This window comes from Lygodium microphyllum, chromosome 28, assembly GCF_053477565.2.
Source record: "Lygodium microphyllum isolate KBCC chromosome 28, Lygodium_microphyllum_v1.1.10, whole genome shotgun sequence".
NCBI classification, from domain to species: Eukaryota; Viridiplantae; Streptophyta; class Polypodiopsida; order Schizaeales; family Lygodiaceae; genus Lygodium; species Lygodium microphyllum.
This window is the reverse complement of record NC_141162.1, coordinates 103580077-103652165: the sequence shown is the minus strand read 5'-3', so window position 1 is coordinate 103652165 and position 72089 is coordinate 103580077. Positions and strand designations below refer to the sequence as shown.

The 72089-nt window shown below is 41.8% G+C and overlaps 1 protein-coding gene across 2 annotated transcripts; it reads left to right on the top strand.

Annotated features, from left to right (window-relative positions):
- Positions 1 to 25924: 25924 nt before the first annotated feature.
- Positions 25925 to 59654, top strand: LOC148011825 (uncharacterized). Of its 2 annotated transcripts, XR_015689356.1 has the most exons (7): positions 25925 to 26298; positions 50939 to 51131; positions 51274 to 51360; positions 56442 to 56744; positions 57080 to 57263; positions 57411 to 58744; positions 58870 to 59653. XR_015689356.1 is itself a non-coding variant. In XM_087670604.1 (6 exons), the coding sequence occupies exons 1-6, from the start codon at positions 26213 to 26215 to the stop codon at positions 58676 to 58678; spliced, it is 2121 nt and encodes a 706-aa protein (XP_087526730.1). In that variant the 5' UTR covers positions 25925 to 26212; the 3' UTR covers positions 58679 to 59654. The 2 variants fall into 2 exon arrangements, 1 of the variants encoding a protein (XP_087526730.1); XM_087670604.1 differs by having other exon boundaries at positions 57411 to 59654.
- The last annotated feature ends 12435 nt before the right edge of the window (positions 59655 to 72089 follow it).

Sequence of the window (72089 nt, the reverse complement as noted above, 5' to 3'; positions counted from 1 at the left end):
TGAATTTCATAGCTTTGACCCGACTTTAGGGAATAAATGAATCTATTGGTCCTTATGTCTAGGTTATAGCCCCTAATGAGAGCCACACATATCATGAAATGGATGTGAGTTCCTATGGCCCTGATATAGTTGACTAACCCACAATTGGCTATAGGTTCCCAAGTAGTTTGGTATCTGCCTTCTGAGCTTTCAAGGTTGGATTTGAGATCACAAAGAACCCACACCCCACATGCTTACTTCCATATTAATCTCTTTCCTTTCCTGCATAGTGAACACTCGTTTATCTTCATTCAAGGGGTCTTTGATCAATACTAGGAGTGATGTGGGCATCAATGGAGGGGGTGATTGAGCTGCCATTAATAAATTAACAACAAGGACTACCCGTTTGAACTATCTAGCAAGAAGGATTAAAGTTAGTTCACTTACATTCTCATTACCTATGTACCCAATTACCACAAAAAACTGACTTCACGTATGGAGGAGTTGGAGGGTTTTGAAGATTTGGAGGGTGCCCAATATTTTTGAGCATTCCTCCCCCTATAGAAAAGAAGTCAAGCTTTTGAGCTTGGGATACTCAATTAGATTAGTATACGATTTTTATAATTTTGGTTAGGGTAAGGATGAGTGTTTTATTGATATTTACAAACAAGGGTTGGTTATTTATGTAAAATGATTGTTTTGGGGACCCACTAGTTATAAAATTTAGGATTGTACTTGAGCTTGGTGAGAGTGTCCAGGTTCTAAGAATGAGCCATGAATATGCATAAGCAAGAGGCAATATCAAAGAGCTATGAGAGGTTGTTCAAGTGATTGGTGATATGTAGATCCTCTTCAATCAATATTTTATCCAAGAGCCAGTGATGAAGAAACTCTTTAGGTGCATCAAGTCTACATGACTCAATAATGGATCTAGAGAAGTACTCTCACAGTATGTGCAATCACATTTCAACAAACTGACTGCACAATATTGTTTGCCAAGGTCAAGAGGGGGCTACATGTAGTAGCCATGTCATATTATAATTTGTACCAGCTCCTTGCCAAGTAGCTTGAGGATGTACATTTCTCCTTGAGTGTCTCTTTGGCCTTTAAGTTTAGAAGTGAACATACACATGGGAAGAATTCCGCACTTCTACAATTGCTTCTCACAAAGTTGACAACTGCTTTTAGACAAGAATGCTTTTTGGATACAAATGCTCTTGCTCTTCCCAAGTGGGGTGCCATTAGGAGGCAAGCATGATTGTGTTGTCTCATCATTTAAACCTAAATCGATCATTGCAAGTACTTCTATAAACGTATCAAAGGTGGGGTCCAACTATTAGAAGCATTTGGTTGGGGAATGTTTAGTTTATTGGGCAATCTCCTTCACCATTTTGTAAATTGAGTGATAGTGTCAAAATTTTTTTAACTTGGCCGATGGTAGTGGCCTATGATCACTAATCTTGAATGGAGACACATTAAGCTTTTCCTCAACAGACAGACTAGCTGCAACACTTGAGATTCATTGTGGTTGGTTTCCTAATGCTTTGGGAAAGTGGATCTGATTATGATAAGAGAAGTGTTTGGTAGTGATGTTTGGCCTTCTAGGCTTCTAGATTTCATCACGGTAGACACCCCACGAGGAACATAAGGTTTTGTAGTAGGGTGATTTGGTTTGTAAATCATCATAGGACTAGAGTTCATGTTAGGGGTAACTATTGTGGAGGCCTTGTGTAATGATTGGTTGGATTTTTTTTGTGGGTTTGGTGGTAGGGTCTGTTTTACTCGGTCTTCTTATTATTTTCTTGTAGAGAGGGTAGCATCATATGAATCTTCTAATGTTGTGGTACCCATTTTTTAGTGCTTATGCTAGTCTTTGTACGAGGGGGCAAGAACTCTTGGCTATGCAATTGCAAGGGTTGGGGGTGCTTAAGGAGTCAACGATGTCAAGAAACCTTGATAGTACCCTTGTGTGCATAATATGGCCTTGGATACTCATCTAGGTGTGTTGTATGCAACGTCTATTGAGTGTGTTTATGCTTTCAAGCTTTGTAGTGAAAATATGTGTTGGTCCTAATAGACCTTGGTCCCCATTGAAACTAGGTCTTTGGCATCAACTACAATTGAAGAGGTGGGCTATATTTGTTGTAAGTGCTTGATTCTGAGCTTGGGTGGTTAAGAGTTTATTTAGGAGAGAAGTTTTGGATGTTTTGACTAATTGTGGGGTTGGTAGAATGGGGGTAGTACTTGGATGTGCCATATAGTCAAATATTTTGGATTGAAGGCTAATATGACTTGCCCATCAATGAATTGCAAATGAATGCACTTGCCAATATAATTGACATACCAGTCCATGAAACATTTGAATGGGTCTCCCAATACTATTTCCTTTCTAACCCCTTCTTAGTTTAGTAAAACATAGAAGCAGATCAGAATGCTTTCAATCTCTATTATCAGCATTAGCCTTTGCATTTTCCTAGCACAAAACTCCATAGGGGTTCAACTTAGCATTAATTGGTTGTAGCTACAATTGACCCAGATCTCACCAATAACATTAGGGATTTATTTCTCCATTTTCTCATACCAAGTTTGTTTGGCTACCGTGATTGATTGACAAGAATGTCAAATTTCTTCATGGGTGCCTTGTGTAAATAATACCCTAGAAGTTAGTATCGTTTAATGTGGCTATCCTTAAAGTGTCCAATACTTTACTCTTCCAAGGTCTCTAACTCTACATTCCTTGTCTTGTTGATTACATGGATGCTATAGGATTTGAGGGCTTGAAATTTAAGCTTCTAGTTATGGCCTTTTATTGAGTACATAAGAACTAGATCAGCTTTTTTGAAGGGTTTGTTTAACGTTGTCAAACCATGCCTCTCGTCATGCCTTTTCACTAAAAATAAGTAGGGCACAAGTTGTTAGAAGTCGAGTTCTTATGAGGTGTTCAAGTTTTGAATGGCAATTAACCCAAGCCTTAGTGCCTTCTTTGTATTCTTGCACTGCAATAAAGAGACTAGGAATGAGGAACTTGACTAGCGTTATCATGTTGGTTCCATAAGCCAACTTAAAGGGGGCTTGCCACGTGGCCTATCTTGTAAATTGTTCAATAAGCCCATAGTGTTGCCATGAGCTGATGATCCCAATCTAATCTTAAGATTGAGACAATTTTGGTTAAGACACTAACAAGTACCTTATTGATTGGTAGACTCTACTTGACTATTTGCTTAATAGTAGTAAGGGCTAGACTTTTGATGCAAAACTAGGAATGTGGATAAGGGGCATTCAATGACTTCATTCAAAAAATGGGTTCCTTGGTCACACTGACTATTTCAATGGGGTAGCCAAATCATGAGATGACTTACTGTCATAAGAATTTTGCCATGGTGTGGGTATCATTCTTGCAAGAGTGGCCCTACTCTCTACCCACTTAGTCATGTAATGGATGGAGACAATAATATAGTGACCTTGTAGAATAGTGGGAAGCAAGGCTAATGGGACCCATGAAGTCTATATGCCACTTCTCGAAGGGTTGTTGGTATTATGAGGGAGAGTTTCATATTGTCTTTTTGAATCAATAGTTCAGTTTGTTGGCACTCCTCACAATGTTTGATGAAACAATCTACGTCCTTGAACAGGGTTGGCCACTACAACTAGGAGTGTAAAACCTTCCTGGCTATGGCATTTGCATCAAAATCACTACTTGCAATCCATTCATATTTTCTTGTAGCACATTCTCAATTTTATGCTTAGACACACATCTACGAAAAAGAAGACCACCTGGCCCTATAGATGATACACCTTCTTAATTGGTTGTTCTAGTAGTCCAATTTTTAGAATGTGAACAATATCATATGCTCAATGGGGTGTGAGGTCTTCCTTGAATAGTTGGGCCTCTTATTATATCTGAATAAACGAGCATTGAGGAGATTATGTAGGGTTGGGTCTTATCAATAGATGGGTGAGCTTCACCTTTTTAATTGGTTGTTCTACTAGTCCATTTTTTTAGATTGTGAACAATATCATATAGTTAATGGGTGCGAGGTCTTCCTTGAATAGTTGGGCCTCTTGTTATATTTTGAATAAATGAGTATTGAGGAGATTATCATCAACCCCAATCACTTTCTCTCCATTGGTGATGCGAGACATGTAACTGACAATGAAATGTCACTTTTCTTTGCACATGACCATACAAAAGTCAAATTGAGCAAGAGTAGAAGCCATCGAGTGATGTTGCCTATAGCACATTTATTTACCAAATATAAAAGTGCTTGACGGTCTACAAAAAAGGTGAATGGTGTGACAAACAAGTAGTGGTGAAACTTCTTAACAATGTAACCATTGATAATCCTTCCCTTTTTGTCATCAAATGATTCATTTCCACATCAATGAGTTGTGTATTGGCAAAATTCATATGAAAGTCCCTCATCAGGTTGGCATAGCATAGCTCCAATTGTTATTTTTGAAGCTCCACTATGCACATGAAATGTTATTAGCCAATCCAAGGATCATAAGACCGTGGTGATTAGCCTTCTTAAGTGCTTCATATGAAGCTTTGTAGTCCATTTCTAGATTATCAACATCTTATAAAGCCATCTTGCTATCATGGCATAGCTAAGCAAAAAGTATTGCTAATATCCAATATGTCCCAAGAAGCACTAAATGCCTTTTTGGTTGCTGGGTGGCAAGAGATCCATTATCACCTCCATCTTTGCAATGTCAATCACATAATGCCATTTTTAGATACTACATGGCCCAATATGATGCCATGCTTAAGCCAAAATTTGCATTTCAATGGGGTCAAGGAAAGTTGATACTGTTGACACCTTTCAAAGAACAAAGAAGCTTCTCAAGGTGCTTTTTCCCAATTTAATTGGACACAAAGGTCATCCATGAACACCTCAAGTCATTGTCTCAACATATCCTTTAAGATGGTGAACATGAGACATTTGAAAGCAACTCGTGCATTTGTCACACTAAAAGGCATGACAATGTAGGTGACCAATCCCCTCACATTAGTGGTGAATGTGGTCTTCTACCTATCATTTGAGTGAACTTGCACCTAATTGTAACTAGAAAACCCATTCAAGAAGTTGTAAGCTTCCTTGCTTTGCCACTCATTTGATCACATGATTAGTGTACAATAATGGATAATGATCTTGTTGTAGTGTTGGGCTTCTTGTAGTTATTGCATGATTGTATCTTTTCATTTTTCTTAAGTACCACAATGATAGGTGTTACCGAGTCCACATGCTCAATCTCACAAATGAATCATGCTTTCTGTAGCTCTTTTAGCTCTTCATGGATGTGATGCACATTGTGAAGATTCATGGGGTAGGGTCATTATTTCACTAGCAAGGCATTAAATTTAAGTGGTATTGTATGTGTTAGCACTTGAGGTGGTATGCCCTTGAAAAGTGAGTAGTTCCAAGCAAACATATCATGTTATTCCTTTAATAAATCAATGAGATGCTTTTCGTCTTTAACATTGAGATCCTTGATGATGTACACTAGTTCTAGAGATTCACCTGGCCATGAAAGATTTACCTCATTCACCTTCATTGAGCCTTCAATAGGTTCATTTGACTACCCCTCTCTCTTACTACCAAGTAGGGCAATGATTTGATCTCATTTCTTGTATTTTGTCAATCGATTCGGGAGATCTTGTGTTTTTTTCCAACCTCTTGGTTTCATATTCATTGCCTAGTGATATTCTTTGGGGTGCTTTTGCCTAAGACGGATTGAGAGTTTTGTTTTAGCTTTGTGAGTAGTGGAATTTTGAGGTTAGAATCATCACTCCCATCCATCTCAGGCATGGAGCACAACTTGGTTCACTATGCTTACTCGAGCTCCTATACTAATAATGTTGCATCTAATGTTGGGATGATGTATTGATGCTTGTGTCAAGATTATGGGAGAGAAGGAAGGAGTCTCACTTGAAGCTTTTTTGCTTGCACAATGGGGGAATACACACAAGGGTGGAGGCTGGAAACAGTTTTCCTCTTCTTAGTTGTGTAAGCCAAAAGAACTCTAGTACAAAGAAATAGAAGAACCTTATATATAGGTCTCAAACCAAACTCAACTAACTAAGGTGGCATACTAATTGAGCCACGAACTAGAGTAGATAAGGATAGCTATCATGTAGCTATTATTCATGGGCGGTGTACCAATCGTGTCTGCAACTGACAAGTCGGTGACATAAATACACAACGGTCACCCTAGCGTATCACAAGTGGAGCTCGATATCTCAACACTCCCCCTCGAGCTCAATCCCAATTCCTGCACACCAAGCAGGTCTCTGAACTTGCGCAGCTTCTCTGCGCCCAATGCCTTCGTGAATATGTCAGCTACCTTATCCTCTGTGCTGACATAAACTAGATCAATAAGACCTAGTAAAACCCTCTCTCGCACATAGTGATAATGCACCTCAATGTGCTTTGTTCTAGCATGATAGACTGGGTTATTTGCCAAGTGTATACTACTCATGTTGTCACAATAAATGACAACTGGCCCATTTGTAGACTGATGCATATCATAAAGTAGCTTATGCAACCAAGCTACCTCACATGCAGCCATTGCTGCACCCCTGTACTCAGCCTCTGTGCTCGACAAGGCAACTGTAGGCTGTTTCTTGCTGCTCCAAGTGACTGCAGCACTCCCAAAAGAGAACACAATATCCACTGGTAGATCGTCTATCAGAAATACTACCAGCCCAATCAGCATTAGTGTAACCATGCAACTGTATCTGAACCCCAGTCTCATAAAATAGTCCATATTGCAATGTGGACTTCACATACCTGAGTATGCGTCTAGCCGCATCCAAATGTGGTTTCCTTGGAGCCTGCATAAATTGACTTACCAATCCAACAGCATAGCTCAAATCTGGCCTGGTAATAGTCATATAAATCAAACTTCCTACTATGTGTCTGTACATAGTAGGGTCTTCTAGAAGCTCACTTGCATCTGTGCTCAGCTTCACATTCTGCTCCAAAGGAACTGAAATAGGCTTACAGCCTGTCATCCCATATTTGGACAGCATGTCCAATCCATACTGCCTCTGCAAGAGCTGTATCCCACTTGGTGATCTAATCACCTCAATGCCCAAGAAATAACGCAGCTCTCCCAAATCCTTCATCTCAAACTTCTGCTTCAATAGCATTTTCACATGAAGGATATCTTCATCACTGTCACCTGTCATAATCAAATCATCAACATAAATAACAAGTAGCATAATACCTTTCTCTGTTTTTCTCAAATAAAGTGAGAAATCTGCCTTGGAAATCTGAAAGCCAATAGTGACAAGATACTGTCCTACCTTGTTAGACCATGCTCTAGGTGCTTGCTTCAAGCCATACAAGGCTTTCTTCAACCTGCAAAAAAACTCAGGATGAACAGCATGCACATAACCTGGTGGCTGCTCCATATAGACCTCTTCTTGCAAATCACCATGCAAGAAGGCATTCTTTACATCCATCTGATGTAAACACCATCCCTTTGATGCAGCCATAGCAATGACTGCTCTTACGGTTGCCATCCTTGCAACCGGACTGAATGTTTCTTCAAAGTCAATGCCATATGTTTGTGCATACCCCTTGACTACTAATCTTGCCTTGTATCTGTTCACAGACTTATAAACCCACTTACAGCCAATTGCATTTTTACCTTTAGGCAAAGGTACCAATTCCCATGTAGCATTTGCTTCCAAGGCATCCATTTCTTCATCCATGGCTTTCTCCCATTTTTCTTTTTCCATGGCTTGCTCAAAAGAAGTGGGTTCTGGTTCCTGTATCACTTTGACCATATATGCATAGTGAATGGCTGTAAATCCATCATATTTCAGCCTATCCACAGGATACCTAGCTCTCGTAGACCTGCGCAAAGTAGGTTCACTCCCAGGTGCTCTCAAAACATCCCTGGTCTTTCTTACTCCAGGTGTAACAATAGAAGGAATACCCAACGCATCATCAATGCTCTGTTCTGAGCCACTGGATTCACCATCCACATAAGAGTGACCTGCATTCACATCAAACATGGGCTGATCAACCTTCTCTTTTTCTTTTCGTGATACCTGCATACCACTATCTACATTACTTTGAGAAGATTCTCCTGATCTCAATCTGCCTGTCCATGGTGAAGAATGTGAACCACTGTTAGAGGATGCTCCAGGTCCACTAATATTTTGTGACTGCTGCTGTGAATTCTGTGCAGCATTACCATTTTGTGCATCTACATCATCAATCACATTTACTGGTTTATACCAGTTACTCATCTCATAAAAAACAACATCTCTGCTCACTGTAAACTTATGAGTAGAAGGGTTATAGCATCTATACCCTTTTTGCTGCAGAGAGTAACCAATAAAGATGCACTTCTCAGCTTTTGGATCCAACTTGGATCTCAACTCATCTGGCACATGTACATAGGCAATGCAACAAAAAATTTTCAAATGAGAAATATTTGATTTTCTACCAATATACCTCTCCTCTGGAGTCATTCCATGTATTGCTGCAGTGGGAGTCCTGTTCATTATGTAGACTGCTGTAGCAACTGCTTCAGCCCAATAAAAATCTGGCAAGTCTTTTTCATTGAGCATGGCACGAGATACCTCTCCAATATGCCTGTTTTTCCTTTCTGCAATTCCATTTTGTTGTGGGGTATGACTGCATGAATATTGCTCCTTTATGCCATGCTCCTGCAGGAACCTTGCAAACTCATTTGAGAGGTACTCTCCCCCTCCATCTGACCTTAGGCATTTTATTTGTAGGCCTGTTTCTTTTTCAACCATAGCTTTAAGGGTTTTAAAATGCCCAAAACTTTCACTTTTCTTTTTCATAAAATACACCCAAACTTTTCTGCTATAGTCATCAATAAAAGTGACAAAATAATGACAGCCTCCAAGAGATGCAGCTTTAGTAGTCCACACATCAGAGTGGATTAATTCCAATGGCTTCTCACTCTCTTGAACATGTCTAGGAAATGGTTTCCTTGCCTGTTTTCCAAACTGACAGGCTTCACATACCTTATGCATTTCTACAACCTTGAATTTAGGCAAACCTGCAACAATATTTTGGGCTTGCATTGATTTAAGTCGTTGTACATAAACATGACCAATGTGTTTATGCCAGATATCAATATCTGCAACTACACCGGTCCCATGTGCAAACATTGCTGCACTCAATTCAAACATGTTTGCATCCAATGTAAACATTCTGCCCTTCTTCTTTCCTTTTGCTATCAAGCGACCTTTATTTTTCATATCCTCAACAAAGCAACCACGAGGATTAAATGTGACCTGCAAGCCCTGCTCAACCATTTGACCAACAGAAACCATATTCTTGGTGATATTCGGGACATGAAATACATCGGACATGTATTTCTTTTTCCCATCCTGCATAGACAAATGAATTTTTCCAATCTGCACAATAGGATGTGCAGTATCATCACCAGTCTCCACAAATCCTGGTTTTTCCATTTTTCTTGCATCCTCCATCCATTCTGCATGACCTGTCATGTGGTTTGATGCACCTGAGTCAACATACCATACATCATTGCTTTCTTCTACACTTGTCACAGAATTGTTCATGTGCTGCACCATAAACAAATGCTCATTTCTGTCATCACCCTGTCTACTAGAAGATGCATAATTCCCTTATTGCAGTTTTCCATTCATCATGTCATTCTGCTTTTTATGGCAGTCTTTAGCCATATGACCCATTTTACCACAGTAGTAGCATTCAACATTACTGTTTGCATTTTGGCCTCTTTGTCATCTACCACGACCTCTTTGGCTCCCCCTTCCTCTAGAGTTACCACGTCCTCCTCCACAGGACTGGTTTTCTTGAGTTTGCTGCATATTCTGATTTCTGCCCCACGGCCTCCAAATCGGCCTCCTCTACCTCTGCCTCTACCTCTTTCAGCATTTGAGTAGAAGACAGCTTCTTTTGAAGTTCCTCCTGAAGAAGATGCACCACCATTTCTCTGTTCCTCAGAAATTAGAAGAGCAATCAACTCCTCAAAATCAGGAAATCTTTCACGAACTGAAATGGATGTCCGAAACTGTGCATAATCCTTTCCTAGACCATTCAAGGTCACAGAAACTAAATCATCATCTTCCACTGGCGACCCAATGGAAGCAAGTGCATCTGTAATCTTCTTCACCTTCATGTGGTAGTCATTGATGCTCATACTTTCTCTTTGCACATTATGCAACTCTTGCTTGAGCTGCATTTTCCTGGCTTGCGTATTTGTGCTATACATTTTTGACAAAGTGTCCCATGCCTCCTTTGGCGTACTTGCATCCTGAATATGCACAATCATAGAGTCCGAAATGCTGATAGACAGCCAGTACATACCTTTCTTGGCTCTCTCATGCCATGCTTTAAATGCCTGCATTTGCTGTTGATTGGGAACATCAGGAAGAACTGGTTCTTCTTCATTTCCTGCAACAAATTCCCAATATCCTTTTCCCATAAGGAAATTCGTCATTCTAAACTTCCATGCTTGGAAGTTGTTCTTGTCAAGCTTTTCAGTGACAATCTGTGAAAGAGAATCAGATGCCATTACAGAACACTGCAAAAAATTCTGTCACTGCAAAAAACACAGCTTTACCCTCACAAGGGAAAATCTGCAAAACTGGCGAAAGTGGTATTTGACCACACAGTCACTTCCTAGTGACTATTTTGCATCAACAGGCAACAGGGATGATTCTGTAACTCCTTATGTCTCTGCGCACAAGCGTACGATGCAATTTCTACAGTAACTTTTCACCGACCTGTAGAACAGTGGCTGCACAGCATAAAACTGGGCCTTTTCCTGAGTGCATGCAGAAAACTTCCGCCTCCAAAACAGGCCCCGAAATGGCCTCAAATCAAAAAAACAAGGTCGCCAAGGGCTAAAGCCTATATCCCGCAACATATACTGCCCTCTTGCTTCACCGCGAAGGGCGTCTCAACTTGAGACAATGCACTCTTGCAATTTCCGGCTGTGCTACCTGCAGAGATCTGCTCCCAAAACAGAAATGAAAGCAACACTACTCCTCTTACCAGAACATTGCGAGCTTGGCTTGCTTCCTTGAGCTCCTTACCACGCACAAGGCTCTGATACCATGTCAAGATTATGGGAGAGAAGGAAGGAGTCTCACTTGAAGCTTTCTTGCTTGCACAATGGGGGAATACACACAAGGGTGGAGGCTGAAAACAGTTTTCCTCTTCTTAGTTGTGTAAGCCAAAAGAACTCTAGTACAAAAAAATAGAAGAACCCTATATATGGGTCTCAAACCAAACTCAACTAACTAAGGTGGCATACTAACTGAGCCACGAACTAGAGTAGATAAGGATAGCTATCATGTAGCTATTATTCATGGGCGGTGTACCAATCGCGTCTGCAACTGACAAGTCGGTGACATAAATACACAACGGTCACCCTGTCGTATCACGAGTGGAGCTCGATATCTCAATAGCTCGGGGATGCTCTATAGATTGATTAGAGCTCATTTTGCTTGGCCATTAGATCTTTGCTATGGTAAGTAGTAGACATTAACCATATGCTTTGAAAGTTAGTGCAATATATGCTTATATGCCATCTGGTAATGCTCTTTGATCATATTTTCTTTGCAATTACTAATCGATGTGGGCAAATTTTATTTAGTTTTTTTGGTTATCCAATACTTCCACTTGTCAGACAAGTTGTCAGTTAACGATACATGCTGAGCTTCACTGTTCGTGAGAGCATTGAGTTGGTTGCAACTTGGTAGATCTCTTTGTTGCTTGGAGATCTCTTATGCATAGTTAGCTTATGTACTTTGTTAGCCCTTGGTTTAAGATGCATCTATGTATCTAGCACTTCTTCGGTTCTTTGATAGTATTTGGTACTTGGAGTTGTATGCTCTTTATTGGTCATTTACTAATTGCATTGTAAGCCTAGTTGTTATCTTAACTTTCTTGGTAGTGGGAGCATTTTCCTTTGAACATTTTCCTATAATTCTCATTTATTGTAGTTTTACGGATAGCATTATTGTACTTCACCTTTGAGCTATTTTATTGAGGGTAGACACTTGTTTCGGGTACTTTCCTGCTTCTATTTTGTGGATAGTAGTACATTGCTTTGTACTCCTCCTGTTTCATATAGTTTTGGGGCTGAAATTATAGTAGCCCACACTCTCTTTATTTTGTATTCATTATGATGCAAGTGCTTCTAGTGATACTGCTATCTTTAACATCGACAAGTTGGATAGCAACAAATTTAACTACTAGAAGACACATATTTGGCAAGTTTTGGTCCAAAAGAAGTAGGTTAAGCCATTAAAATGCAAAGGCATAAAGTTAAAAGACCTTGAAAATGATACTTGGGAGGAACTTGATGAGCTATGTAAGTCCACGTTTATTTTGTTTTTGTCTTAATATCATTGAGACTACTTGTAGTCCATGGCACCTATGGGAAAATATATATTATCTTTATGATAAGTAGAGCCCAGCTTCACAATTGTACTAGCTCAAGAAGCTTTTGGAACTATGTGTAAAGGAAGGAACTTCTATGTCTACTCATTTGAATGAGTTCCGTCTATTTGTAGTAGCTAACTTACATCGCTAAAAATTGTATTTGGTGATAATGTTTAGTCTGTATTCTTGCTTGTTACTCTCCCCAAGTTATGAGACACATTTTGCACTGCCATAAGCACTAATGATGCTAAGGGTGGCTTGACATGCTCAGATATAGAGGGAGCTTTACTCACTGAAGAGGTTAATAGGAAGAATGCTGATGCATCCCATGCCTCTCATGCTCTCATTGTTTAAGGTAGGAATGATGCTAGAGGTAGTAAGACCATTGTGGTAGATCCACAGTAGAATAGGTCTAGGTCTAGATCTCATGGGTAGGCTTGTAGTAAATCTTGTGGTCCTAGGTCTTCACTTACATGTCATTATTTTGGGTAACAAGGTCACATATGGCCGCATTGCCATAAGACGTGCCAAGGTAGGCATGATAAAGGCAAAGGAAAAATGTGAGATAACACATTGGAGTATAGTTCAGATGACTACATATTGGTTGCTTCTTCACTTACTGCCACACAGCTGATTGATGGTTAATCATCATTCTGTCAATGTTGGTTACTTGATTTGAGGGCTTCCTTTCATGTGATGACCTTGCTCTTGATTGTTGTTGGTTCTACATTTGCCATTCCATTTCAAGTTCCGTTCAATTGGGGGATGATCATGTGTGTGATATTATTGGCATCGGTGATGTTCGCTTATAGTTTCCTACAAGTACTTGTTTTGTTTTGAATGATGTATGCCATGTATTGGCTTTGATGAAAATCCTTATTTATGATGGACAATTAAATGATCCTCATTATCATGTCTCTTTTGGTGATTCTTCTTGGGAGATTATTCGTGGCAACCTCATTTTTGCTAGAGGTGCCAAAGTTAATAGTCTTTATCCATTGCTTGTTTTTGGATCTATGGATCATCTATTGGACATCATTGATCTTTCTCGTGTATCTTTGTGGCATCATTACCTTGGACACATGTCAAAGGAATGAAATTTTTGACACATTTATAGTATCTCTTGTCCATCTACTATTCTTGTTTTGATCTTGTGATCATTGCTTAGATGGTAGGTAGACTCGTAATGCTCATAAAAAATCTAGCTCTACATGCATGAGTGAGCTATTGGCTCTTGTTCATTCTAATGTTTGTGGTCCCATGCTTTGTGAGTCTTTGGATGGCGCTAAGTATTTTGTTACATTCAATTCCCTGTGAGTCTTTGGATGGTGCTAAGTATTTTGATAAATTTTTGCATAAAGTCTAGGCCTATTCCATCAAGCAGAATCAAGATGTTTTAGATACATTTCAACGGTTACTTGCTTTGGTTGAGAACCAATCTAGGCATAGGCATCTAAGTTCAGATAATGGGGGTGAGTATGTATCCCATGATTTTGAGTAGTCCTGTGATGATCGCAGCATCAAGCATCAATTGGGCATGAGCATGAGCATCTAAGATCAAATAATGGGGGCAAGTATGTATCCCATGCTTTTGAGCAATTTTGTGATGATCGTAGCATTAAGCATTACTTGACCACTCCTTATACCCCACCCTAGAATGGTGTTTCCAAGCACATAAATAGAGCCATTCACAAGAGGGTCTATATGCTTAGTCATGTAGGCTTAGCCCATACGTTTTGGACTAAGATAGTTGCTACTATAGTTCATTTGATTAACACATCCCCATGCACTACTCTTAGTGATAGAGTTACAAAATAGGTATGGTCTTGTAAACCTCCTTCATATGCACACATGACAATATTTTAATATGAGAAATTCTACCATATTCCCAAAGACAAGTCCAAGAAGTTGTATCCAATGTTTATCAAATGCATCTTTCTTGGATATGGTGATGCATGTGAGATAACTTATTGCCTTTGGGATCTGCTAGCTAGGAAAGTCATATGCAGCCATGATGTTGTGTTCCATGAGGATAAGATGCAATAAGAAACATGAGTAGGTGATTGAGGTGTGCAAGGTGATCTTTTAGGATGAAACTTCTATCATTGTAGAACTGGCCCATGTTAGACATTTTGCAATTATTATTAATGCTCCAATGGTCCAGGATCTGCCCATTGTGCATGATCGTATTAATGTTGGATAAAGAGGACATTATGTACATGCTCTATAGCCAATTTTGTGACACTCTATTAGAGCCTCACATCCTCTTGATCATTGTGAGCCCTCTATGCATTATGTCATGGTGAACTTTACTGAGCCTCTTACTTTTGAGGAGGCTAGACGTAGAGGTGATGGTTGTTCTTGGGAGAGGGATACATAGTTTGAGTTTGACTCACTATAGAAAAACAATATGTGGGATTTGGTTTCTCTATCTAGTGGAAAACATGCATTGCCATACGAGTGGATGTATATGCCAAATAGCACCCCTCATCACCTTAAGCCAACATACATGGCTCATTTGGTTGCAAAAGATTGCCATACAAGTGGATGTATAAGCCAAATAGCACCCCTCATTGCCTTGAGCCAACATACATGGCTCATTTGGTTGCAAAAGATTGCCATACAAGTGGATGTATAAGCCAAATAGCACCCCTCATCACCTTAAGCCAACATACATGGCTCATTTGGTTGCAAAAGATTTCAAACAGGAAAAGGGAGTTGAGGTCGATGAGATATTCTTTCCCATGGTAAAAAAGACTATCCTTTGCTTGGTTTTGACCTTGGTTGCATAATTAGATTTGGACTTGTATTAGATGGAAATTAAGATGACTTTTCTACAAGGGAACCTAATCTTGAGGACATTTATATGTAGCGGCCTAAGGGCTTTGTGGAAAAGGGTAGAAAACACCTAGTGTGTAAGTAGGAAGAGTCTTTATGGACTTAAGTAAGAACCTAGGGAATTGTATCGTAAGTTTGATACCTTTATGCATTCAAAATATTATTCCCACAATGCTATGAATCCATGTCTTTATATGAAGAACCCTCATGATAGTAGCCTTATTATTTTGGCACTCCATGTTAATGATATGCTGATTGTTGGGAGTGCTCATGAGGAATTGGATGCTTTAAATACCTAGCTGAAGAGGAGCTTTGAGATGAAGGATATGGGGCATGCTTCTCATATACTTGGTATGCATATTATGTGCAATGGCTCTAAGGGACTCCTCTACTTATCATAGGAGTATATTCATTGAATACTTGAGCGGTTCCATATGAGTGGTAAACCCATCAGCACCCCTTTACCTTCTCATGTGAAGGTTATTAGAAAAATTGTTCCCAATTAAATGATGAGAAGGTCAAGACGGCCAAAATTTTATATGCATCCACAGTGGTGGGCAACTTGATGTACGTTATGATCACCACTAGACATGATATAGCATTTGTAGTGGGAGTTGTGGCTTGTTACACTGTGACACCTAGCCGATGATATTGGGATGATGTGAAGGGTATCATGAGAGCAATGTAGACTTGTGTCTTTGATATGGTAGTGAGGTTATTGGAGTCATGGGTTATACCGACTTTGAATTATGCAAGACATACAAATAGTAGGAAGTCCACCTCTGGTTATGTCTTTAACATTATTGGAGGTATTGTTTCTTGGATGTTTAGGGTGTAGAAATACATTGCCTTGTCTACCACCAAGGCTAAGCATATTGTAGCCACCGAGGCTTGTAAGGAGGCCCTATGGTTAGATCATTTGGTTGCAAACCTTGATATTATTTCCATGACTCTTACCTTGCATTTAGATTCTATAAGTTCCATTTGGTTAGCATGCAATTCGGTCTTTCATGCGAATATCAAGCGTATTGAGGTGATTATTGCTTCACCAAAGAGGCGAGTAAGAACAAGCATATAGAGCTTGTTAAGATCTTTATAAATGAGAACCTACTAATTTGCTCACTAAAAGTTTCCTAATGGAACATTATGCATTCCTTACAAAGTTGTGGGTGTAGGATGATATGATGTCTTTCCTCATCTAGTTGTACTCGTATATCAATATTGTAGTTTCCTCCTCACTCTAGACACAATTGCCTTTAAGTGGGAGGTTTTTGGGGTTGAAGGCTGCTTGTAGGTTAGCTGCCTTGTACTCAGTGCCCACACACATATGCACTACATGTGGCAACCACCTATCACTGTCATCTTTATTCCTTATTCCTTAATATGCTAGAATAATAAAGGGAAGACATGTCACATATTCCAAAATGGTAATCAAATCCCACTATGCCCCTCAGAGCATTAACTCTACCCCTTTGCAAAATAAACCCTAAAACTCTAATTCCCTTATCTCCAAAATGCTCTCCTCCTTTCCAAGAACCTTAAGGAAAGGGAAACAAAGGTCCCTCTCCTCTCCACAAAAATACTAACCCTCCCAAACCTTACTCAAATGTTTGGCTCTCCCTTTATCTCTCATATATTTGGCTTTGCTAAAAAAACCTAATACTTCTAATGCCTAAGATCTTATCCAATGCCCATGAAGAACTTGGGGCAGCATAAAATATGGTAATCAAAACCCATTATGTCTCTTGAAACCCTAAGCCTTAATGCTACTCGGCATGCAAAATCCTAGATCAACCTATCCCCAAAACAAACCCTCAAACTCTAATTCCTCCTTAAAAGGCTCATGTCCCTTCCAAAAGCCTTGGTGGGAGATATAGAAAGCACCTACTTCCTCCTTGAAAGTTTCTAGACACTCCCCCCAAATATATACTCTCTGTGTGTGTGTACACACACACACACACACACACACACACACACACACACACACACACACACACACACACACACACACACACACACACACACACACACACACACACACACACACACACACACACACACACACACACACACACACACACACACACACACACACACACACACACACACACACACACACACACACAAAGGTTCACTCTCTTTGTTGCCACAAGCTCTCTCTCTCTCTGTCTGTGTGTGTCTCTCTCTACCCAATATGTTGATGAGGTGATGTGACATTGTTGAAAAAACTGAGTCTGATCGTTACAGATCATTGGCAATTGTGCAAGGACCCTGAACAATATCATGAGGATTTTGTTTTATGGATCGAGTAGAGAGCCTTGGCATATACTGAGTATCTCGTGTACTATTATGTTAAATGTTATTTGTGTCAGCATCGACATCTTGTCAATGTTGATTGTGTCTATTTCTTTTATTACAATGATTTGCTCATTTGTCTCTTGCAATGATACATGATATTGTTGTGAATGCACCAATATCTTAATTTGGTAGTGGATTGTGGTGGAGAGGTGGGATAGTCTAGTTGCAGATGCTTCTGTGCTTGTTGTTAGCAGGACACTTTTTTTCCTGGCAATGAGATTGTAACCATAGTGGCATATGAGGAAGCTTTTCCCACTCCCTATTGTGTCACTAATAATGTGTAGGTTGGATGTTACATTGATGAGTTGGTTGTAGACCATTTGCTATTCTATTCTCCTAGGTATTGTTCTAAACTCTTTTGTTGGTTGCAACATCTTGGTTTGTGTTGATGCAACACTGTTCCGATGCTTAATTGATGCTAGAGCTAATGTGAAGATTATTAGGTTGTCTTTGATGAATGAGATTTTCTGGATGATCTTGTGGGTCTAGTTTGATGCGAGTAAATTCCTTTGTGTGTACTGGATGATGTACATTTTGAGGTCCTCCTCATTCATGAGACGAGATCACGAAGTTGGCACTCCACATAGTATGGTTGTGTTGTATTTTCATTGCTTATCAACTCATTCTCAGACTTGAATGTTACTCACTACAATAATGTATTGGAAAAAAAACCTTTAGTTTGGTGGCACAAATGAAAATCAATGAATTGTATTAGTCTTTTCTGACATTGGATGATGCTTCCATAAGCATTGCATAGAGTGGTTTTGAGATTAGAAGTAGATGTATGTTTGGTGATGATGTAGTTTTTGTGGTACTTGTAGAATGTCAAGTTGTCTAACCATGATGGTTGGTTGCAATATAGGTTGACGAGGTGCATGATAATATTCCTTGTCCTTGTGAGCTTTTGTTGTTGTATGCTAATAGGGGAGGTATCTATGTATTCAATAGCCTAGCAAGTACTGCTCATACTATTCGTAATCAACATAGCTTGTTTTAGTCGGTATAAGATTAGGATATAAGGCTTGTGCAAGGTATAGATAGAGAATAGCCTTGATATGCGCATCTTGATATATTCACTAAGAATCATATGCACCATGTCCAAGTGGAAAGAGGAGTAGGAATAATGTATTCTCCAAGGTGATATTTGGGCAGGATGAGCTTGTTGCAACTAAGCTATTTGTTTTGAACATTTTTGTTCTTTGTAGAAGCTGGGTATTGTCCGAAAGGATGATGTATGCAAACTCATGTTGATCGGTCCTTTCAAATGGTTGTTCGCTACAACATATAGGCCCCATACTAATGTTCAAAGCAACAGAATGATTCATCCAAAAAATTATCCTTGTCGTCATTGAAAACATCAGTATATGCATCTTTACAAATCTATCGCTAGTTGCATCACAAATAGTGATGGTTTGCAATGCAAATAGCGATGATTGAGTACAATATCAAATATAATATTTCATAGAACTACATGGACTCACATAGGGGGGAGAAACCAAAATAGAGAAATGTATCCATAAATATCGCAAAATACAAGTCCATACAAAGGATGAGAAATGTTTCTAAAGAAAGCTATGCAAAAAGACTCAGCATGAAGCATACAACCAAAAAAGGAAGGGATGGGTGCTATACCTCCTCATTGTTCCCTACGCAACAAATCATTGAGAACGGACTCTACAATATGAACAACCAAAAATTAATCTAGAGTACATAATGGATCACAAAAACATGAAAGAGGCATGGCTTATCGGACCATCGCATACATATGATTTTTCGATGATTGCAGTGAGATTGTGTCTCTTTGCATATTGAGTTTCTAATCCCGTGGGATTACATTTTGTGGTCATGTGTGTTGCAAGAGAGACAAATTAGCATAATTAGACTGTCATTCCCAAGATGGTGCACGACTCCTACCTCCAACCATGCCCTCATTGTCTCTCCTATTGCTACTGCCATCATCTTGGAGAGTTAGTAACCCCCTCTACTATCACGTAGTTCTTGCTTCTCTCTAGTATATTTTTTCAATGATCTAGAATGTTGTACTTAAATACTTGTTGGCACAACTCTCTCATGCATGTAAGCATCCTTCTCCCCTCATCATTCACGAGTTAGATAGTGATTTTCTCATCCACTAAGTACCATTACCTTGGTGGGGTGCATCTAAGGTGCACCCTCTCCCACTTGTGACTATGATTTTGGGCATAACCAAGAGACCCATGTATGTGTGGTGTACCTAAGGGATGGCATCTCTTGAAGTAGCACCCATAGGAGTGCCACTCGTGGATGGCTGAGCAAAACCTAGCATCAGGGGAGTGGATGTGCCTATAGGTGTAGCAAATCATGAAAGTGATAAGTGTCCACTCGATTGATAGGATGGGGATACTGTATCAATATCTCTGTAGGACATAGCTAAGTCATCCTCTCTAGAACTGACACGGGAGTGAGGAGTAGTAACCAGCCGTGCAACATTTGTATCTTTGTAGCACCCTTAGAACCACCCCTAGACCGAGGAGAAGAGGAAGTTTGTAGCTCCCTGAGGTATCCACCACAACCACCATCTCAACTAGTCAAGTGCGAGATGTCCATGAACCTCCCTTCCCAGTTTGCTTAGAGTATCGACTCCGTCTACTAGATATCGACATGTCAGAGTGTGCTGAGGTAAAACTCACAAAAATCTCACATGTCCTTGAAATGCGCCATCTGATCTGGAGACGTATGCATGAAGATCTCCTACATTCCCCCATCTATGTACTATTAGCTCATCTTGCTCTTTAGATTGTCTATAGTGACCCGCATAACCTAAAAACAATGTTAACACAATCAATATAATGGTGAAAGTGAAGTACAATAACATATATCTGTAAAGAAGTATGTAAGATAAAAAACATATCGTAAAGTACCAATATAAGCAAATAGTAAATAAATTTGACAACACACGGATGAAAATACAACTGCTCCATGACAAGCTCTTGGCATGGCTTTGGAAGGTCTATGCATAAGTCCCCACAAAAAGAAGAGTCGACTTCACTCTCAAAGAATTCTTGTACTCTTGTCTCTTCCCCTAGATTGCCTATGCTTGTCTCCTCCACATGCTACAAGCCCTCCTCATTCTCTATCCCTTGCAAGAGTGACTCCTCTACTTGCATACTCTCCATGTTCATGCTAGGGACATTGCTTTACCACAAAAGGAAAAAAAAAAGTAGTTGTGACTTTTTGGTGTTGTGGTGAAGTTTTTAAAAAAGGCCATGCACCTACTCATAGTGACCGAGTAAGATAAACATGTTGCATAAATCGTTCAATCTTTTCTTGCAATCTACCTCCAAAATCCGGACGGCCCTCATCAAACGATTGCCCCTACTCCTTCCAACACCACTTTAAACCACTGTACATAGAATATGATCATGGAGAAGCTACGATAACCTACTAAAATAATACTTTGAAGTTTGCCAAAATACTCCATCTCATCCACTATAACGTTTGGATCTGTGGCCCACCGTCAACTCTCTTGCTCAAACTTTGCCACCCATAACACCACAATTTCTCATGGAGCACAAATTGTTAATGTGCTTAACTCAAAAATGTCACCTGCGTGACCATGTTGTAATGTAGACTTTATACTATACATTGAAATGCCTAGATTGCTAGATATAACAACAAAGAAAGCACACATTTACCTTTAGATTGAATCCCTTTGAGAACTCCCACTCCTCCTTAGAGACTTCCTCCCCTTGGCGTAAAGTTGTTGTCAAGGCATCATGCAACCACCTTCATAGGCATGATGTGGCAACTCCTCCATGCCCTTAGGATATCAACCACACCATTGACATGTACTACACCAAAATTCTAATGGTAATATGTGACATTCTAGTAGCTTGAAAAAACCCAACACCTTGAAGAAATAAAAAATGTTTCTTGTTTATGGAGCAAAAACAAAAGAAGATAGTATATAACTGAACAACTTGGTCACACTTGCATCTCTCAATTCATACTTTGCTTGTATACTGATGAGCGCAACGAGCGTCTTTAAGTGAGATACTTGGCACCTATCATATAATGGTATGGACGTCTCCTCTCTCAATGGATCAAATGACTCGATATCCATGGGTAGTAATGCATTGATCATGACCTCCATCTTAGGCTCCAAGATTTGAGGAAGGTTAAGAAGGTCCCCAATATCTTTTATTGTCAAGGGTGCACTAGACAAAGTGCCCTCCGGTAGGTTTGTCGGCTCAGGTACTCCTTCCATTGTATGTCCACGAACTCTTCTACTCTCTCTTTTTTTAAACTTCTCTCTCCTTCTCCCTCCCTCCCTCTTTATTTCTCTCTCTCTCTCTCTCTCTCTCTCTCTCTATTTCTCTCTTTTCCTCTCCTTCTTTATTTCTCCATTTCTCCCTCTCTCTCTCTCTCTCTCTCTCTCTCTCTCTCTCTCCTTTTATCTCCTTTCACTCTCCCCTCCTCTCTTTATTTTTCTCTCCCCTCATACACACACACACACACAGAAAGAGAGAAGACAAGAGAAGAGAAAGAGAGAGAGATAGAGGAGATAATGCACTTATCTCACAGCTCGAAGAAAAATCCCTTTGCACTTTCCTCCTCCATTTTCTTCTTTGCAGCTTCCCTCCTCTTTCCCACCCATCTCCTTCTTCATGGATGGTGGTGGTAGCAGCGGTGGCCTCACACACACACGCACGCACGCACGCACGCACGCGCGCGCACACACACACACACACACTCCCTTGCTTTGAGCTTTTCCTCTCTCTTTCACTCTCTCGCTCTCTCTATCTTTACAAGATCCATGTAAAATGCCGCTCTCAGATTTTGGAGCCTTTTTTTCTCAATATGTTGTAGCTATTGGCATCGCAATATGCATGGTAGAGTGTCACTATATGCATCGCAAAGCGTCAGTATATAGGTATATAGCAATGCAAATAGTATAGTGACACATTTAGCAACATTGCTAAATCTCATCGAAAACTAACTATGCTTCCATTTTCTTGTAGTGGTTGTTGGCTAGGCTCAACTATGTTATCGAGCAAAGTATAACTTGCTTTATTTTCTGTTTCTTACATTGAATCAAACTAGGACTTTTCACGGTGGAGTTCTAAGATCCTTTCAATTGATTGCTTACTAAAGGATGCAAATACTATCTTTGGATGTGAATATTCTGCTATTGTGATGTATTTTAGGATAATTAGATTATGCATCATATTAAACACGAACGCATTAGCCAAAGTAGATGTTGTCAAGTCAAGTTTGGTGGATGGATGAGCAAGCAATGCATTGTTCCAAGAAACCAAAGGATTGTCAAGAATTGGTTGTCTATTCAATGTTCCATTTGTGATTGTTGCTGTCGTTTTGGAGGCTAAGATGGAGAAGTTATAGTTGTAACAATTCATCATGGAGAATTCTTTTTGTATAGCCTAGCAATACAGCTATTACATGCTTGTTTCAGCCTCTATTTACATGACATGGTGCACATCTTGTAATGATGATATCAACCATGTGTTGTTAGGATGTGAGAATGAGGATAGTGCTTAGCAAAGCTATCAAAACTTGCATTTGTTTTGTATATCTACTCCTTGTTTGTGAGGCAGTAGTTTGATGATGCATCATGACTACCCCACAAGTTGAAGTGCACTAGTGATGCTTGCACATTTTGTTGCCCAATATATTTGAAATTTGTGTATATTAGACCAACTTGTAGTATATGGTTTTAGTGATGCTTTTTTAGAAGCCATAGTTTTCCCTTTTCTAGAAGACCTTAATGAGGTTCTACATTTTGGCATCTATGTATGGAGTCCATTATTATTGTGGATCCTATTAGCATAAAAATGTATATTTATCCATTAGAATAGTATACTTCCATGATTGAATGTATTCTTATAGTTAATCCATATACTTGAAAATACAAGAAAATATGCTCAACTATGTCTAAGCAAAATGAAACATGATCTCTTTTAAATGATGCATTACATGAATAATACTTACGAGTTTTTTGAGTTAATTTGATTTGGTTAGAAGCTTGTCATATAGCTTAGCACATTTTGTTAATGAAGAGCACCTTGCAAAAATAAAAATGGAAAACCAAATATTTGTTTGATCAAAGTTTGAGATGTACCTTTTGTTTAGGACTGAACTTATAACTTTGTACAAGCAAACTAGTAAGAAAAAAGCACACATAATAAACATGTTATACAAGCAACATGCCAAAGAGCTTGCATAGGTGTACAACTTGGATATTGTCTAATTATGGATACTATGGTAGCTAACTTTGGGGATATATTCTTTTTAGATGGCCTAGGTGGATCTAGAAATAATTTTCTTTGTAAGTATTTGCTTGCTTAGTAGTAACGTAATCATCCTATGACAAGGCTACATCATCAACTTGCAGTGCTGCCTTACATCTACTAGATGATCATATTGATCACTCAAGGTTTATAATCCCATCACAAGTAGATAGTTGATTAACATGTAATGCTCTTGTTTGGATTGACTGTGCCCAGTTGTTAGGACAACCAAGCCTTATTTTACAAGATGAGGTTAGATTAGCAAGGAATAGTAGGTTGCTTTAGTATTGTTGCTTTGCTATATTTTTCAATATTGTTGCTTTGGTGTATCCTTTGCATTGGAGTATGTTACATGGTTAGATTTGGGTTAAAATACACATACATATAATAGTAAACATACGTGCACACATATATTTACAATAAGAGTCAATAGCTGAGCACATGTGATGGACGATTGATCATCAAAGAGTGGAGGCCAACATGAGCAAGGTAGCAATCAAAGCTCGCAATGCCATGGAAGCTCACATTACACCAACATGGGTTTATGCATGTGCATGTGTACATGCACACTCTCTCTACATAAGCTATGGAGGGTCGGGAGATGGAAGTTGCAAGGAAGGAGCATGGAAGGTGCAAATGGAAGGTAGGATGGATGAGAGAGAGAGAGAGAGAGAGAGAGAGAGAGAGAGAGAGAGAGAGAGAGAGAGAGAGAGAGAGAGAGAGAGAGAGAGAGAGAGAGAGAGAGAGAGAGAGAGAGAGAGAGAGAGAGATGTGCACGGCAAAGAAGTGAGGCAAGCAACTTCACTTCTATCACAATGCTGCTTCATGGAGCAACCTACTCCTCATTGCATGCTACACACAATGCTAGTATAATATTCATGTAGCTTTGCAGACTACAAATTCATAAAGTAATATTTTTTCCCCATTTTATTCTCCAAGCAATCTAATTTGACAATTGCTTGTTTGATAGCAATACCATTTATAACGAAAAAGTATTGACATCACAACAATTCGTACATCAAGTAAGTATTGTAACTTGCAACATACGATACTGCATTATTGATAAGTGTCCATAGCCATTTACATTGCATGAAACCATTGATTTTCTATTTAGAGATTAAGGATTACAACTAGTTTGACAACATTGTAACCAAATCTAACTCGTTTGTAATCATTCATGGATGTGAAATATGTCTATGTATGGAAAACATATTACTGCTTTCTCATAATGTGACATTGATAGTATTTTATCATCAATCTTGTTACCCTCATAAGAAAAGTGCCAAGAAGAGGCTATAATCATGTAAGGCAAGTTAGGGCCGGGTTGCACCCAACATCTATAGGGGGAGGGGGGTTGAGATATACTTGTAGGAGCCTAGTTGTAGTTAGAGCTTGTGCGATTAGTGGCTCTATACAACATTTTCATTACCCTCCCTCGCATTTTGGAAAAGGGGAGCTTTAGCACTATGTTAGTAGTGCTCAAATTGTAGCTCTATTGCTTTTCTTGAAAAGACTATAGGCCATTAAAGAATGCTGAGCTAGCAACATTTATGTTGCAGTAGGATTGATGGAAAGTTCTTCACGATTTTGCTCTTACCCAAACTTGGTATGACCACAAGGCTATGAAACCTTTTTTGTTTTCCATATGGAGTTGTTCTTGTGAGAGTTTTCCTATGAGAACAATTTTTAGGAAGGAAAAAGGTTTCTCAACAGAAAAGCAGGCAAGATGGGGGATCTAATAAAAAAATTAAAATAGACTCTAGTCAAAAGTGCAAATCCTATTTTTAGGCATGTTGAGGACGGGTCCACTTGTCCCACTCCATTTTAGGAAATGGTTTTTGGGAGATACACCCACCCCTTGGTGTTCCTTAAAAAACCAATGTTTTTTGAGAAATTTCGAAACCTCCCATGTGGCTAGAGGGGTTTCCGGTTTTCTCAAAAAACCTTAAGAAAACCCCCTCCCAAAACCCCTACGAGAACAACTCCCATTTTCTCCCCCCTCACCCTTGAGCAACGTGGCTTATCGAAATAATAATATTTTGCGCTTTCTAAAATGCCTATTGAGAGAGAGAGAGAGAGAGAGAGACAGAGAGGAGTTCCCACGGGAAAAACCTCTGTTGCGGCTGCCTCTGGTTGGCCCTCGAATCGATCGAAACCAGCTTTTGGTTGCCCCTCGCGAGAACAGCTCCTTGCTTCCCAACAGATTCAGCTAACACAGTCGTTAAAGAGCGATCAAGCACAATCGCGAATGCCAAATCTGACAGACGACTGTGGGTGTTCGAGCATGTTCATCGGCCGACGGGCAGCGTACGGACAGACATGAACAACCCGCAGATGTCTTCCAGCGCCGGACCAAAGAGGAAAGGCTTCATCTCAGAAGGAGATGTCGCTCTTCTTCTCCGCAGGTACTTGTGCGTCCTGCCTTTTCTGGTACAGTGCAGCCTTTATTTCCTCGCTTTGTCTTCCTTTTTATTGAATAACGTTAACATAACAGAAACCGCATTCTAATGTTGCAGCTCGATAGCTGCCATGTATGTTGAAATCTGTAGCATTTTGAGTATTATGAATGGAAGTTCATATGCGTGTTGCCTGGAGCACTGATCTTAAACAAAGTAGATCTAAATTAAGGGCACCATTAAGTGCAACATCTACGAGGCCACCTTTTGGACTCCCCTTCACCATTTCGAGTTTCTAGTGATGCCACTTGGGTTAACCAATCCCCCAGCCAGAGTAATTTTCAGCCCATTGAGTGTTATTATGTTTATAGATGACCTTTTGGTGTATAGCTTTTGGATGCCAACAAGTTCCAGAGTATCAGATAGAATTGGAGACTAGCTTTCAGTTATCAACAGGCTGTATCCGATTGGTTAGTGTGTCTTAGATGGATCCCTCACCCCACCAAAGGGAAGGCTATTTTGGAGTAGCATCTTTCTTAGTATCCATAGAGCTTGACTCTTTTTTGAGTATGATAGTGTTCCATCACATATCTGCGTAACAATATGTCTAAATGCTCAGCCCCTTTTAATATCAATTGAAACCTTGATCATGAGCTCTATCATCAAGGTAGGGGATGGCCAGAAAGTCACGGTTGTTGACTATTGCTCGTTACTCACCAAATTTGACACCATTGGACCTCCTAAAACCAATGATGAGTAGTTTATTTTATTTCTAAGCAAGCTGCCATCAAATATTTCAATCTCATGTAGTGGATAATCTCTTATCCTTGTTGTCATTTTAACAATTTGAGTGTCATCCATTGCAGCATGACACATATGCATACTCTAGCCTGTATGTTTGTGACTCCCACCGCTGCTACCTAGTAAGTGTGACTCTGGCCTAGCAATAACTTCTTGTAGCATTGGGTTATCCTCTTTGTCGAGAGATGGTGCTCTTGCAATTTGAGAAAATCAATCGATCCTTCCACTAATTCTCCATGCGGATCTTGTCCTTTGCATGTATGCAAAGTATGGATGGGGCTTAACTACCTCACCTCTACCACCTTTTCACTCCCTCTCTGGCACTAGAGAGTTGTGAGGTATAACCATATCACCAATCACTAGAAGGTACTAGAAAAGGTTGGGATGGGTGCCCTTAACGTCTCCCACCTGTTGCTGGGTATCAGGTGTCTGAGATGGGATTAACTTTGGGATCTTTGTTTGATGAGCAAGGAGTCTAGGAGGCAGTGGTGTGCTTGTGGCATGTTGCATCTCGTTGGGGGCTATTGGTGTCAATACCTCTATGGGCTGTGTCACATCTATCTGCGGCACTACTTCAATCAAGGGCACCTTTGGCTCTTGAGTAACCAGAGGAAAGGGGTGCTTGTGGTAGTTGTAGGAGGTTGAGGTAGTGTCGTGCAGTCTGGTAGTCTGAGGTCCTTGACTACTGTCTATCATCCCTTTGCGTATCTTGGCAGCATTGGCCACCCTACTCATGTCCCTATTTCTTGTTTGCATGCTCTTGCTATAACTGGCCCTATCTCCTCCTCTGTCTAGCATTACGCTATCTTTGGTGCTTTGCATCACTTCTTTGCGGTCTTGGTCTACTGCCTCCCTCATCCGTGAAGGAGGTTTGATGCTGTTGTGTCCTAGGGCATTCTATTGCAAGATGTTTGATCATTTTGTAGGGAAGCACTTGCCAGGAAAATGCTTTCAAATCGGAGGCATTGATTGATCAAGCCTCTCAGAAGAAGGGGAAGGACCAAAAGAAGAAGAAGGAGGACAACAAATCTAAGAAGGATAAAGAGAAAGAATTGACTTGCCATATTTGTGGTAAGACCTCGGCCATTGGAAGAAGGATTGTCTTGACAAGGACAAGGACACCAAGGACACGAAGGATTCTGTAGCGGTGGTTGCACCCTCATCAGCTGCTTTTCTATACTTAGCGGTCATTGAGGACTCTACACCGAAGACTTCTGATGCTGCGATGACAGCTCCCCAGGCTCGAGAGTGGATCGTGGACAGTGGTGCCTCACGACACATGACTACTTCGATAGTTGGTATTGCCCATTTGCAACCCTCGCGTGGGTAGATTCTCATAGGAGACAACTCTTCTGTATCTATTGTTGCATGGGGCGAGATGTTGCTGATTCTAGATGGACGTGGTGGTACCCACACTTTCGAGGTGTTGCATGTGCCAGGGTTAGGGTATAGAATGACATCTTTTGAGGCTTACTTTGGGACTAAGCCCGATGTCTCTTATTTCAGGATCCTATGTGCATATCCTGAAGCCACAGCGTGGCAAATTTGAGTCGGCTTCCTGACAGCAGGTGTTTGTATAGCTCTTGGTTCCAAGGTTATCGCTTGTATGATCCTGTAAAACGGGATGCCTACACGAGCCAAGATGTGCGGTTCATGGAAGTTCCGGCCACAGAGGGGGGTGAGGAGTACCCCGCACTTGGAGATCCTGGGGAGAGTTGGGCTCCCAAGACAGTTCCTTTGGAGCCAAAGCCTCTTGATGGAGATTCTTCTTTAGATTCTGAGTCTACTTTTGCCCCAACTACCCCAGTGGAGATCCCGCCGGTGGATGTACTTGAGTCTTTAGTGGATGGAGAGTGCCGAGGAGAAATCCGGCCTTCTCCGCATTGGGCCTGTGACACCCTTTGAGATTCAGGAATTGAGGGAGTCCCTGAGGAGTGGGAACTGCTGGATGGACTGTGGAGGTCACGGAGGCACTAGGCACATACTACAAAGCTTGTTTGCTCTAACTACTGTTTGATGTCCCGTGTTATGCAAGTTAGAGAGCCTACGTCAGTGAAGGAGGCTTTACAGTCTGATCAATGGCGGATGGCGATGAAAGCCGAGTTGGAGGCTATTGAGCGGAATGACACTTGGTTCCTTATGCCTCGTCCCTCTCATAGGAAGGTGATTGGTGTCAAATGGGTCTTCAAGACCAAGTACCATAGTGATGGCTCTTTGGACAAGCACAAGGCTCGCCTTGTTGCTAAAGGTTTTGCACAACGCCCAGGTGTTGACTTCCATAATACTTTTGCCCCTATAGCTCGCATGGCGAATATTCGTGCTGTTCTTGCCTTGGTTAGCCATAGGAGATGGCGTGTTTTTTAGTTAGATGTGAAGTCGACCTTCTTGAATGGTGATTTGAAGGAGGAGATCTATGTAGAGCAGCCTCCTGGATTTGGTTCTTCAGATGGGCAAGGTTTACAGGTTAAAGAAGACCTTGTATGGCCTGAAGCAGGCTCCGCATGGTTGGAAGGAGAAGATTGATTCGTTCCTCCAGGCCAAGTTGGGATATTGGCACTCTAGGGCCGATCCGTAGCTTTATGTTCATACTTCCGAGGGAGGTTGTGTGTTATTTGTTTTGTATGTTGATGACTTGATTATTGGAGGTGCTCATACCCAAATTGTCGAAGAGACAAAGGCAGCCCTACACCAAAAGTTCGAGATGACGGATTTAGGACTTCTCCATTTCTTTTTGGGCCATGAGATTTATTAGTCTCCGAGGGGGATTTTCATCTCTTAGCAAAGATGTGTATAGGAGCTTTTGGTGACTTTTGAGATGTTGGAGGATTGTCGGTCCATTTCTACTCCTATGGATCCGAATTGGAAGGCCACTTCACAGGTAGATTCTCCTTTGGCAGATGCTACTCGCTATCGTCAGCTGATTGGATCATTGATTTGGCTCCTCAACACACGGGTTGATCTATGTTTTGTTGTAGGTCTCTTGGCTGGGTTCATGAGTGCGCCTCAGCAGGTGCATTGGCAGGCTGCTCAGCGGATACTACGGTATTTGAGGGGGACCTCTGACTTAGGGATTCATTATCCAGCAAGTACAGGTGCTTTTGATCTTGTTCTTGCAGGTTGGAGTGATTCAGATTGGGTTGGCGATGTGGATCAAAGGCGGTCTACTACACATTATTGTTTTACCTTGGGTGTTGGTGCTATCTCTTGGAGTAGCAAGAAGTAGCCCATGGTAGCCCTATTTTCGATTGAGACAGAGTATCGGGCTGTGTCTTCTACCACATGTGAGACTGTGTGGCTTTGGCGGTTGTTGGAGGAGCTTGAATGCCTCTAGACTCGTCCTACTATCTTGTGGTACGACAATGAGAGTTGCATTGCCTTGGCGCACAGAATCCCGTATTTCATGCCCAGACAAAGCACATGGAGATCCAGTATCACTTCATCAGGGAGAAGCTTCTGGATGCGACTATCGATGTGGAGTACTGCAAGATGGAGGACAATCTTGCAGATTTGTTCATGAAGGCGCTTCCCCAAGCTCTTCTTCGGAGACATGCCAGATCCCTTAGTCTTATCATTTATGACCTATCCAGGATCTCAGAGGGGGTGTTAGAGATTGTCATTCCCTGGACAGCCAAGAGTGTTATAGTGTGCAGAGCAGGACAGAGCAGCAGCCATGTCAGCAGCCATGCCATCGCTGCCAGGGCAGATGCCACGTGGCAGTCTGCAGTCTGGCAGGTGCAGTCGGGCAGCTGCAGTCGAACAGTTCTGCACCTTAAATGCAGCCGACCTGGTCATTATTTGGCATTTCTTTCTGCTATTTATTACAGCCCCTCAGCACATTGTCCATTACTGGTATCTGACAGATTGCAGCCTGCTGGTGACAGAGACAGCACTCTGGCTGATGGAGATCGAGGTCCTCAAGGCGGAGACATACGCAAATATTCTCTTTGCACCTGTGTATAATTTTGCATTCTTATACAGCATTCTTCACTGCAGATTTTTTACGTTTCACTGTCTCGTTCTCTCTCTCTTTTCTCTCTTCGTTCACTCTTTGTCACGGTCTTTGGCTTCCGCATTGCTTCACTCTAACACTACCAATCTCAGAAAGGTATGATATGAAGTACTCAAGGTTGGGAAAAGGGATGGTGATGGTAGTGCCATCTCTGAGTGATGAGCACCTCCCTCATCCTTGAAGGAGGTCTTGCACTACTGTGTCCTAGGGCATTTTGTTGCAAGATGTCCAGTCATCTTGTAGGGGAAACACTCGTCAGGAAGTCGTGTATGTGACTGAACAGGTGTGAAAACCCTGTGGATGGAGTAGATCTTGATGGTCAGGGCAAGGGAATGTATGGACTCTTGTGGGCATGATGACTTGGACGTATGGGTACTTGTGTGGGCCTTTCAAGATTGCATTAGCAAAAGTCCTATCTACTTGTATGACATGTTTGAAGGCGCTACTAATCTTTGAAAGATATGGCTTGAAGTATTCATCAAGGAAGGAAAAAGCGATGGTGATGGGAATGCCATCTTTGAGCAACGAGTAGTCTTGACCCTCCATCCATCTGTCAATAAAGATAAAGAAATACCGAAAGGGGCGCTGGTTTTAGGGCTGACAGTGTGTCCAATGTCCAAGATGGATTGGTAAATGTTTGTGTTTCAACATTTAATTAATTATAGCTTTTTTGCAATTAAGTTATAATGAGGTTATTACCACTCTTCCATGGAAGAAAGGTTGGTTTCATTTATCAATGAGCCAAGGCAAAGATGAGAGAGTCGAAAAAGGCTTCTCTAGCTAGTGGATGTGAAGCAACATTGACTTGGTAGTAATAGTGGGTGCAGAAATAGAGGTAGAGGGAGGCTTGGATGTAACTCCTTTCTTCACTCTTGAATGAAGGTGAGGGTATTTCTTCCATCACTTCTCCTTGGGGTGTGAGGTCTTTCTATAGTGCGGCCACTTGGATATGTTTTGTGCTTCCCCTTGTCAAGATATGCTAGATTTTGCACTGAGGAAACATGGCATATATGGCTAAGATTGAAATACAAAGACTCAGACAGTGACAAGCCAAACTCAAACCCTAAATGCAAAATGCAAAACGCAAAACTCAAAACTCAAACACAGAGAGAAGAAACTCTGAAGTGGATGAATGCTGTAAATGAATGTAAGAGTGTACAGAATATCCAAGGGTAGAACAATGGAGTGTCGGAGAGTGACATCCACGAGAGATGGATCCGAAGTGCTATGACCACCAATCGGAGTGCGGATGAAGAGGAAAACACCAGCGGCAATAGGAAGCTACAAACGCAGCTATAGGATGGCCATCGGCAAGGAGAGGAAGGTCGCCAATAGGTAGATGATGGTTGCCAGCTGCTACCTAGGGGAGAAAAGGCTAAACATAGACTGTAAGGCTGACACTTGATTACGAGGAAGGGCTGCCACCTATCGCCTAGTTGATGGGCAGTTTATGGATTGGTGATGGCAGATGGCCCAAACATAGCAGAGGAGTGAGAGCTTGCACTGAAGGGATGAGATTGAATGGTGGGCAGTGTGTCTATTCATAGATGTTGAAGGGTGCCTCAAAAAATTAGGGTTTTGGGAAACCATTGAAACTCTCTTGAATCGTGCACCAAATTTGCGTTCTTTATTAATTGAGCATGTTTTAGAGCTGTTTAAAGATGCTAATCAGCGGTAAAATGTGTTTAAGATCAACATCCCCTCTCAGCCTAAAACTAAGGCTCAAAAAGAAGGCTTGCAAGGTTTATCCCAAGGCGTCCCACCCCATAACAGCTAGGGTATTGGACAAAGGGTGCACGTCGACTGCCCAATGGCCTACCAAGACTATAGAGGCGATGATTTATCTTACCAAGGAGTCTAAGCAGTCACCCAATAGAGGACAAGGCATTAGACAAAGGGTGCTCTGCCATTTGCCCAATGGGCTACCAAGCCCTACAAAGGCAGATGGAATCACATTGAAATTTTTTTTTGGTAGGTTGGAAAGTTAATTTTATGGGTGGTGGCTGATTAAGTAATAGTGACCCAGAAGATGGGAGTAGGGATGGTATATTCAACACATCACAAAACAGTACAAGCTTACCCATCCACTCGTGGATGTCGATGACGAGGGAAAGGCCAAGTATCAGGTGAAGAAGGTTAGTGGTGTAATCTGCCAGTGAAAATAGCTTAGGTGTTAAGAAGACTGCTAGGGTTTGCACTGAGGACACATAGAGTGTACGACCACAACAGAAACACAAAGACAGACACAGACACAGAGGGCAAAACTCAAAGCTCAAACCCTAAACGCAAAACTCAAAACTCAAACACAAAAACTCAAACACAAATAGAAGAAGGGAGAGAGAGAACACAACTTTGAAGTGAATGAATGCTGTAAATGAATGTAAGAGTGTACAGTGTGCTCAAGGGCAGAGCAATGTCGGAGTGTGACGTCCACTGAAGACGGGGATCCCAAGTCTGTGACCACCAGTCGGAGTGTAGGAGCGCTGAATAGTGAATGGCAGCTGGCTGGTCACCAAAACGCAGTAGTCTGGAGGTTGGAAACTGGTAAATGCAGCAGTTTACCACCGATCGGGGGTTGAAAACTGTGCACAGTTTGCTGTAAACAGCAGGCTGAAACAGTGTCTAAGAGTGTCAAGGCTGCAATGCTGAAAACGCAGGCTGGCTGACCCTGGAGATGATTGACAGCAGGCTGAACAGCAGCCTAGGACAGTTTGGAGCAGTTGCCAGCAGCTGAGAGTTGTCGCCTACAGCAATGGATAGGCTGAAGATGATGTGGCTGCAGTTGATGATGGCTGGACAGCAGATGGAGGCGGGCTGCAGGCTGGAAACTGGGCGCCAACAGCAGCAGAGGGTGTGTGGGCTGTTGTAACCTGCAAACAAGGATGATCGTTGAATGGGGGCAGCCTGTCTATTTATAGATGTGGAAGGGCGCCCCGAAAATTAGGGTTTCCACTAAACTTTCTCGAACCGCTCCCCGTTTTAGGGTTTCCACTGAACTCTCTCAAACCGCTCCTTGTTTTTAGGATTTTACTCTAAAAGAGCATTTTTAGTGTGTTTTGGGGCTGTTTAAGAGGCTAATCAGCAAGTAATGTATATTTTAGCTCAACATTAGGATCTGTCAAGTGGTTCTCTATACAATCGGATGCATAGTATACTACATCCTGAAGAATGCTCATGTAATAGGTGCCACTTGGACAATGTCCCTCGTGGAAAAATTGTTAACTTGCCCAAATGCCCTAGTACGAAGATGATGAAACTATGCAATGCATAGGGAAAGGTACAACGGGGGGGAAGGGGGGGGGGGGGGAAAGGGGAGGAAAGCTGATGTTGAAGGAAAGTGCTGATAACCTGTAGAATACCAAGAAAGGTAGGAACCTATTCTCAACTTGGATGTCGATACCGAAGAAGGAAGAGGAGCTTGATGATGTCGGTTTTTGTGTGGTGTTGAGAACAAGGACTGGTGCAAATCTTGCAAAAGAAATCAAAATCTGCAAGTACAGAGGTGAGTAGTAAGATGCTCCAAAAAACAAAACTGAAAATAAAGGAAAGCACAGCTAAGTGCAATGCAATGAGTATAAGTATGCAGCGGAAGTCTAAAAAGGGAAAGGCTAAGTGTGTGGCCACTATTGCGTACGGCGAGGTGGGGAAGTGGTCCTAGAAGATGCAATAGATGCCCTTGGAATGGATGCGTAAAGTGCAATACATGAGCCACTAGCAAACCAATCAGCTAAGCCTTCAAGAGTATTGAAGAAGATAGGTTGTTAAGATTGTCTGCGTGTCACATGCCCAGTGGTGACTAGAACAGATGGAGTAGATGGTATAGTAGCGGGAGGCATAGCCCCACTGAATTGGCTGGCCAGAGTGGAGGCAGTTGCAGCATTTTGTTGTAGTTTTCTAGGTGGAAGACTGTGGGCCTTGGTACGACACTCCTCGTCCACATGGCCCAATCTTTGGTAGTGTGTGCAGAATGTGTTTTTCTTAGGAATTTGTTGCTATAGGGGTTGTGTTTCTTTGGTTCCATTGGAGGAAGGGAAGTCACCCTTGTTTTGGCTTTGCTTGCCCTTGCATCTTGCGAGTTCTTACCATTGATGGTTTTCCCTCGAAGAAGAAGCAACTAACCCTTGCCCCTCTGAATGGACGTGTGTGGAGAACTTCATGTGGACTTGATCATGTAGCCATGCGTAATGCAAGAACTAGTACTCAAACTCGTAGAAGGTTGGCAATCTAGGTAGGGAGATAATGTGCTTGATAAAATGGAAATATTTGTCAGGCAGCTTGTTCAAGAAGAACTCGACTTGACCAATGTTTGACTTTGGGGAGCCAGTAGTGGCAAACTCGGCGAGCAACCATTGACATTTGGTCAACTTGACTTTTAGATCATCCCCGTTTTTAATGGAAAACTCTTGAAGCTCAAAATCGAGATTAATATGTTAAGTGCGATCTTGTGCCACATAGTGGTCAATGAGATGACTCCAATCTTAGATGCAAGGGAAAAATATTGTAATTGAGAGTGGAACTCAGGAAGCAACCCTTGCATTAACTCAACATTGGCCATGGCATTGCGGTCTCTCCATTGATAGATATGATCATCGGTGAGCTACTCGAGGGTCCTTGACATAGGCTCGGTACCAACGATGAGGTCCCAAAGACCCTAAGATTCAAGCACTTGTTACATGAATTCAACCAAGTGGTGAAATTTGACCCCTTAAAACGAGTCTTATCTGTGAAGACATTCTTGGCTGTTGCAACAGGAGTGGTAGTGCTAGGAGATAGAGGTGTGTAATGGAGATAGGGTGGGGAAGTGGAGTACATTGGTAAAGTAATCCTAGAGTGTCCACCATGCATATGAGAAGTGTGTATAGTAATTCCAAAGGTATGTCAGATGGGAGAGGATCGAGGTGCAGCTGAAGTGCAGTAGACAGTGTGAGAGTGAGAGACAGAGTTGAGCACGATACCCAATGCAATAGTACTGAATAGAGTGTTAGCTGAAAGTACAAATGATAACCCTTATACCTTAGAGTTATAAGGGGCTATTCACACCCGAACACAGTAAGTGCCCGTAAGTGTGCACCACAAGCACATACAAAATAGTACACATAATCTGGGGGAAAAACCTCTCCTACCGAGAGTAAAAAGTGCCCCAGTGTCCTAGTGATCACCCGCACACTCCCATATGAGCGTAGGCGTAAGTAAGGCGTGTGAGATACCCAACAAACCCCCCTGGAGTGAAGAGTGATCAAGTGTACAAGGATCATCCGCCACCAAAGGACGTCAAATTCAAAGCATCGCGAAATGCTTCAAATTTGTCTCGTGGAAGAGCTTTGGTGAAGATGTCTGCCACATTGCTGGTGGTAGGACAGTAGACAAGGCTGATATCACCTGCATGTAGCCTCTCTCTGACAAAGTGGTAGTGAATCTCTATGTGTTTCGTGCGAGCATGAAACACAGGGTTCCGTGCCACTGCAATGGCACTCTGACTGTCAGTATATAAAGGAGTAGGCTCCGTAACAGATACATCCAAATCAGCAAGTAAGCGTCTAAGCCATACGCACTCAACTGCAGTAGTGAAGGCTGCCTTGTACTCAGCTTCACATGACGACGTGGCAACAGTGGATTGTTTCTTGCTAAGCCAAGAAATGCATGACGAGCCAAGAAAGAAACAATTGCCACTAGTGGAGTGACGAGTATCAAAATCACCAGCCCAATCAGAGTCACTGTAAGCATGTAACTGCAGTGGTCCCCCCTTGGCATAAAGCAATCCAAGAGCTCTAGTACCCTGCAAGTAACGAAACACACGCTTCACAGCTTGCCAATGCGACATACGAGGCTGATGCATGTACCTGCTCAAAACTGAAACGGCAAACTGTATGTCTGGCCGAGTGTGGCATAGATAGATGAGACATCCCACTGCTGGAGCATAAGTATGGATATCAAACAAATCACTGTCATCATGTAATGACAGTTTGAGCCCAGGTTCCATGGGTGTACAAACTGGCTTGCAATCCTGTAAGCCAAACTTCTCAAGAAGTTGCCCAATGTACCTTGACTGACATAATCCAATGCCTCTAGCATCATGTACAAACTGGATGCCCAAGTAATAGTGCAAAATACCCAAGTCAGACATGTCAAAAGTTTGCTGTAAATTATTTTTGAATGCTGAAATCTGATCAGCACGTGTTCCAGTGAGCAAAAGGTCGTCTACATATAGACACAAAATCAGCATGGATCCCCCCTCTTTATGTACATAAAGGGTAGACTCAGATGGGCTGTTTACAAACCCCTGACTAAGCAAGAAGGCATCTATCTTTGCGTACCAAGCTCGTGGAGCTTGTTTCAAACCATATAGAGCTTTTTTCAGCTTGCATACTAAATTTTCTGAGCCTTCAACTGCAAAACCAATGGGCTGCTGTACATACACTATTTCCTGAAGTTCCCCATGTAAGAATGCAGTCTTTATATCCAGCTGATGCACTTTCCAACCAAAATGTGCAGCCAAGGCAATCATAGACCGAATGGTCGTCATACGGGAGGTAGGAGCAAAGGTCTCCTCATAGTCAATGCCCTTTTTCTGTGCGTAGCCTTTAGCTACCAGCCGTGCCTTGTACTTATCTATGGATCCATCTGCATTCCTTTTCAATTTGTAGACCCATTTCGTACCAATGGCACGCTTGCCAACTGGCAAAGACACCAAATCCCAAGTATGATTCTTATGAATAGAATCCAATTCAGCTTGCATGGCTGCCATCCAATGCACACTATGTCGTGCATCCTCAAAACATTCAGGCTCCTCATTATCATGAGTACATGCTGCCATAACAAACTCCATGGAATGTGCTGAATCATGCAGTCGAGTTTGTCTTCGAGTATGACCAGCCAAGGGTGTTTCCAAATGACTATCTCTCATAGTCTGCGTGTACCATCTAGGCACCTGTCTTGCTTCCTGACTGTGTACAAGTTCCTGCTGAATTTCAGTGTCAGCAATGTGCTGATTTACTGCATGTTCCATAGGAGCAGCTGGCTGAACATTAGGTTCATTTGCTGAAGTACCAGCTGAATCACCAAATGTGATGGGCAGCAGCCCTTCAAAGACATCACGGGCAGCCTGATATGTATCAAAACCAGCCAAGGATAATTCTGATTTTTCATCAAATACAACATCCCTGTTGACAAAAACCTTCTTGGTCACGGGATCATAGAGTCTGTAGCCTTTGCTTTCGCTGCTATATCCCATAAAGATGCATTTTACAGCCTTGTTGTCCAACTTCTTTCGAAGTACCTGTGGAATATGGGCATATGCAAGACACCCAAAAGTACGGAAGTGGCCAACAGAAGGTTTGCGGCTGTGCCAAGCCTCAAAAGGTGTGACGGTTTTCAAGGCCTTGGTAGGGCATCTGTTCAAAATGTGGCAAGCGCACATGACGGCTTCCATCCAAAAACTATGAGGCAAACTCTTTGCCTTCAGCATACATCTGGCCATCTCCATGAGTGACCGATTTTTCCTCTCTGCTACCCCATTCTGCTGTGGAGTATATGCAGTAGTGTACTGATGGATAATGCCCTTCTGCTGCAAATAAGAATTCAGCATAGAGGACATGTATTCCCCCCCTCGGTCCGAACGGAGAGTCTTAATCTTGCAACCAGACTGAGTTTCCACAAGTGCACTGAAAGCCAAAAATGCATCATACACTTCTGACTTCTTTTTCAAGCAGTAGACCCAGCACAAACGTGTAAAGTCATCAATAAATGTTACAAAATAGTAACAACCACCCAATGACTGTGTCTGCATGGGCCCAGAAACATCCGAATGCACAAGCTGCAATCTGGCTGTTGCTCTAAAAGCAACATCACGGGGAAAAGAGAAACGATGCATTTTCCCCAAAATGCAACCCTCGCATAAATGCTCAGGAGGTCTCTCCAAGAGAGGTAATCCATCCAACATCTGAGTACGCTGTAATAGCATCAAGCTGCCATAGTTTACATGCCCCAAACGAGCATGCCATAACTCTGCCTCTAACATAGCAGGAGTAAGAGTGGATGTCAAATATGCAGACTGATCTACCGAAAGAGCATCCAACTCATATAACCCATGACACAGAGAACCTGTCAAGACCAATGTCATGTGTTCCTTGTCACGGACCATGCAACGGTCATCATCAAAGGTTACCTGCAAACCACAACGTGCCATAGAAGAAATGGAAAGCAGATTCTTCTTAATGCCAGGCACATACAAAGCATCCTGTAGGCGGAGAATAGAGCCATCAATGGCTGTAAGCTGAATCTCCCCAATACCACGAACAGGGTATGATGCATTATTAGCACACTGAACAGACTTCCCAACGGGAGGTGCACCAAGAGAAGCAAACAAATCTCTACGAGATGTGATATGCCGTGAAGCACCACTGTCAAAGAACCAAGTGTCAGCATCTTCTGTAGAGCTAAATGCTCTATCAGCCCAAGAGACATCATAACTGCAAGTGTAAAAACAATAGTCCCTGTCTGCAACAAAGGACGCGGACTCACTAGCAGTGGAAGGAGCTACAGAAACAGACATCCCTGACTCCTTCTTCTTCTCTTTGGCGATGCGCTTCCTGCACTCAGTGATGTAGTGGCCTGGCTTCTTGCAGTAATGGCATTTTCCTTTCTTGGCTTGCGTGCCCCCCTGTTTCTGACTTGTCTGTGAAGTGTTACTACTACCAGAACTCTGCGAAGCATTTTTCCCTTGGCTGTTTTTACCCTTCTGCCTTGACATAAAAGCCTGCTCAGAGGCTATACCATCCACACCACTGTTCCGTCTAGTTTGCTCCTCCTCTAGAAGCAAACTGACAAGCTAAATGAAAGTGATGGGCTCTTTCGAAATCCTCATAGTGAGGTTCAAGGCAGTATGAAAAGCCAAGTAAGAGGGAGGCAGTGAATTCAATGTCGTAGAAATCAGCTGCGCATCTGAGTAGTACTCATCCACATTCATGAGTTGCTCCCGCAAGTCCTGAATTTTGTTGAGATGATCCTGCATAGAATCACCCTCATTCATCTTTAGAGTCTCTAGCTCTTTCTTCAAGAAAGAGATGCGAGTCTCATTCTTTCCTGCAAACATCTGCTCCAATATCAACCAAGCTTCTTGTGAAGAAGCTGCTGAACGAATATGAGGAATGATAGAACGCTGAACTGCCAATGCAATCAGCGACATAGCCTGTGCATCCCGTGTATCCCAAGTTTTCTGAGCTGCAGTTCTTGGGGGAAGTGGCTGAGCGGGCTGAGGTGGAGGAGGCTGAGGTTGCCCTCTTGCACGTCCTCCTGGAGGAGGAGTAGCGGGAGCCACAACTCCCGGTCGTGCTTCCTCTCCACTGACATAATCCCACAAGTTTTTTGCCACTAATACATTCTTCATCATGAAAGACCAAAGGGAATAATTGTTCCCATCCAATCGGTCTTCCTTGGACACATAGGTGAATACATCTCCTCCCTGATTTGCCATTATTTCCCAAAAGGCAATAGAGCAATGTCAATGCAGTACGAGCTGGAAATCTGCAAATTTCCAGAAATTGCAGCAAACACAAGTCTGCAATTAATGTGTAAAGGGTACTCTGTCAAAAAAACTGTCACTGATGCACGCTTCCCAAGGTGCAATTAGTGCTCAGCAGCACTAAAACATCAAAAGCCCCAAAATTTTCTGCCCAAAATTTCTGTCACAAATGTCTGTTACAAAAGCCCCAAAATGTGCATTCAATGTGTCATAGACAGACACAGCACGTTTCCCAATGTGCAAACAGTGCAGTGCAACACTGTTATGAATAAATCCCCAAAATTTTGCCAAAATCTCTGTCAAAAACAGTCGGTCTGTGACTGTATCAGCAGTTTAAATGCATCTGTCCTCCAAATACACAAAAGCCCCAAAATTTCTGACCATTCAGTCAGAAATTTGCATGAAATTTACTTTTCCAGTAAATCTGTGCCAACCGCGTGTGAACCGCCGCTTCCAGAATTTTATTCTGGGCTGGAATGACAATAATTTTGAAAATTTTACCTGGGCGTGCAGCACGTCGCGAGCTGCTGACGTGACAAAGGCAGGCGGGCAGGCGGGAGCAGGTCGTCAGACTGGCTGACCAGTCGCGATGGGCAGGCGGGCTGCACGTGGTCAAAAACGGCGGGCAGGACTGTCGAAGACTGCGTTGACGAACAGCGCGCGTGCTGACGTGAACTTTTCAAAACGGCGGGCTGACGGGCTGCGCATAATAGGTCGTCTGGCGGGTGTCGTTTGACTTAGTGCTGCTGACGTGGACTACAAACGACTCAGGGCAGTCGAATCGTGTGGCGGGCGAACTGCAGGCGGACACTCGAGTAAAGGCGACGCACAGAGGAACAGCGCCTGGGCAGGGCGAGTGCAGGTACAGGTGGCGTCTGGGCAGGGCAGTGTTGCGCGCCGACTGTTGGAGCTGCGCGCAGGGCAGATGCAGAACAGAGGTGGCTCGAGTGCGGTCAGGACTGCACGTTGCAAGCAGAAGCTAAGCTTAGAACTGAGCTCTGATACCAAATGTCAGATGGGAGAGGATCGAGGTGCAGCTGAAGTGCAGTAGACAGTGTGAGAGTGAGAGACAGAGTTGAGCACGATACCCAATGCAATAGTACTGAATAGAGTGTTAGCTGAAAGTACAAATGATAACCCTTATACCTTAGAGTTATAAGGGGCTGTTCACACCCGAACACAGTAAGTGCCCGTAAGTGTGCACCACAAGCACATACAAAATAGTACACATAATCTGGGGGAAAAACCTCTCCTACCGAGAGTAAAAAGTGCCCCAGTGTCCTAGTGATCACCCGCACACTCCCATATGAGCGTAGGCGTAAGTAAGGCGTGTGAGATACCCAACAAGGTGGGCATGGTTGGACTGGGTATGGGCATGGTAACCGCATGAGGAGCCCAAGGTGGAGGGATAGAGACACGTGGAGCAGAGGATGAAAATCCTTGCATAGGAGTAACCCAAGGGATATGTGATGACTGTCCATAAGCAGAGGATGGATATCCCTACGTCTGAAAGGTTGTGTGAGGGGGTTGTGAGTGTTTGGGGGTAGGGAGGGGATGCCCATCATAGTTGTCCCAGAGTGTGAGAATGTGGGAAAGTGGGGGTATGTGGAAGGTACAATGTTAAAGGGTGGCATTCCCCTTAAATCGTGAGGTGTAGTGAATGGAGGATAGGTAGATGGTGGGATGGGAAATGACAAAGTGCTAGGAGTGGAGATGGAAGATCCACCCCCTAGTGTGCTGTGAGTGGAAGTGGAGTGTAATCCTAGGTTTTGGAATGAAGATGTGAGGAGATTAGAATGTGGAGAAGCTAGTGGTGGGATGGGAGGGAGTTGAGAAGTGTGGTTTACTTGCTCAAATGAAACAAATGATAGAGATATATGTGATGAAGGGTATTTGCTTCAAGAGCCTCCTCTATTAAAAGTTAACATATTGAAATTCATTTGGATCCTACATAACAAAAGAAGAAATAGGAGAGGGTTTTGGCTCATACGACTCAAAAGGGTTATACGAACATTACGTAAGGTCTAGCTATGATGAATAAGATAGATCACCAGATGCGCCAAATGTCATGGTCCCTCCACGATCAGAGAGGTGGCCAGTCTTACCACTCGATCGAGATAGAGTGGCACTCGTTGGAGGGGTGTAAAGTGAATTGTATGTGATGGGGCAAGTGCTCTTCAACTCCTCTGTAAGATGACCAAAACATGAAGAAGAAGATGGTAAAGGTGAAGGTGTGTCTATCTCCTCCTCGAGACCATAATGTCTTCTTAGAGTCTCCATGATGGAGAAGCTTGATAGGGGGTTATACGATCGGAAGAAGAAGGTGCTTGAGACATTGAGTCGGAATCGAGTTACGTGTTAGTCTTGCACAAAGACTAGCGTGCACAATCACTGTAGGATACACGTTAGAAGAGTACCGGCTCTAATGCCATGTGAAGATATGCTAGGGTTTGCATTGAGGAAACATAGCATGTATGACCAAGACTGAAGCACAAAGACTTAGATAGTGACAAGCAAAACAAAAACCCTAAACCCAAAACACAAAACACAAAACTTAACACTGATAAGAAGCTTTGAAGTAAATGAATGTTGTAAATGAATGTAAGAGTATATAGAGTGCCCAAGGGCGGAGCAATGGAGTGTCGGAGAGTGATGTCCATCGGAGATAGATCCCACAAGTGCTGTGACCATTGGTTAGAGTGCGGAAGACGAGGAAAACACCAAATATTGATCATCAGGCAGTTAGAATACAAAGGTGACAGTATAAGTGTTGGCCTAAGCATGGAGTAATTGTGCGATTAATTTAATGAAAATGAAAGAATTAACTAGTGCACAATAATACTCGACCACAAATGAGGAGTAATGAAATAATGAGAGAGAGAGTACAACGCTCTAGGTAATCACATTGGATAATGCCACACTTGTGCAAAATGATGCACAAAGTGTCTTTGAATAATAAAACATGAAACCCTAACGCTTAACCGTCATAGGAAACCATAAAATAAACCCCGACCCTAGTGTCACTTTGAAACCAGCCTTCCTTCTCGGATAGGGTGGTTTAACCTGATTAAGCACTTAATTACAGCAATAAATAAATGCACATAAAATGAAATACACACTTTACCATAACATTCTTGGACAGTAGACACCCTGTTGGCCCCAAAATTGGTGCCCCTTGCGGTATTTCTTTAGCTTTCATTCAATCGGAAGGAGTACAACTTGAGATTCTTCAATCTCCTCCTGCTAACCAATTGCTCTTGCTATCATAAATGACCAGCAAGCCTTTTGGGTCATTTGCCCCTTGATTCACCCAGGACTTCTTCTCCAATTTGACCCTTGGCTGGCCAAATGCTGTTCCAAATCAATTTGGGATGGGCCGGCTCCTGAAATCCCTTGATAATCTTCAATCATCAGCTGCTGATTTCAGTCCCTTGAGCTTTCAATCTTTGGCACGGATCCCAAGGTGACTGCTAAACCCTAATTTCTGCTGTAAATTAGGGTTTATTGCAGAAATTACAGATCAGCCCATCAAAAATGGTTGAAATCTCCTCCAAATGGCTGAGCATAGGTTGAAGGAGATGAGAGAATGTTGTAGAGAGAAAATTCTGAGATTTGTCACGAAGAACTGATCATACTAGCCCCAAACGGATGCACCAACAACAATAGGAGCATCAGAGACTATGATCTTCAGGAGAAAGTGCATCAGCAGCAATTGCCAGCTTCCCAAGGTCAAGAATATGCAATCTCCATCACCAAAATGGTCTCCAATGTCTAGGAAATGGCCCCAAAAGCTGGCAAGAACAGTCCAACACCTCTTCCCAACAGCTCCAAAATGAAAAAAAACGAGATTTACCTCTCCCTTCAGCCCTATTCCTCCACTTGCATGGGAAAGTTTTGCCAAGTGGTAGCTTTCTTAATCCATTTTCAGCAATTTCCAGCCATTTGATTAATTAATTCAGCCCTTAATCCATGTCCAGAAAATTGACCTTGCCCATCCAAAAATTAATTGGCTAGGCCATTTGCAACCCAAAGTGGTCCCATGCATTAATTGACCCTTGGACAAGCATTAATCCATTAATTAATGCTAGTTCCTAGTGTCACTACTGACACTTAATGGCCAATTAATGGTCCTAGGGGCAAACTGACACCTAGATTCACCTAGAATCTAACAAGTGTAACTTGTTACAACTTTTGCCTTTGACACCCATCTTTTTCACAGGGTCCTTCGGCCTTCAACTGTGAAAAAGTAGCTTGCACGTCACATGTGCATCTTTTAATTGCACATTTGATTAATCCTTTAATCAAATGTCAATTAAACATAAGTAAAGCTTCAAATTTTCACATCCTCGTGACACACTTGGTGCTAGGGCAATGGAAAAAACAACTGCATTTAATGATAGTTTGAATGCCTAGGAAGCCCGGATCATGGATCAAAGGACATCAACATGTAGCCCATGGGATGGCCTACAAACTTGCGTCCATGAAATGGGCAAACTAATCTAGGAAAAATATCAAATCCTAGAGAATGAAAGAAAATATAAGGTCACGGTTGCACAAGTTCATCCAAGTGGATATAGCAACCTATGACAATACAAAGTATGACAGATCATGGAACAAATGAAATCAAGTTTAAGGCTTGCCAAAATCTTGGAACTTTGGTTGAGGAAAAGCCTTCGCGAAAAGATTTGCCAACTTGTATTTAGTGGGTACATAAGAGAACTCTATTTCTCCAGTTGACATTCGCTCACGAACATAATGATAATGAACTTCTATATGCTTTGTGCAGGCATGGAACATTGGGTTCCTTGCAATGGCCAAAGCACTTTGGTTGTTAGTGTAGGTAAGTGTGGGAGCTGTCTGGTGCACATGAAGATTTGCAAGTAACTTACGGAGCCAAACACACTCCATTGTGGCTGTGAATGCTGCTTTGTATTTAGCTTCACAACTGGAAGTAGCAAGTGTAGTTTGTTTCTTACTGAACCAAGAAACAAAAGATGTACCCAAGAAGAAGCAGTTGCTACTATGAGAGATGTAGTTTGTTTCTTGCTGAACCAAGAAACAAGAGATGTACCCAATGTTGAGCTAAAATATGCATTACTTGCTGATTAGCCTCTTAAACAGTCCCAAAACACACTAAAAATGCTCTTTTAGAGTAAAACCCTAAAAACGAGAAGCGGTTCGAGAGAGTTCAGTGGAAACCCTAATTTTTGGGGCACCCTTCCACATCTATAAATAGACAGGCTGCCCCCATTCAACCATCATCCTTGTCTGCAGGTTACACCAGCCCACACACCCTCTGTTGCTATTGGCGCCCAGTTTCCAGCTTGCAGCCCACCTCCATTTGCTGTCCAGCCATCATCGACTGCAACCACATTATCTTCAGCCTGTCCATTGCTGTAGGCGATAGCTCTCAGCTGCTGGCAACTATTCCAGACTGTCCTGGACTGCTGTTCAGCCTGCTGTCCATTATCTCCAAGGTCAGCCAGCTTGCGTTTTCAGCATTGTAGGCCCTGACACTCTCAGACACTGTTTCGGCCCGCTGTTTACAGCAGACTGTGCACAGTTTCCAGCTTCTGATCGGTGGTACACTGCTGCGTTTACTAGTTTCCAGCCTCAGCCTACTGCGTTTTGGTGACCAGCCTGCTGCCATTCACCATTCAACACTCCTACACTCTGACTGGTGGTCACAGACTTGGGATCCTTCTTTGGTGGACGTCACACTCCGACATTGCTCTGCCCTTGAGCACACTGTACACTCTTACGTTCATTTACAGCATTCATTCACTTCAGAGTTGTGTTTTCTCTCCCCCTTCTTCTGTTTGTGTTTGAGTTTTTGTGTTTGAGTTTTGAGTTTTACATTTAGGGTTTGAGTTTTTGAGTTTTGCGTTTAGGGTTTGAGTTTTGCCCTCTATGTTTGTGTTTGTCTCTTTGTGTTTCTATTGTGGTCGTACACTTCATGTGTCCTCAGTGCAAACCCTAGCAATTTCCTTCACATGGTATCAGAGACGGTGCTCTTGTAAAGAGTATCCTACGTGTATTATGGAGAGCTAGTCTTTGTGCGAGGCACACAATACGACTCGTAACCGAATCACAATGTCCCAGACACCTCCTTCTCCAGTTCCTATGATGTCTTATCAGGCTTCTCCATCATTGGAGGCCGTGAGACGGCATTATGGAATCGATGAGGAGGACGACACTCCACCTTCACCAAATTTCACTAACATGACACAGGAGGACTTTGAGGAGTACTATCGCAACAAGTATGGTGATGTTTACACCCCTCCTACCAGTTTTGCTATCACATCCGGACCGGTTGGTAAGGCTGGTCACCTCTCCGATCATGGAGGACATATGGCATTCAGAACGTCTGGTGATCCATCTTCATCATCTCAGCCAGGTCCAGTGTCAGGTTTGTACAATCCTTTTGTGTTACATGAATCAAAACTCTCGCTTGTTTCTTCTTTTGAGGTACAAGATCCAGATGGCTTTGCATATGTGAACTTCAATAGAGGGGGATCACGAAGTAGACGAAATTCAGGTACATCTACAGCTTCTGTTTCATTTGAGCATATCACACACACTTCTCACTTTCCTCCCATCCCACCCTCTTCTATATCACACCTCTCATTATCTTTCCAAAACCTTGGATTACACTCCACATCTGCATCACATACCCTAGGGGTTGGATCTTCCATCTCCGCTCCTAGCACCTTTTTCTTCTCCACCTCATTCTCTACCTCTTTGCACCATGGTACTTCGTTAGGGGGGTTAGGGGGAATGCCACCCTTTCACACAGTGCCTCTCACCTTTTAGCAAATGAGCACACCCATAACTCCTGGGACAACTGTGATGGGCATCCCTCTCACTATCCCTAGCTTCACATCTCCCATGACCACTCATACACAGGGGTTTCCATCCTTAGCTTATGGTGCGTCTTCACACTCTCCTTGGGTTACACCTATGCAGGGATTCCCATCTTCTGCTCACCATGTTCCCGTCCCACCTCCTTGGGTTCCTCATGTGGCTACCATGCCCATGCCTAGTCAACCCATCCCTACCTATGGATCCACCTTGCACACTACCCGCATGTTGGTACGATATGGTAAAATACGGTACTTAATGGTACCTTAAGATTTTATAAGGTACGGTACAATATTAGTACGAAAAAAAAAATAACTCCATTATTTTGAACTATAGATGATAGAACAGATGTTTAAAGTCTAAATAGCAATGCAATTGGAGTATATAAGATGAATACTTGAGGGTAACACACCAAAACCTCTATGGCATATGCCGCATGTACAACATGCGCTACAACTTACAAGTACATACATAGGAGTGGATACATCATACATGAATAATCATACAAATAAGAGGCATGTATGAGAGAGAGAGGGAGAGGGAGAGGGAGAGGGAGAGGGAGAGGGAGAGGGAGAGAGAGATGAAATGACATGAGATGCTTTATTAACGTCTATAAGAGGCCAAAATGACCTATGAGACCAACAGTTATTAAACAAACCACCAAAGGTTTTGGTAAAAGATTTATAAATTTTGTTATGGTTTTGTTTGTCATTTCTAAGGCTAACGTAGCTATCGATGGCACATTCACTAATTCGTGTACTCTCAGAAGGTACATTAGGCCAAGCTATCCTTTGGCCTAGTTTTATTAGCAATGTGTACTAATGCTTTGGGTTGGGTGGTGCAAAATGAGCTGTGAACAAAGGTAAAATCAATAGGATTGAGCTACTTGATGATTCTCAAATGGTGCTGAATTTATTTATTGATGACACTAACATATTGTGAAAAATGATGGGACATAATTAGAAACGTTTGGAACTGCTTGAATACCTTATGTATGGCCTTTGGCTCTAGGATAAATCATAACAAAACATGTATGAGGAGTCTAATCAAGCTTCCACCCCCTTTCTTGGTTGATCGATCAAGGCTACAAAACCACCACCACCACCACCACCACAACAACAATAGTCAACAACCCAAACCACCACCACCAACAACAACCATGCAAAAAAAAAAAAAAAAAGGTGCTTGTTTTTTGGTACGAATTCGTACAGTACGGTACGGTATGAACGGTATAGTACGAACCAGTTCGTACTACGTACGAGTGCAACTATGGATGAGATTGAATGGTGGGCTGCCCATCTATTTATAGATGTTGAAGGGTGCCCAAAAAAATCAGGGTTTTGGGAGACCACTGAAACTGTCTCGAACAGGGCACCAAATTTTTGTTTTTCATAAAATTAAGTGTGTTTTGGGACTGTTTAAAGATGCTAATCAGCTGTAAAGTGTGTTTTAGCTCAGCACCCCTTTGTATTTGTCTCAGAGTGAAAAGATGACTCCAATTTCTTTTTTTGTTTGACTTGTCCTTTACCCGAAGATGCTGTTGCAAAAGTACAGCTCTAGGCTCTAGCTCCATGAGAATATGTCTCCTTGTCGATGCACATCTTGCTCTAGCACCATTGGAACTAGCTTCTCCCAAGTGATAGTATTCCTTGTAAAGTGACAAGAGATGTGTAGTACGTCATAGCAAGGTCTTCCAAAGCCACAATCTTACCAAGGGATTTAAACTCATTATGAATCTCCTCCATCTTGCTTATGAGATCCTTCATTGTAGGGGAATCTATGGCAGAGAGATTTCGAACCTTCAACTAGAGGATTATTTGATGCCGGAATGTCCAGACCTAGTAAAGAGATGCCACTTTGGTCTAAACTTTTGCTACAATATGGATATGTCATACATGCATAAGCATAGAAATGTACAATTCAGGAAAGAAAAGAGCGGGTTTTGGGGTCAAGCCAATACCATAAAGCTGTTGAGTCCAAGGTCACTCCAACATGGGGATCTATGCTAGTGATGAGGGACAATAATTGAATCCCAGAGGTCAAAGGTGTCGAGGATGCACTTGACTTTGCATGACTATAGAGAATAGTTTGTTCTATCCAGCTTTTCAGAAGCAGGAAGAGAGTAGGATGGGCACTTTTGCAAGTGGTGCCATAAAGGCCAATCGTGGATTGATGACCATGGATGATGGAGCAGGAATAGAGTGATATGAAGCTAGTCAAGAAGGAATTGTGTCAGTCTTTTTGTCCATTTGTGTCACGATCTGAGTCTTGATCTCAGTGATCTTCACAAGATGATCCTCACGGTCATGGCTGTGTGAACACCAATCTTCTAGGTCTCGATCATCATTTCAACAGTACTTCTGGTCCATTCATGATTCACTCAATCCTACCTATCGTACTGTTGGTCTGCCATCTATATCCTTGAAGAAGATCTGCAAGAAATAAGAAAAGTGGTTGCTGAGGTGGAAGATGACTTGCTCCTGATGAAAATGGCCTGGAGGATGATAATGTTAGCCTTCGTAGGGTCTGCCTGGTTGCTCTGCGGCAGTATGCTGATGACATCAGCAGGAAGGACGGGGAGTATCCGAGGCAGATCATATCAAACAGCTGCTGGTTGAAGACACCTGGCTGCAAAAACGCAAACACGAGTGCTGTGACAGAAAACACAGCCTTCTGCAAGGCTGGTCTTGGCAAATACAGCAAGAGGAGTCCCTGCTGATACAAAATGCAGCCTTTTTGGAGGTTGCCTGCAGTATAGGATGGCTGCTCAGCACTTGGAAAGTTTGCAGCCTGGTCAAAATCCAGCAAGAAGAGGATGCAGCAGTGTAAAATGTAGCGGGAGATGAAGGCTGGAACAGAAAACACAGGTTGTGGACAGCCTGGATCTGATCAAAACAGCTGGAAAATGGGCCGCCCTGTTTTGAAAGCTAACTGATTGGCACTTGGATGATGTTGCCCAACAATCTTGCTCACGAACATGTGCTTCTCTTTGATCAACTCTGGCTCCCACCAATGTGAATGATACCATATGAGTGCAATGGAAGAGTGAATAGAGAAGGAGACCGAAAGAAATGCAGTAGACTGAAGGAACATGACAAAATATTGAATGATACAAGGTTGCAACAGTCAGCCTTAATATACGGTATAGGTATGAACACCTTCTGTACCACCAAGCATTTAAGAAGGGTTAAAGGTTTGGATGTGTACCTTGGCCTATACATATTTGTCATGCTACTCTTGCGAGACTTGTAGATATCAAAACGTAGGCCTTTTGTCTTCTAAGGAGAAGGGAATAGGTAATTTTGCTTTGATGTCCTGACTGATTACTTTCATTCTAGGTCTTAAGGGAAGACATGAGACTTGATAATGTACGCAGAGAGAGAGAGTTTAGGGGAGAGTAGAAGTTTGAGATTCCTTCAAACTCATGATGAAACATGATATTGCACATTTTTGTGCAGGTACTCGGCAAGTACAATACTGGCCTTGTTGCAAGAAGTTGCTAATTCTGCAGAGACTAAACTGAACTGGAGTTGTCTAGTGAAGAATACCAACACTGGCATTAAGAATGCAAAGGAATATCAAGCTCTCTGGCGCCATCTTGCTTATCGCACAAATATAGCAGAGAGCTTTGAAGATGATGCAGAGCCATTGGTATGCTACTTTAGATGTGTACTTATGATCTTTCTCATTTGGTGTGCATAGTTTTTCATAGTTAAATACAGCAATGTGTATTTACTGTTGTTGTCATTTGATGTCCATACCTTTTCATTTGGGATTTTGTGTCTTTTGTTAGGATGATGACAGTGACCTTGAATTTGAAGTTGAGCCCTTGCCAGGTGTTAGTCCTGAGGTGGCGGCTGATGTAGCTGCTTGTGTAAAAGTAAGATTTATTACTCATTTTGGAAAGATTAAGGATGTAATTCACCAATTACAAATGTCCATTCTTGTGTTTGAAAAGAGCACAAGTTATCCTGTTTTGCAGTATGCCAGGGGGTCTTGTTAATTGTATGCTGCACTTTCAAGTTAATTTTTTCTAGTATGCTAGGGCTTAACTGTATAATGCACTTGAGGTCTTGCATCTGTGCCATTTTCCCATGACAATGACTATTTAGTTTGTGAGTAGTGCCAAGTATAGAAGGCCATTGGGATTGTTGGGAGCTGTACATTTAGTTCTGCTGAGTAGTTTGAAGAGACACCTAGAAAACGAGGCAGGTGCACTAATTAGAGGTTCATTTCTCTAATTTGTGCGGATCCATACCAATCAACATGTAGAATTTCTAGATAAGGATCCATATCAATCAAAGTGTAGAATTTTCTATATAAGGAGCTTTGTTTCTCTTTGTATTTATTGTTTCTATAGACCTTCCTTTTTGTTCATAAGCCTTTCCATAATTCTCTTCCATGAAAAAACACACTAAGCAAATCTAGGAAAATAGAAAAACCCGAATTGGTCCAAACAAGTCTTGGTAAATCCATTAGATTCACAACTCTTGCTGCCCTAGAGAGACAACTTGACTAGATCTAATCCGAACTTGCCAAGACAGGGCTATAGCTCTTTGACATACTCATGATGACTCACCCTAGTCTTGATATATGGAACAGCTTTTTGGGGCTCATGACCTTTCATAGTGACATGGGATGGCCATTTTCAAGCTTCTGTCCTAGTTCTAGTGATCCTCAAAAACTGCTGTCCCCTTGTTAGAGCCCTCTCTGATGGTGATAGGGGATGGCAAGTCTAGTCCCTGTTCTTGTTCCCATTCCCAAAATCCATCCCATGTCACTATGTGACCTTTAAAATGGATGGTGGAGGATTGAGAGACTATTAGTTATGATGCTTTGTTAGGATTCAAAGCCACACAAGATCATGAGTGGAGCTAGTTGTCTCCCTATGATGGTTGAGGCTCTCTTCTAGGTTAAGTACAACCAACAATAATTAGTTGACTCAAATATGTATTCTCAGTCGGCACTACGCTTCTGAAAGTAGCTTTGTTGTAGGAGGAGACACAAGATGTTAGTTTGCATGGACTAGTGCATGGTTGAGGGATCATTGTTTCCAAATGGATGCACTATCCCTTTTAGAGTACACCTAGAGGCACCAACAATGCGCCTAAGCCATGCTGAGCTGAATCAACTTATTAAGGTGGACATCACCAATTTAGACATCGACAGGATAGATTTCACTAGTATTATCGCTTCGCACAAGCATGGACTTTGGCAAGAACCATGTCCATTTTTTTGAGGATGGCTTCATTATAGATCGCAATACATGGACATGCATTTGGGATGAGATGTGCCGTGAGCCATATGCAGATCTCCTCACACCAGCTTTGAGTTGAGACAGGAGATACTTCAGAGAGGCACCAAAGGATAGGTTGTTAGAGATGCCAAGTGTGGGGCTGGAGCTAGAGCTGTCATTGCCCTTTCCAAGAGGGAACTATGCCACCTTTTGACACCCTTGATTAGATTTGTACGTGTCATTAAATCTCGTGCCAAAGAGGAGTGTCAACTTGCATTGATACGAATTTAGCATTCCCCTAGGATCCAATCTGTGACGAGCAAGACACAAGACGTGCGCACCCATGATGTAGAAACCATAAGGGACACCTTCCATCCATAGGTCAAACAAGCTCACCACCAAGCCTAGGTCCAACAATCTACTGGGTCACACTTGCATCCCAAGAGCTCGCACCCCATACCACCTATCCACATTCCCCTAGTATACAGATGCAACAATTTTTGGGCCTAGAGTCAAAGCGTAGTGATCACACAATGAATGTGCACACATGGGCCTCAAAGTCCTATTTATAGAACTTAGCCGACCTAACCCTAGTGCCCTTAGTACATGCACTATGTTACTCCTGACCCAAGGCTGTGACCAAAAGTTGTGGGTGCTTGTCATGGATGTTCAAGGATGTAACATATCCCATATGACTAAGGGAACTTTAGGGTTAGGGCAGTTGAGTCTTGCTTATAGGAATTAAGTCCCATTTGTGTATAATATATATTCATTGTGTGATCACCATGCTTGGAATCTAGGTCTAATGGTCATCACCTTTGTACACTGGAACAATGTGAGTTGGTAGTATGGGACACCTACACTTGGAATGCTGTTATGTTGCTAGCCCTAAGCTCGGGGGTGAGCTTGTCTAGCTTTATGGTTGGGAGGTGAGTTTGATGTCCTTATGGTTTCTATGTCATGGGTATGGCTTGTGTTGTGTCTTGTGCGCATTTCACATGCAGCAGCTGTGATGATGTTAATGGCTGATGTAGCAAGGCGACAAAAGTTCGAGGGGGTGTAGACAGGTCTAGAGGTTTGTGGATGATGTCTTGCTGAAGAGGGAAGATGTGGAATGATCAAGGATGGAGAGGGATGCCTAGAACATGCTCTTTTATAGAGGACTCTTAGGCATGTATTTTTGGTAATTCTTTTTAATGTTTTTTTGGGATGTTTTTAAGGAGATTAAATTAGGTATTAATAGATGTCAATTAAAGATTAATTCATGCCTTATTTTGGTGGCTTAATCCATTGTTGCTCTTTCTTCTATAGAGGCAGAGTTGGAGTTGTGTAGCCACCTAGATGTTGGTTGAGATTGGATTTCAATAGCCATAGCCTACAGTTTCTTGTGGTGATAGTTAGAGCTGCACGGCCATAGCCAAGGATCTTATGTTTCATGCTCACAGAAAGACTAAAGCACATTAGATTCAATATCATTATGTTTGGAGTAGATCTAAGATGGAGAGTTGGAGCTGGTGTACTCTCCCATAGAGGACCATTTGATGGGACATCTTCATGAAAGCTCTTTCATTGCCTTCACTTCTTCCTCATTTGTGCTCCTTCGGAGTTTAAGCCACCCAAGGTCCGAGAGGAGATGTTAGCGGTCATGGTCATCTCTTGGTTGTAAGCTCTATGCTAACTCAGTGAGGGACATTAAGAGCTTTGTCCAGCGTTATCACATTGGTCAGTTTAGTCTTGTTTTGTTCTTTTTGTTCAGTGTCCTATATTTGGGCCTGAGTGCTGTCAAAATGACTAAGTGGACCATTTGATGGGACATTTTCATGAAAGCTCTTTCATTGCCTTCACTTCTTCCTCATTTGTGCTCCTTTGAAGTTCAAGCCACCCAAGGTCCAAGAGGGGATGTTAGCGGCCATGGTCATCTCTTGGTTGTAAGCCCTACGCTAACTCAGTGAGGGACATTAAGAGCTTTGTCCAGCTTTATCACATTGGTCAGTTTAGTCTTGTTTTGTTCTTTTTGTTCAGTGTCCTATATTTGGGCTTGACAGTAGGGTTTGTGAGGGAAAATACAGTGTATATGGCAAACACTAAGAGAGAAAAGTAACACAGAAGATGATGAAAGATGAATCATGCTGATGAAGTGAATTTGATACAAGGGTGCCCTAGCACAAAGGAAGCCCTGGAGTGTAGGAAGACTGACGAAGAAGTCCCTGAGTATGCAAACGCAGGATGAGGAGGTGTCGCTTGGAGCAAGGAGACTATTGTCGAAGGGTGAGGAGCCTCGGGATTTGCAAACGCAAGGATGAAGAGTGGTACCTACGAGTGGGGAGACAACCGATGAAGCCTTCATCTGCAAACGAAAGCTTGATGAGGTGACGCCAGTTGGTGAGGATGAGCCAGATGCTTAAAGCGTAGATGAAGACAATCTCTGAGTGAAACGCCAATTGTGGAGTGACGTCAGAAGGGTGGGAAGCAGCCAGGAACCAAATGCAAGGTGCAACTGCCTTTGATGAAGGTGATGCTTGTTGGGGAGAGACGCCAAATGGTGAGGAACCTCCTTGGCAGCCAAACGTAAGAAGGTAGAGCCGCCAGAAGGGTGGAGGATGATGCTAGATAGGGTGGATGCTGATGCCAAGAGTGCGTGGACTCCAAATGCAAGGTGTAGGAGCACAGAAGATGGTGTTGCCAACAATGGAGGATAGACGCTAGTTGAAGAGTACACTGCCACCATAAACACAGCCAATTGGAGATGAAGGCTGGCGCTGGGAGAGTGTGGAGATGGTGGTAGGAGAGGAGAGAGAGTCAAAAGACTGACGAAGAGAGAGTAGGAGTGACGGACTGAAGGATTAGCCGTAAGGAATGAATGAGAGAGTGGCCTATAAATAGGCACAGCCAGTCTAGGGTGATGCCCCTTTTTTTGGGGGCTGCAAACCCTAAACACAAAACGCAGAAACACAAACTGCGGGTGAAGGGTTTCTTAACACGTGCCTTTCTAGAGTTTTTCTAGACCCAAACAGCATCTCCTTCCAATTTTCCCACTACAAATTTTGGACATTAAGAGCTTTGTCCAGCTTTATCACATTGGTCAGTTTAGTCTTGTTTTGTTCTTTTTGTTCAGTGTCCTCTATTTAGGCCTGGGTGCCTTTCTAGAGTTTTTCTAGACCCAAACAGCATTTCCTTCCAATTCTCCCACTACAAATTGCTTCCCACCAAATCTAAAAAAGTGAAAACCAAGTGCACACAACTTAACCTATCATGTTAGACCTCTTTCATCTTAATGAAGCATTGGTTGAGGTTGGGATACAATAACCTTTTGCAACATCTGCTTGTAATGTGTTTGGTAAGTTGTAACTGAAGCTATATGTGTATGTATGACCTAAATTCTCCACGAAGAAATTGTGCTCTTGGCTAATGTTAGTTAGTTAGTTAGTTTTTTTTTTCAAAAGAAAAGAAAATTCTGTTGGTAATACCTTGAAGAAATCCACCTGAGGCAATTGTAAATGTGTGCTCTCATGTCTTGAAAGGAATAGAAGGCTACTCACATGTCTGTGAATAAGGTTATTTTGAATGTAGAATGTAGAATGTAAAACTGCTACTCAGATCAGCCATAAAGGAATGTTAATAATGTTTACTAGGGTTTTATGTATGCTGAGCAGAAAATTTGGACACATTGCCATGATAGAAAGGTACTTTGGCGTTCAGCCTTGGATATGTGCTCCTTTTTGCAGGTTTTGGCTGCAACAGGAGCTCCTGGAAATACTCCCATGCAAAATTCTGAAACTTGTTTTACGATTGATATACCAAATTCTTCCAGTGGATGGGAGGTCAAAGGAAATGGACAGATTTCAAATGTTGTTGTTCCAGGGGCCCCGTCATCTGAGGCACAGCCAGCCCGGAAAAAGAGAAAGCGTTGGACCCTTGAGGAAGATCAAGAACTTGTTGCTGCAGTTGAGAAGTGTGGGGAGGGAAACTGGGCAGTCATTCTTAAAGGGGCATTCAAGCATGATCGTACAGCTGCGCAACTATCACAGGTGCGATGCACTGCATTTAATATCAGTATTTTGAAACTCAGAATTTCTATGCTGTTTTTGTTTAGTTTCCTGCCCAGCTTCGCCCTTGTGCGTAGATTTTAGCATTGGTGTTCTGTGCATAAAATTTTACATTTATACTGTTCCCTTCTGTTCTGTTTTTTGTTTCCTATCTTATTGCATTCCTGTTCTCCAGCCCATTCATTCCCTTTCCGTTTTGTATTCTCTGTTCAGTGCAACTGTGCTCGCATGTTGGTTTACATCTAGGAACTTTTTGAGACATAGACATTTGATATTATGCTAATGGTGTGTTTATGAATTTGTCATTGTTGGTGTAGAGATGGGCTTTAATAAGAAAACGTAGGGAAAATCAAGCAGGGAGCAGTCACAACATGGTGGCAGAGGGTCAGACTCAGGCTACTGGAAATGCCACTGGGGGAACTGCAACAGTTCCTTTGCTTACTCCAGCAGAGGGACAAAAGACATCTATACCTGCACTTGGAACAACAGCTTCAGCAGCAGGTACGACACACTGAATTCTTGGAGTGAGCTGTATTCATGCCAAAAGAATGCAAAATATTTAGTCATAAACTTCAGTTTTTGGTTCTTAAGTCTACACAGATTCTCATATTTGTCCTCAAATTTAATTGGTTCTGCCTTTGGTTGCAGCCATGAATATCTCATTGATACCAGCGACGGGGTCAAGTACTGCACCATTTGAGCAGAACAGCAGTCCTGCCCGAAATATTTCTAACACATCTGCTCTTCCACCATTGGCTGGAAAGGCTCGGCCACCGGCAAAAAAAGTTGGGAACGCGGCATTACAAGTACGACCTGCTGGTATTTTGACAAGTTCTGTGGCCGCACAAGCAGCTTCTACTATTGGAGGACAACCCAAAGCAAACCCAGGATCTACTGTTCCTGTAGGGCCAGTTGTTAATCAGGTACCTGGACGGTATAATGTCTCATCAGGCCTGAGGAACAGCCCAATCAGTTTCAGTGCACGTGGAAACCCAAAGGTGTCTACAGGGCCAGATCCCATGGTACAGGCGGCTGCTGTAGCAGCAGGTGCTCGTATAGCTCCTGCCTCAGCAGCAGCCTCACTACTGAAAGCTGCACAATCTGGAAATATTGTCCACATTGGACCGAGTGGAGTATCGATGGCCAAGCCTGGAATGCAGAACCAGATGGGCAGTAGCACAGGAAGTAGTGGGCTGAAAGTTGCTGCAGGTGCTGGGACACGCAATCCAAGTGGCACTTTAGTGCACTACATCCGAACAGGAACTGGTTCACCTCAATCGGTTGTTCTGAATGGTCAAAGGGCAAGTCAAATGAAAAGCCAGCCAACCAGGACAGGCTCTGCACCACCAGAAGCTATTACCACGCAGCCAGCTGCTGTTGTTGGACTTTCTGGATCAGCAGCTTGTGGACCTCCTGGGCCCTCTTTACCAGTACAGAAACCTCTTCCTTCATCTCCCACAATGCTGCTTGCTACGAGACCGAAGGTGAAAGGAAGTCACATACCTGGGGACAGCAGTGCCAATGCAGTCTTGAATTCCCCAGTCAAGCCCACAGATTCTGGGGAAGGGTCTATTGTTAACAATCATACAGCTGAATCCCATAGGCACATTGTGGGCCCTTCAAGCCAGCGTCAATTGCCAGTATCCAGCTTGGAAAACAGTAAACCAGCTGCAGTGGTTGAAACTGTGATTCCTTTATCAGCTGTTGAAAAGGCGACAGCTTCTCCAGTGGCTATGAGTTGCCCTATGCAGTCGGAGGAAGGAAAAAGCATTTCAGAAATAACAAAACGAAGGTTATCAGAGGAGTTGAAGCCTGTTGGAGCAAGCTCTCATGGGTGCTTGTTAGAAAAGGAAAACTTGAGCTCAACCTCAAAGGATTTACATAATCTTTCTGCAGCAAAATCTGAAAACTCATGATCTTTTTGCAGTTGCTTTTCCAGAGGACCCTTTTCCTGTGGCAAACTTCTTGATGGATATTGTCAGGTGATCTGCTCTGCAACTTTTGATTTTCAATACTGAGAGCTTAAATCTACACTACTCAATTCCATGGTAGTTCTCATGTTGTGTTCTTGTTAAAGCAATCAAGTTTCATGGCATTGTGGGTGCAGGGGGAGTGTTATGCCATCTTGGGTTGGGTGATTTCAGATGATGGGGAGGCTCTCTGGACATCCAATCGATTCACTGAACATTAGTGCACAATTTGATCCATTGCTTCCACCATAGTCTAGCCATGCAGTTGAATCAACTTCTTGGCATGCTAAAGCTATGCCTGTACATTTCTAAGAAGTGTTGACAGTTGAAGCATTAAGGCTTCACATGTCAGTCAGAGTGATGGGTTGCTTGGATGATCTATTAGTGGGCAACCCTGTCCATAAAAAATGTCCATATGCTCAATATGCTCATGAGAATTGAAGATTCGGAAAGCTATTCAAGCTGTCATTGTTTAATGTTCATTGCCTGCAGATGCGCATACGTGCATCCATGTCCTCTGTGTATGTGTGTGTGTGGTGTGAGGATTTCAGCGTTTGTTATTGTTGAGACTTCCAAACTTTTGCCAATTGTTTCATAGTTTTAGAGAAGGCAATCTCAAAGAGATATGGGCTGGCGCTCCCCTTGGTTTCAACGTGTTGCATCCTAACCAATGAGTTCCCCTTGTTACATATTTTTTTGATATGGAAGTCCCAGATAAGGCTGCTCTGTATTCTGCATTTTTCCTTGGGATATTTGTTCCGAGGAGTTTTAGAAGTTTTTCTCCTCTCCGGAAAAAAAGCAAAAAACTAAGGAGTCTTTGCTCAAGCACATGATGTGGTCATGTATTGGACATCATGTTTCATGTCATGGTCCAAGATAGTTCTAGAATGCTCATTCACATGTCAAAGGGGCACTTGTACATTGAACCTATTTGCAATCTTGTGGTCCAAGATAGTTCCACAATGCTCATTCACATGTGAAAGGGGCACTTGTTCATCGAACCTATTCAATTGTGTATGTACACCATGCTCTCCTTTCTTGTGCAAGGGCTTCACCAGATTGAGATTAGTATGTATGGTTTTTAGCAACTTGAATGGACTAACACAAATGCCATGAGCAACATGGGGTGGAACCTTCCAAGAGAGGTTTGTAACCATCACTTTTAGGTTGTACTATCAAGCCTTCACCATTTAAGGTACCACTTTAGAGACATTCTAACATATAGTCTTGGTTATGTAATGGAGTGTGCTTGCTAGATGCTATGTACATTGCCAAGAAGTGTAGCTACCATGTCTTGTACATTTAGGAAGTTAAAGCATTGTCAATGCGTTCTAACGCGCCTCAATCATCGACAAAAAGTTACTTTATATAAGTTCATTATGGTGAAACATGATATTGTAGTAGGTTCTCCATAAATTGACATTGAATTTTTATACTAAATAATGGTTGTGAAAGGTATTGGAGAAATCTCACCCAAGGTGGAGAAACTTGAAGGTTTGGTTGAGTGACCATAAACTTACTAGAAAGCCTTTGTTAAGGGTCAAAAGATTTGGATTGACAATAAAAAAGCTATTTACAAATGATAGAGGTCTATGGTCTAAGATAGACCTCATGAAAGCCTCTTATGTTCCCTTAGGTTTCTTCAGATAGAATGATCACAAGTCTATGGTCTAAGATAGACCTCATGAAAGCCTCTTGTGTTTCCTTAGGTTACTTCAGATAGAATGATCACAATCCAAGTCAATGATTACATGGAGGACATACAATTAGAATTGAAGTATGATGTAGCATATAAGGGGACTTATTAATGGATTATCTTAACCTAAGCGAGTGTGTCTCTACAAGAATTTTGTTTGTTGTTTTACTATCAATCCCATTGCCATCTAGTGGAAAATGTAAGGTCATGCATTGGACACGATTATTCCTAAGAGAGACTTGAGAGGTATATGTATTCATGGTAATATAATATATAGTACACACCAAAAGGATTCAAAACAATTATTGTACTTGCCTCAAGCATGATGTTAAGACTTTGGCCATACAGTTCATGAAGAACTAAATCTAGTGGATGGTTCAATTATGATCGACTTCTAATCCTTGATTATGTTATTCACCAGTTATAAGTGCTACATAGATGGAGTACTACTTTTTTTCTTTAGAAGAGATTATAAGCTAATATTTGAGCTAAAGATACTTAACCCAAGTTTAAACATTGGTAAGATGCACATTATGAGCTTTACTTTGTAGCTTTTTGAACATTTAACTTCTACAAACCTTTGTGCAAGAACGAACAAGAAATGGACTTACGGAAATTCCAAAAGGGGATGTAGTATATTACCTTGAAGGGTGGAGCCAATGTATTGTTTTTAAGGATCATGTTTACAATTGATGAAGTATTTTCAAGTCAATTGAAGAAGAAAAAGTTATAAAGGTAGAAGCACATGTATTATTTCTTTTCTTGTGCAGTTCACCTTAAAAGGAGAGCACAAAGACGCAAGTTAAAGAAGCAATTGACCATATGGGAATACATAAAGCTTTGAGAGATAGGAGGCCAATACATCATTAGGAGAGTTTTGAGGTCTTGAAAGTGCCTTTTAGGATGGAGAGAGTGCTTTAGACTAAAAGGAGCAAAATCTCCATAACGGAATTTTTATTTTTGAAAAATTGAAAAATCATTTCTAAAAACATTAATATATATAATTACAATTTTGTTATAAATATCTACTTTTAACATCGTGTAATTGTAATTATGACAGCCTTTGGCATTGATGGCATAGGGTCTCAACACTTTACATTATTGACACAACTATAATTGTATGATAATTATGATTGAGTTAAATTCAAATTATAAACAAAGAAGCTTGGTGCTTGCCTTTTCCTCTCTTTCTTTGTATTGTTCTTCTTCTTTTTTCCTTCTTCTTTGGCTTGTTTCTCTCCCTTCCTTTCTCTTAGTCATGCATATAGAAATTTGACCTTCAACAAGGTGCCCAAGCTCTCAAATCATATCCATGTTAGTGTTTATTTCATTCCAAAATTATGAAAGATAGATTCCTACAATGATTAACAAAGATAGATGAATCATTATACATTGAGTAAGATGCAAGAAAATACAAAGGTGTGAGAGCTCATTCATCTTTTCTTGGAAGGGTAGAATCACATATGTCAGACTTGGAGCAAACAACAAATGTGTAAAATGGGTACTAGTAAAAATTGTGTTTATGCATTGAGAGTTATGTTTGGAACCTCAAACCTTCCAATGTACTAATCTAATTGTAAGTATTTGAATCTTCATGTCTATGTTTTCTAAAACTTACTATTAGATCTTATTATGATATATATACACATACATACATACATACATACATACATATATATATATATATATATATATATATATGATAGATGTTTACTTATCTAATCTTGAGGAATGATACCCTGTTGAGTCTATTCTTGATGTTATGATGTTGTGTGTGGTTTTATTGGAGAAGAAATGTATAAAGGAAGGAAAAAGCCACAACTTGTAGAGAACGGGGTATTCTTTTATAATCATTCTTACATTGTCCCCACACAACATTGACAATGGGGTGCAATTTCTCCCCTTCATTTACTCGATTTTCAAGCTTTGAATGGCATTTACTAAGCCCACCCACAAGTGAAAGCTATAGATACAATTTGTTTTTTGAATATAGAGAGCATTGAAACCTAATATTTCAAGTATGCTAAGCAAGATCACATTGCTTATGCGTATTGATGTGTTTGCATACCTTTTTTTCCAATGTTGAGATAATAAGAAAATTAAAGGCCATGCACTTAGTGAAATTGAACTAGCATATGATCATATCTTATAGTTTGTTAATGAAGAATGGGATACAAGAAATGCGAGTTTAGTGTTGTGCTCTCTACAACCTTCTTAGGCAAATTTCGTGTTTCTTGAAACAATTTACATCATGCTTCAATTTTATCTTTTGCTAAAGAAAACAAATTCACATGGTATCATTTTTTAAATTGTCACACAAATATAATGGTATGGATTTTATCTCTTGTAAAGAGAAATAATATATTAAAAATATTTTTTATCAAAATATGATAAAAAATAGACTTTCTTGGGAGGGGATTAAGGAGGAAGCTATAGAGGATATAGTTTATAAAACGCTTTTTGATTTTCTTCACAAAAAAGGAAAGTCCATGTTAAACTACATCAAGGCAATGTTTCTTTTAACCTTCAAGAGCTTTTGGAGGATCTCTTTTGAGAAGCTTTAGGTTATAAGGAAGATTATATCAAGTATGCAAAGACCCTTGAAATTGATAGTTATGCTCATTACAGTGATATAATTTAAGTAACCAATACTCCTGGGACAACTCTTATTACTAGGTGAAACCTTATTGATGAAGAGTTCAAGAAGAATGAAGTAAACTTCCCTTACCACTTAAGGGAGAAGCTTGAGTGGAAGCACTAGCAAGTGGAAGCAAGAGAGATGTGAGCTATTGCAGGTGGAGCAAGAGAGTAAGAGAGAGATATATATGATGTGGGAACTCCAACAGTCACAATGTGTGACTGGCCTTGCCTTATTCAATAGTCACTAAAAGAATAAAGAAGAAATTGAATGATGGATGAAGGGAGAAGCACGAGTGGAAGCACATGCAATAGAGATGCAAGCTATGATGGATGGAGTAAGAGAACAAGAGAGAGAGAGAAAGGATGTGAGAACTCCGATAGTCACATTGTGTGACCGACCTCCTCTTATTCAATAGTCACTAAAAGCATAAAGAATAAAGTGACAATGATGGGTGCCTACCACCTGCAATGTACAGGTGTGTGGTCATAGTGTGTGAAGTAAATACATGGCGACATAGGCACGTGTCTTTATCCCCAACAACCTCCCACTTAAAGGTGAATGTGCCTCTAGTGAGGAGAGAAAAAGAACATGTTATTTCTTGGATGTCCAAGGTGTAAAAATTCACAGCCTTATCTACCACTAGGGCAGAGTATGTTGTAGCAACTAAGGCTTGCAAAAAGGCCATATGGTTAGGTCGTCTGGTGGTAGACCTTGGTATTATTGTTACTTCTATTTTGCATTTAGATTCTATGAGTATTATCCAATTGGCCAAGGATTTAGTCTTCCATGCGAAGACAAAGCATGTTGAGATACACTATCACTTCATCAAGGAGGTGATAGAGAACAAATCGATTGAGCTTCGACTGACAAGAATCCTGTAGATCTGCTCACTAAAAGTCTCTCAACAAAACATTTTTCCTTCCTTAGGAAGATGATAGGCATGAGATGAGATGACTTCTTTTCTCATCATGTTGTACTTTCTGTATATATCTTCTGTGAATAACCAATAAAGACACACTTATGTGCTTTCGGATCCAGCTTCTTCCTCTTCTCATAAGGGATATGCACATAAGAAAGATAGCCAAATACCTTCATGTGACTGATATCATGCTTGTAGTCATATAGCTTTTTGAATGGTGTCATATCATGAATGCCTGTAGTGGGAGTCATGTTCAAGATATACATGGCTGTCATAACAGCCTCAGCCCAATAATAGAGCAGCATCTACTTCTCATTCATCATTGCACGTGTAGCTTCCATTAAGACTATGTTTTTCCATTCAGCTATCCCATTCTGCTGTGGAGTGTACCTGCATGTAAGCTGGCTATGTATGCCATTTTCAACCAGAAAGTTGTCAAACTCATTTGACACATACTCCCGACCACTGTTAGATCTCAAAGAAGAGATATAGCAATCAAATTCCTTTTCAACCTACTGGAATTGCTGAAAAACAACAAACACTTCATCCTTTGTTTTCAATATATAAACCCAAGTATAGCGATTGAAGTCATCAATGAATGTCACATAATACTTAGAGCTTCCCATAGATGCATTATGGGATGGCCCCCACACATCAGAGTGAACCAACTGCAACAATCACTTACTATTTCTTACATGCTTGACAAATGGTAACCTTTGTTGTTTCCCAAACTAACGAGCATCGCAGACGTGACCAATATCTGTGTAGGTAAACTTGGGTAGACATGTAACAAGCTATTTTTTATGCATCATTTGTAGCTACTGAAGATTAACATGCCCCACTCTTTTATGCCATATTTCTAAGTCTCTAACTGTGCCAGAGCCATGGGCAAACATGGCTAATTTCAGCTGTGGAAAAGTGGCACCAAGAGTAAACATCCTACCATTCCTATGACCTCCAACTATCAGTTTGCAACCATTACCAAACTCATCAATGAAGAAACTATGCTTATTAAACCTAACTTGCAAATTTTGCTCGGTCATCTAGCCCACATACAATAGATTTGTAGTATTTGATGGGACATGCAGTATATTATGTAAGTTTTTTTTCTTGCCATCATGGATTTCCAAAGGCACTTTGCCTTTATGTTCAATGCTATGCTGCGTGTCATCCCCTGTGCATACATAGCCATTCTTCTCAGGCACCATGCCAATAAACCAATCACCATGAGGCGTCATATGATTCGGTCTCCTCGAATCAATATACCAAACAACATCCTCAGTAGACTTCTCAATAGCCCTATCTTTGACATATGTCATGGCAAATAGTCTATCCCTAGAAGCATCATCTGTCTGACTAGATGATGCATAATGTCCATGTTGCTTGCCCTTTTGATTGCCCTGCTTCTTCCAACAATCCTTGGCAATATGACTGTACTTTCCATAGTAGTGACAATCCTTATCCTTATTACTATTGTCAGATGGGCGTTGCTGCTGCCAAGAGCCTCTGCCTCTAGGGCTAGATCTCCCCCTGCCTTTGAAATTTCCACCTCCTCTTGCATTTGAACCCTGCTAGTTATTATGATTATAAGATACATTTTTTTGGCCTCCTCTACCATGGCTGCCATGGCCACGTTGATTCAAATAGAAGACATCATCCTTGCTCTTAGAACTGTTAGAGTAGCTTGTAGCCAAGCCATGTTTAACTTCCTCATGAATAAGCAATCCAACCAACTTATTGAAATCCGACATTTTAGCCCGCACAGAGATGGACGTATCAAATGACTTATATTCAGATCCCAAACCATTTAATGTCACTGCAACCATGTCCATCCTCAACCTATGTGCCAATGGATGCCAGCTGATCTGTAATAGTCTTAATCTCTGTGACATAGTCCTGTATAGATCTGCCTTTTCTTTCCATGTTGTTGAATTTCTACTTTAACTGTATCTTCATGGCACTGGTAGTTATACCATAATACATGATGAATATGTTCCATGCATCTGCTGGTGACTTGCAGTGCATGATCTGCATTACCATAGCATCTCAGATAGACAAAGATAACTAGTGTAGCACCCTACGAGCTCTTTCCAACCAAGCTTGGTGCGCTCGTCTTTCATCAATGATGTAGGATTCCTCTTTGGGATTTCAAGTTCAGCTTCAACACCTGTCACCAAGTCCCAATATCCTTTTCTTATCAGGAAATTCTCCATGCAAAACTTCCATATGGCATAGTTATTGCTATCAAGAATTTCCCCCACTATCTAGGTTATATTGTCGGTTCTGTTTGCATTTGCCATGTTGCAAACAATGCATGAATACTTGCAAACCAAGGCTTCTTAATTGATCAGTTTCAACCTGCCAATGCAATGACAATTTTTCAGCATCAAACTCTCTTCAAATCAGTGTATTTTAGTCCATAAACTTGTCAAAGACATTCACAACTAAGTGCTATAGGATGCAGGTACATTGGTCAATACATAGATCATCTAGCTGCTGTAAACTCTATGACATTCAACCTCATTGCCAATAGATATACATGGAGTTTGAAATTTGCAAGCTGTAAACAACCAATAGTTCTTTCACAACCAAAACATGAATGTATACATGTCATACATGCTTCAAAATATCCAAAACATCTACTATTTCATGCAGGAGTCCATACATAATCATACGGGAATAATTCAATTCATGTACATCAAGTACAAGTGTCAAATGTCCTACTTGCAAATTGTAGTTAGTCAATACTCAGTGAAACCAAGTTTATCCAGCTCCAAAATATCCTCAAAATAATTCATACATGTGCCATCAAATGTAGGGGTCAATACATGACCATACAGACAACCATAGACACTTTGTCTTCAACGGACAATGTCATAGAATGCATTCCCAATTTGTAACCAACCAAAACAATATCAATGCATTTATTTCTAGCTCCAAACTTTAGCTTTCATGAGCATTCAATGCTCATCTCAGTCCTCCAGACATTCAGTAGACATATGCCATGTCATGCACTTGACAGAATCTAACGAGTGTTATGCAATGCTTTAATACCAATGAGTGCTTGTTGTCCATAGTTTTATGATAGTTTTTAGCTTGTCATATACTTCCAGATCTGAGTATTTTCTTCAAGAATTTGCAACTCAAATGCATAAGCCACAATATATATTTCTTCCAGGATGTATCTACACTTTAATGGAGCCAAGAATGCATGCTAGATAGCTTCAATGCTTTAACCAAGATCTAGTGTATGCTATATATTCATTGTTTACAACCGTTAATTCTTTGTTCTAGGTCTATGTACCTATGCATAACCTTCAAACTGAGCTTCCATCAATGCATTGCCATATCAGGACCTTCAAGTACCTTCCAAAGTGTGTATGCAAGTTGTAGATCACTTGATCAGTGATTACTTTATTGATTTGTAGTCATGGGGAATAGTTTGGATAGCAGGCGCAATCATGTGATGTAGCCTAGAGGCATTATCAACAAATCTTCATCACACTATTGATCAGTGCTCTCTCTAGTATGCTCAATGAAACCTCCAAATGCTCCAAATAGGACCAGAAAACCTCTCCTTCAAGCAATATAAAATACCTTGAACACATACCTTGTAAAACAACAATGGTAGGCAGCTTGCTATTCGCAAAAATCCTTGGCCTTCAGTCTTCAACTCGTCTAGGTGGTCTAGGTATGCCTGTAGGATTGATGTCCATTCTAGGGACAATTAGCTTGGCATCATTAGGCACTAGGAGCACTAATGGAGCTCCCCTTCCAAATTGCGGCAATGTATTCCCCAAGTAGTATGGTTGATTGTAAAGCTACGAATACAGTAATTGCCTCGGTAATCATCAACACATAGCATTGTGTCCGAACCTACCGTAGTTGGCACAAGGTCTGGATCTAGGATACATGCACTTTGTCAGGAGATGGTATTGGATGTGAGGGTCTTCTAATAATTTCCTAGAGCTTGGCTAGCTCTAGCTTCACCTCCACCAATTCTTGCCTACTAGTGTCAGCGTTCTTCCCTTTCTCTTGGTTATTTTGGTTGGATCTCTCGCTAGTGGCGGTGGCTCTCTGTAAGGTTCTAAAGGCTACACTATCTCAGCTCGTGGCTCTAGAGCTCCTCTCCTTACGCAGGTCTCCTGATCCTAGCTAGCATATCCCTTTGCAGGTTCGAGTTGCCTACCAAGGTCTTGTGGAGCTCTTTGCTCCTCATTTCGCTTATGAAGATGGTAGAGATTTCTTGCTCACTAGGTCACTCTTCTCTGCAGGGCTAGGATTCTCTTAAAGAGACTCCTCACCAGGGTGGTGTAATCCCTAATGTCCTCCTTGTTCTTTTGACTAATATTCATTAGTTAAACAATAAGGTTGTTTGAAAACCCCACCTTAGAGAATTTCTTAACGAAGAGAACCTTGAGAGTACTAAAAGTGTTGCGCTTGGCATCATCTAGACTGGTGTACCACGTTCATCCTTTATCTCTGAGACAAAGACTGAAGGCTTGTGCATGTTAAGCGGGTTTGTTAGGCTGTTCGCCTCATACACCTACTCAAACTTCTCTATGAAGCTACACATGTCATTATCAGCGGACTGGTACTTGTCGAGTTGCTTGGCAACTATAGGTATCTTCGGTTAGCTCCTCGAATTTGGCTTGATTCCTAATGTCGCTAGCAACAAATTTGCTAGGGTTGCTCTATTCTGCTATGCAGCGGTGTTGTCTATGAGTCGCTTAGTGAGAAGCTCGCTCAATGTGAGATCGACTTCTAGCGCACTTTCCCTCTTGGCATCGAGTCTTGTCCTATTCTGATTAGCAAGTGCTAAACCCACTGGACCTCTTGCATTTCTATTTCCTACCTCAACTATTGAGCTTGCTACTCCTAGTTGTAAGCACTTATGCCCTGCAGTGCTCTCTTGGTCAAATCTTCACTCTTCCTCAAGGTCAGCTATAATATCCTCTGTTGGTCTACCATGATGCTCCATTTTGGTTTGTATGTCGTAACGATTGATCATTTGTTGGATGTCAACTGGGAATTCTCTCAAGTTGAGTTGGTCACTATCATGGTTGGAGCTTGGTTGTGACATCTTATTAGCCTCTCGGTCCTATAGATTGTTGATCAAACTAATCGATAGGCAAGATCAAATCCCTAATCATGCTAGTCTTCTTGCTCTTTTGTGATTTGAGGGTTTACTCCTATTAGTGGGTCAGATCACTTATCTTTCGTGTGAGTTCCTTATTAGTTCAGCCAATCCTCAAATTTAAGGGCGCTCAAGTGTTCGTGGGGTGCTTCTCTTCGTGCGCAGTGTAAAATTAGGCTTTCTACTTTCTGAGTGCACTTCAAGTGATTGTCAAGGCAATGCATGATCATGACAAAAACAATGTGATGCAATGTATGTTTCTAGTTTGCTCCCTCAAGTGATCACTCTAACAGGTTTGATTGGGTCCTTTGAAGCTTTTCAAATGGGTGGTTTGGGGGGCCTTGTTCGAGGCCACTTCCTAGACAGTTGAGTCGTGATCTTAACGTTTGGAGGCTCTATGAGCCATTCGACATGTCTGATGCACATATACAGGGGTGTTGCCTTGCCTTGGGCTGAGCTCCACCTGGCCACCTAGGGGAGTGCTAGATTAGTCATTTTTTAGGTTTTGGTTAGTGAGTCTGATTCTTAGAGGTTCGAGTCCCAAAATTGGACTATTCGATTATAGGCCTATCTGAGTGCAGAAATCAGATGGTCCTTGTCTTATGAGCTACGATGAGGTGTCTGAATTGGCTATCTAGCTCGGACAATCCGATCTTGGCTATCCGAGTCTAAGCCTGAGTTTGAGTCTGAGTCAATCGATCAATGATTTCCAATCGAATGTAATATTATGGGTGTCCGAGTGGTGGACTAACTCGAACTATCCGAGTCTGACTGTTCGACTTTAGGAATCAGACTCCGCACGATGGGTGTTCGATTCCTGTGCCAAAAACGGCTCACAAGGAAAAATTTCAATTTGCCTGGCTCCAATGGTTGCTACCAAATGCTAAAAAATTCTAGAATCAATGCTTAGATGTAGAGGAAGGTTTATATATACATGGAATAGACGAAAACCTCTAAATTAGTGTGCTCGATCTCTTCTTTTCCTTGGAACTCAAACATACACACATACTCTCTCTCTCTCTCTCTCTCTCTCTCTCTCTCTCTCTCTCTCTCTCTCTCTCTCTCTCTCTCTCTCTCTCTCTCAAAGCTTAGAAATTGAAAATGAGCTCACTTTCCCCTTTCTCAAGGTTTTAGACCCCTCTCCAACACTCCTTGGATGTCTTTTCCTCTTTTTTTCTAGATTACAACCATGCTTTTCTTTGATTTAGGCTTGTTGTTACACAAAACCCTACTGTGGTTTTATTCATTTTTCCTTATTTTTTCCTACATAAATGTTTATTAATCCCTACAAATCACAAGCAAATGCTAATGCTAATCAAACCAACTCATTCAAACTTCAAAAATCCAAAACACTTACTTGCATTGACGAAGATCAAATGCCATTTCTTCCTACCTATCTATCTTAAGCGTATTGAGTTGGAGGAAAACCCTCCAATGCTTGATTTGAAGCATGTATCGACACAACATCCCCCCCTCCTCCTTGGTGATCACAGTGCCCTGCCCGCCCTCGTGGCCTACTGTAGTGTAGCCCCCCAGCTTCGCGGAAGGCAATAGCACCCCCCTGGGGCTTTCGTCAGAAATCTCCCCCCTCCTCGTCGTTAGGTGGACCCCCCCCTCCCCCCCCCAAGGAGAGAGAGAGAGAGAGAGAGAGAGAGAGAGAGAGAGAGAGAGAGAGAGAGAGAGAGAGAGAGAGAGAGAGAGAGAGAGAGAGAGAGAGAGAGAGAGAGAGAGAGAGAGAGAGAAGAGGGAGAGAGAGAGGAGAAGAAGAGAAGAAAAAGGAGGAGAAGGAGAGGGAGAGAGAGGAGGAGAAGAAGGGAAGAAGAAGAGGAAGAGAGAGAAGGAGAAGAAGAGAAGAAGAAGAAGAAGAGGGAGAGAGAGAGTAGGAGAAGGAGAGAAGAAAAGAAGAAGAAGAGGGAGAGAGAGAGAAGAGAATCCGTTGGCCCGACAATGGAAGCAAAATGTGAGAGCTTTCGCTCGATAGCCAAGCCCATGGACCGCTTATTGCTCAAGCGTTCAAGCCGAATGCTAATGGCTATCTCTCACATAGCCGTACGCGCTCTCAAGCTTACAAATATAGTGAGCTTACCTCAATGCCTGATCAAGCACCCTCCTCTCTCAAGCACACTGGTAGCTCCACGATCCAAGATGCAAGCTCAATCCCCCACCTTCAAGCTCCATCCTCCATAGGCACATGTAAGACAAGAGAAGAGAAGAGGAGTGACGAAGAAGAGAAGAGAAGATGGAGAGCTTCTCCACCACGATCCCTCACCCTCACACACTCACTCCCTCGCACCCTCACACTCCTTCTCTCAAAGCTCAAAGCTTGAGCACAAGAAATCAAGAAGCAAGAATAAGAATAATAATAATAACAATAATAAGAAGAAGAAGAAGAAGAAGAAGAAGAAGAAGAAGAAGAAGAAGAAGAAGAAGAAGAAGAGCCACTTTTGCCACACACCAAGAATGAGCTTCTCTATTCACTTTTTTGCTTTTATACATGCCCTCACCCCCTTGGGCACCCATCCCCTTTTTTACATGATTGGTCCTCTTTTCCTATTCCCCTCTACTTACATTACGCGTTCATATCTGCCCATCTACTCTTTACAACTTGCACAGGAGGGAGCCTAGCGCTTTTTTACAAAAATTTGGGGCTGCTTTTACATTTCAAAATGTGCCTTTGCCTTTACCTTGATTTTCAAGGCTGCCCTTGCGCTTTTGAACTCATCTTCTCTTATTCTTTAGTTAGGCCACCTTTTTATGCCTTGCTTTGCATCTTTCAGTTTTCTTGAATTTTCTTTTTCTTCCTTTTTCTTTGTCTTGTGTTGGGGTTAACACTGTCCTCTATGTGTGTACCTCTCCCTTCACTTCTATGCCTCACATGTGCCTGATTGTGGCTAAGAAAAAGCATTAGCTTTTGACCTCTTGTACACTTGACCACCCTATTAGGAAGGAAGGATTGGTAGGAGT

Coding starts and splice junctions, on each gene's coding strand:
- LOC148011825 (XM_087670604.1), top strand. CDS start 26,213: ATGAACAACCCGCAGATGTCTTCCAGCGCCGGACCAAAGAGGAAAGGC. Junction 26,299..50,938: donor GTCGCTCTTCTTCTCCGCAG/GTACTTGTGCGT, acceptor ATTTTTGTGCAG/GTACTCGGCAAGTACAATAC. Junction 56,745..57,079: donor CAGCTGCGCAACTATCACAG/GTGCGATGCACT, acceptor TTGTTGGTGTAG/AGATGGGCTTTAATAAGAAA.